The sequence below is a fragment of the Cucumis melo genome, chromosome 5 (assembly GCF_025177605.1).
Source record: "Cucumis melo cultivar AY chromosome 5, USDA_Cmelo_AY_1.0, whole genome shotgun sequence".
Taxonomy (NCBI): Eukaryota; Viridiplantae; Streptophyta; class Magnoliopsida; order Cucurbitales; family Cucurbitaceae; genus Cucumis; species Cucumis melo.
Genome location: NC_066861.1, coordinates 26,674,207 through 26,743,214, shown reverse-complemented (window position 1 = coordinate 26,743,214; position 69,008 = coordinate 26,674,207). Strand labels below are relative to the sequence as shown.

Sequence of the window (69,008 nt, the reverse complement as noted above, 5' to 3'; positions counted from 1 at the left end):
AAATGAAGAAGGGACAACTCTATTTGAAGCATAACTTCAACTCATAAAGTAACAAGGGGAAGATATCAAAAGACTTTAAATTTGGATCCAATATATTTGGTGTCTATTTCTAACTATATGAGTTTTTTAGGCTTTTTGTTACTTTTCTTGGTATGTTACGTTAAGAAAAAAGAAGAAAGAAATTAGAACTGATGCACTCATACAAAGTTTACTTCCTCGTTTTATTTTATTTTACTTTAATTTTCAAGCTAGTAGAGGACAAAAGTGTTTGATGTTTACAAGAGGTCTAGAGAACTCTTGTAAATTATATGAAAAAACATATTGTTTACAAAAAAGACTACCTTTGATAGTCATGACTCATGAGTAAAAGTTATATAGGAAATTTATATATAGTGCAAAAGTAATGTTATTAAAAGTCTACTACAATAATTATAGTAATAAAGATTGACTGATCTTCTTTTTTTCGTTGTATTAAAAATATTGAAAAAAATTATTTTCTTCTTTTTTACGTAGATGGTGTATAAAGATTGTCGTCTTTCTTCTTTTTTTATGCAGATGGTGTATAAAGAATATTGAAAAAAATGGTTTATACCAAATTTTGAAGAAAAAAAATCATTTAGAATCATGTACCCAAATCTAAACGATCCTATACCAAATTTTGAAAAAAAAATTTAGATTTGGAACCTCAAATCTAAACGATCCTGTAGCCAAATCTAAACGATCCTATACCAGTCTAAACGGTCGTATAGCCAAATCTAAACGATATTGTATACCAAATTTTGAAAAGTAACCAATTAATTAAACGATCGTGTACCAAAATCGCGTTACCAAATATGCACATTGTTAAAGGGACATTTTTTGTATTTTATACGGTGAGCCTCTGAGCTTTTTCCATTTTTGGAATTGTTCCATACAATGTAAATACTTTGCCGCTTTTTTATATTTTTGAAAAGACCCCAATATTATATTATAGCATTGAAAAACGTTATTATAAGTTAAAGATAACAAATTATTTTAGCCATATATACATATTATAGCCTTTAAAAAACACTATAAAAAGTTTTTATATAGCAACGTATTACATTCATACACTGTTATAGCATCCACTATAGTTTTGGAAAAATGTTATAAAAAAGTCTAGACTTTAACAACAGACGACGACTTTCAAGGAAATCTATAAAATGTTATATCGTAAATTTATCATATCCATTATTTTCTTCCAAGTTGATGTGAGTTAATTTAAATTAGTTTAAAATTATTATATATATTAACTACAAGTTAAAACTAATTATACAAGTGATTATCACCAAATAAAATAATATATATATTGGGAGAGAGAAAGAGAGTTCTTAGTTAGGAGTTTAGATATTATATATCAAGGTTCTACGATGTAGATTAAAAAAGAATCTTTGAAATGACAAGATATCGTTAAATCACCACTAAATCATCTTACTATAAGTCAATCTTATCAACAAACATAAATAAATGAAAGGAGAATTAATTAAAATGATTAGCCAACTAAGTTATAATTAAATATCCTAAACCAAAACATTTAAAAGGATATACAAACGAGAATAATATTGAATTAAAAGTATGGTTGAATCAAAAAGTTTAATGTGACGTTAATGTTGAAAAAAATATAGTTTATTAGAACCTTAATATCTTGTATTTGCTAATTTTACAGCTTTGATTATCGTATTTTTATTTCACGTGAGAATTATATTTCATTTTCCTTTGGAATAAAAAATGATGTGACGTACGTGAGTGTTAATTATATGCTTAATTCAATATTTATTTATTTGTTTTCTATTGATTATAGTGATTCAAGGGAATAATATTGGAAAATTACTTTAAATAAGGTAAACTTATCGAAAATGTTTATAAAATATAGTAAAAATTCAAAATCTATCCAGGATAGATATTAGTAGATATTCATACAAGTCTGTCAATGTCTATGAGTGATAAATTAACAAATTTTCTATATTTTATAAATATTTTGGTTAATTTCACTATATTTAAAAATTCCTCAATAGTATAAAAGGTTTAAAATATATATAAATGGACTAAGTTGTTTAAAAGTTCATAGTAAAAATATCTACGTCTTTAAGGCCTAAACAAACGAGAATAATAGAATAAGTCTATCAGAGTCTATTGATAATAGAAATTGATAAACAAAATCTATTATTAATAGAGGCTGATCAAAATCTATTAATGTCTATCGGCTGTAGATATTGATAAATGTTTATCATTGATAGAGGCTGATACATATCTAACATCAATAGAAGTTGATAGAAGTGTATCAATGTTTACCTGTGTTTTCCTTCTTTTTTTTTCCTTTTTTTTTTTTTTTTTTTTTTTTTGCTATTTCTATAAGTTTAACATTTTGTCCAATAGTAGCAAAATTGTTAGAAAATATTTACAAAATATGATAAAATTTTAGATTATAGCTAGCAATAATAGTTAGACTTAAAGTTTTGCAATATTCCACTTTTACTATATTTAAAAATAGGAAAACTTACGTAACAAAACCGTAAACTATTTAGGGCCTGTCTAACAAAGCCCAAAAAGTTAGCCATTTTTTAAATATTTCAGATTTGTCCTTCCATCTTTCTTTTCTTCCTCGCGATTCGTTCGTCTTCCCCATGTTCTCCCTTTTAATCTTTCCATCATTTTTCTTCTTTTCCTCTTCGTTTTTTTTTTTTGCTTCAATTTCTTTCCATCGTCTTTCTACTTTTCCTCTTATTTTTTTCGCTGCGATTTCTTTCCATCGTTTTTTTCTTTTATTTCTTTTTACGCGTTTACATTTGAGTAATCAAATCTAAACGACTGTATAAGACTGTGTACAACAAAATAGCAAAATCTAAAAGATCGTGTATAAAAAATCTTTAAAAAAAATCATTTAGATTGGAGTAGCCAAATGTAAACGATCGTTTAAAAAAGTAAACGATCGTGTAAAAAAAAATAAAAGATCGTGTATAAAAAATCTTGAAAAAGAAATCATTTAGATTGAAGTAGCCAAATGTAAACAATCAATAAACGATCGTGTAAATAAATCTAAACGATTGTGCATCAATTTTTTTTTAAAAAAATCAGTTAGATTTGCGTCCCCAAATCTAAACGATCGTGTAACAAAATTAAAGGATGAAATTGAAAAGATAAATTGTAGCCATATTTAAACGATCGCGTATAAATTGTCGTCATATCTAAACGATCGCGTATAAATTGTAACCATATCTAAACGATCGCGTATAAATTATAGTCATATCAAAACGATCGTGTTGTAGTCATATCTAAACGATCGCATATAAATTGTCGTCATATCTAAACGATCGCGTATAAATTGTAACCATATCTAAACGATCGCGTATAAATTATAGTCATATCAAAACGATCGTGTTGTAGTCATATCTAAACGATCGCATATAAATTATAGTCATATCTAAACGATCGCGTTGTAGCCATATTTAAACGATCGCATATATATTGAACCATATCTAAACAATCGCGTATAAATTATAATCATATCTAAATGATCGCGTATCAAACAATAACGAAATCTAAACAATCGTAAATATATTAAGCATGCGTTATTGACGGTGTGGTTCGAATATTTTTTATATTTTACACGGTGGGCCTCTGAACTTTTCCGTTTTTGAAATTGTTTTCTAGAGTGTAAATATTTTACACCCTTAAAAATAATTATTTTCTATTGAAATTTTTTTTCAATAATATTCTTATTAAGTTATTTATAACATCCTAATAATTTTTTTAAAGAAAATTTTTTTTACAAGGTGCATTAATTACTTCTTAAAGGAATTAGGGTAAGGGGAACTTTTCATCGATTTTTTTATTTGTAATGTTTGGACCATTTTACTATAGACAAAATATTTAAAACAAATTATAATCCTACATCTATAATTCAAGAGTGGTTTAAGTTTTAAACTTATCAACCTAATTAATTAATTAAATATTTAAGTTCAATGGTATAATTGACATTTAAGTTCAATGGTATAATTGACATCTAACCTTAGTTAGTTTCTTCTTTTGTTATTATTGATATTTAAGTTCAATGGTATATTTTAAATCGATTATAATGCTTTTCAGTTTTCTTTTGTGTTGGGCATAAGTACTCTAGCCCTCTAGTTGATTTGTATCTTGTTGTTCTTTGTTTCTCATGTATTATCTCTTCCTATATTAATTAAGTGAGGATGATTAGGATGTTGGAAGGGGTGTCCTCTAATGGAGATATCCAGGTATACCTACTGACCTATCGTATCTTTTTCAAGAAAGAAAATATCTAACTCAATTACAAACAACATAAAATCAAGAAATATGAGCTCAAAGCAGTAACCTAGAAATGAAATACATAAGAATGACAAATTCAGTGTAGTTTTCATATTCGTGATTTCAAAATGCAAATTTCAAAAATAAAAATAAAATAAGTTTTAAAAAAACTCTTTTTCTTTCTCTCTCTCTCTTTTTTTTTTTTTCTTTATGTTAAGATTTCAAATTTTGGTTTGGATTTTAACTTTTAAGAACATTCTTTCCTTAGAATTTCTTAAGAGGAGGTGGATCTTCTTTTAAGCTGAAAGTTATAATCTTAACCCAATTTCAAAAATAAAAATAAGTTTTCCAAAACCTATTTACCAAAATCCAAAAATCATATCAAATTGGCTTTATTATTATTATTTATTGAAATTTATTAATGTGATTCACGTTGTTTCAAGTATCTTCAATATTTGTCATAAAAAATTAACCAAAAAAAAAAAAAAAAAAATCTTGAACATCTTATCCATGATTACAGCCTACAAGTAATATTACATATAGACCATACACAATGGACCCGTCCGTACATTATTATAAATTAAATATAATGAATTTAAAACGCATATGATTTCAAAATATTATTAAAATAGTTTCTTACCTTATCCCATTTATTTAATTATTGTCCCCTCAATACAACTATATTATTTAATAAAAATGATCATTGGAACGTTATGAATAAATTAATAACAAAAGTATTGGAGCATATTTGGCCATGTGGTCAACTGCGACACATATATATGTATGGATATGCCATCCCTTTATTTTTGTTTTGTTATTTTCTTTTAATATTTAGTTTAAGTTTAATATTATAATTTGGGGTTACGATAATAGAACCTATATCACTATATTTTTTTAAATTACAAAAGTAGTAAATCTAAAACTGGATAACCATCTGATAGTCCTCCTAGTCGTTTGATAGTCGTCTGATATCATTAATTATTTGTCATATTTACAATATACAAAAAAGAGGTGATATAGACTGTCTTTTTCTAAAGTTTTTTGCCATCTGATACAATTCTGTTTATAATAATTAAGTCTGTACAGTATGCAGTTAATTGCACGATCAAAATGTTCTTTATATATATATATATATATATATATAGAAAAAGATGCACATGGACACGTGTGTCCATGTGTATCCCATATACATATTTTTTAAAAAGTTTTTATTTTAACATCAACTCTCTCATTTTTTATAATTTTACTTTGTTTAATATTTGTATAAAATAATAATTAAAAGAATAGACGAATCTTATACCGGTCAACACGAATTAGACATGTTGTAGGAGATGACAAGTAGGCGACCTAGGAAATGAAACAATAAAATATAAAGTGACGATATAGAGTGGTGATTCAAATCGGTGTAATATCACCTACATATATATGGTAGTCTGCTTGATGGAGAGAAATTTCACTAACAATAATGAGTTACAATAAAAACTACTTAAAGTTTAATGTTCCCTATTTAATTTAATTAGTTATTTCTTTCCAAGTCTTTGTTTGGAATGATCCTTCAAACCAAACTTATTTGGACTCTCCCTAAATATGAGATCCTTTTTATATTTAAACAACTAATTAGGCTCCCTCTAAGTATGAATATCTGCTTTACTACTTTAAAAACAATTAAATTTAACTAGGAGATATTTGGTTGATTAAGCGATGAAATACTCCTTTCAAGTCCAAAACATACGTTATAAACTTTCATTTTATTTCGTGAATCTTTACCTCATATATAAACTTCAGACCAGCAAGACGATGTACATGACTCATATGATCTCTAAAGTACCCATCCCAAACCACCCAACTTGGTGATCAAACTATTAAGAAGTGTCAACTTTTATTTAGTTTCTAGTTACATCATTGGAGTCTTGCCTACTCAGACCGAGAAGTACCTATAAGAAATTCACCTTTTGCCGATGACTAAGAAAAAGAGGGAAAATGTCGAAGGGGAGGGGAGGGAAAATACCGAAGGGGAAGGTGTGGCGGCCGGCATGTGTGGGAGGGAGGAAATGTAAGGAAAAATCGTGTATGAGGGTTCTTCGGCGGTGGCGTATTAGGAGAAAGAAGTAGAATTGGAAAGAAAGAAACCTATTTTTGTTTTAAAAGAATCGCCGACGGTAAATTTAATTCCATCGACGTTGGTCCACCTAAGCCAACGATCATAATAAACCGTCCACATATGCCAACGGTACAAAAATATGTCGTCGGTAAAAACCTATCTACGCCAACGCTATAATTTTTGCATCGGCAATTCCACTTATTGCCAACGATAACACAATTCGTTGGTGTATACCACTTCTATCGATGAAATTATTTAGGAGTGTCGGTATGTTTGTCGTCGACAGAGATAAAATTTCTTGTAGTGAGTAGAGTGAAGATCGTCTCTACCCATTTCTTTTTATGTTGTCCCTCTCGGTACTCAAGTTGAAAGTCAAGGACATTAAGCTTGTTAATTAAGTTTCTATTGAACTCTGCATTTGTCGGTTGCCTAACTAAAGCACCATTTTTTATTTCTTGCCATCCAAATCTATCAAGTAATAATAATCCTTACCATTACCAATCTCCATGTGAGAAACTTGATTGAAAAGTTAGGACTAATGATCTCTATAGTTTCAACATAATAAACCTGCACTCATAAAGAACATTGAATCCTCCAGTAAATTAAATCTTCTTGGTAACCTAACACTTCCACATGAGAGGTGAGGATATTAAACTACTAGTTTCTTAATTAGAGTATATGTTTAACATTAATTATCATCATTACCTAAGTTTCCGTATACCTAAGTTTTCGTATATCGATAAAGATATATTTTAATTATTTTTCTAATTTAGATGTTAATGAAAAACTTTTGACCACAGTTTTCAACAATCACTCCTTTACGCAACGTATACTATTAGCCTCCCATCAAATAGTTATCCTATCAATCTGGTTCTTACATAAGTCAACTCATCTTTTCAAAGTGTGCTCCTACTCAAGACAACTCTTCTTCTTTAGAGGCACGCCATCAAGCCTATAAAGTCCCACCATGGATCTTCATCATAATTACATCAACTACCACGTTCTCAACGTTCACAACTTCTTTATTAAGTACTTGAGGATTCTACTAATACTCTAAATTAGGAAAATGGCTCTGATACCACTTGTAAGAGATAATGACTTTTTCCCATATTCTCCACCTTAGTGTGATATATTTCTTCTGGTTCTTTTGTTTCGATTTCACTTAAAATGTTTCATACCAATTAAAATATATTTTTCTCAATTAATATACAAACAATATTTCCCTTTGTACCCAAACCGTATAAAACTTTGATCGTACCACATCATATAAATTTTTACAACTTATACTTTAGTAAAGGATTGAAGTTTCTACGACTTATACTTTAGTTAAAGATTGAAGTTTCTACAACTTATACTTTAGTTAAAGATTGAAGTTTCTTATAGTTTAATACATATAAGAATTAAAACAAATGGATTTAAGTACGTTTAATAAATCTCTCATCTCTTTTTTTAGTTTATTAATAGTTTACGTCTCGATTTTTGTATTTTAATATTCAAGCCCATTGTTCGAAAGAGATTGTGATAAATTTAGATGTCTTAGATTGTCAAATATTTCTCTAATCTACCAATTTGAATTTTAAACTCTATCGATAATTTTATATTATATATTAGGTAAAGAAACGTTTTTCTTCTATCAAATTTATCTATCCTTTGTCAAAGGTTAAGGAAATCAACATCTAATTCCTCGAATTTAATATCTTCTACTTTAAACCACTAAGTATACGAAGTCCTATTGTCTGATCAAAGAATCAGGAGCTAGGGTGACACTCTCTAAATGTAAGCTAAGTTGTATTTGATCATTATTTGTCATATATTTACATCATTTATGATTTTAACTTAGGGGTTTATGGTAGTGTGCTATATAAACTCTATAACTTTAGAGACACACCTCTAATCTATAATTTGAATTGTTCTTTCTTATAATAAATTGTTTTTGTCTATCCAAATAATACACTTTTAATGACCTATGTAAATCCCTTGTGTTGATAATTATAATTTTTTTATAACACTTATCTTTATTTGTCAATTTCATAATACTAACACAAAAGAAATGTAATGCATCCAGTAAAATCTAAAAACTATATATTTTAGAACATGAAACAATCTTAAGTGAATTTTCATGTAAGAAAATAATCTTTGCAAAAAAAAAAAAAAAAAAGAAAAAAAAAACAACATTTCCTAAAAACATCCCTTCATCAAAAGAACACAAAATTAGACACATCCCATAAAACATATATCAAACTTAAACAAATATTATCAACGCATCATTTCTAACCATATCACTATATTTCTTTTTTTACTATTTTTACATCTTTTAGTAATTGTGTTTACATGCTTATTAGGTCTATCGTAATGAAAGTGATAGCCCTTCAATGATAAAATTGAAAATAAAAATAGTCTACCATGCAAGAAAATGGTGGCCAAACAGCATTAAATTAGTCTATCAATAACAGAAGATGATCTCTAATAATAATGGAAATATATTAAAAGGTCTATATACCAATCAACAAAATGGGTAATTAAGTAATATATTATTGATATCAAATTATTTTATCTCACCAACTTCAATTATCCAATGTTTTAAACTTTGAATTGTTTAATTATATCATTAATATTATAAATTCCGAAGGACATATTTTTTAAAAGAAGAATTAAAGGAGGACACATAAGCATGTATATAATTAATAAGCCATTCAATTATATATTAATGATAACATCACATTCATATATATATATATATATATATATATATATATGATTTCAGATCGAGAATCTTGAATGAATTTTCTTACAGATAACGAAATAAGAAAATAATTAGTTTTATTCAATTTTTTTTAAAAAAATAGTTGAACAGCAGGAGTAATGGATCCAACCCCCAATAATTGGATACATCAATGTTATTGAAATTTATGGTTTATGGTTTTTTCCTAATTACTATTTTTTGTCTTTATTATTTTTCTTTTTAATATTACTTTTTATAGTTTAGAATACATTTTTTAAAAATAAGTTTTTTGAAAAATATGAAAGGAGTTGACAACCAAACAAAATATTTTTTGGAGTTTATTTTAAATAACTTTTTTATCAAATGAGTTTAAATGCGATAAATATTTTTTTCTCAAGTCTATTCAAATAGGTTCTTATATACGAAATCATAGATAATTAGTTTCTTTTTCCGCTTTGGGCGCTATGTCAAAATTGGCAACATTGTTGTTTTAACCGATTAGAGGATCAATTTTCCAAAAAGACGTAAAAATAGGTTAAATTATAGAATGCACATATATACTCTTTTATTTTGTTTCTAAAAATTACCCGTTCAACTTTCAAACTTTTATTATTATTGTAATCAAATTATAAGAAAACAAATTCAAAAACACCCTTACCCTAATACAATATGTAAGAAAACCATTAGTATCTCGTTTCGCAAAAACACTAAAAGTCAAATAATTTTTTAAGAATTTGAACTCGTCAAAGATTTGTTACACATAAAATTAAAAGTTTAAGGGTTATTAGTGTAACGCCCTAGGCCCAATATTCGAAATTCGGATCTCCAACATTTCCGTTTTATTAGAGTAAAAATTACTCCACAAACCAACACGAATCCTTTCAGTATACTTTGTCCTCACTCACATGCATTCTAAGAAAATTTACATAAGGTCACAAAAAACATAATTGTTCCGAGCGAAGTACGCTTAACTTTAGAGTTCATACGATCAGGTCACCTAAAAGAAAGATACACCTCTCATTGGATATAAGTAGTAACATTTAATTTTTTTTAAAGTCATTATTAATGTAACTTTCATGTCCTTAGGATATCTTTTATTCAGATGCGATATCAATTCACTTATGTCTCCCTCGATCTTAAATTAAGAGCATTACAATTAGCCACGTAAATAAAAAGTTGTAGACTTATTAGACATTATTAGAACCAAATAAACATATAACCATCAAAAGGATAAACAAACATTTAAGTTATTAAATAACGTCTACATCGATTGTAGTTCTTCATTTACTTTCGCTATGTACAGATTCAAAGGGAAAGACTACTTTTTTTATATCAAAAAAGGCTTCCATCGTTAATATCCTAAATATAATCCATAATTGTCTGTTCGTAATTTCCAACTCACTTTTATTACAATCAATAATTGCTTGTTTGTAATTTCAAACTCACTTTTATTACAATCAATAATTGTTTGTTTGTAATCTTCATCATTAGCATCTCAATTATTAAACTTGTGGCAGTAATTAGGCAAGATACAAAAACATTCAGAGATTTTCGAGGATACTATTATGGGAAGCATTTTGAAAGTTTTTTATGCCTTCTTGAAACATAGGTTTTATATATTTCTGTATAAAAAAATATTTAACTACAGGTGTTTGATCTCGACTTGTTCAAAATAATTTTAAAAATCCTCTTGCTGATAAATTTTGTGAATTTTTTCTTTGAAAAAAAAACTTCATTAACCATATGTTGTGAGGGAGTCCAAAATATATGAGGGGTCATGTGAAGATCATTATCCAATCTGAAACAAAATATCGAAGATCTCACCCCAAAAAGATGAAAAAGCTCACCATCTTCATAAGATAATGATTACTTCTCACTTTATCGATTAATTTTATGATAAAATTTTATATTTATCTAATACATTTATTTATCATTTTTATTGTACTCTCTAAAAAGATGATCAGAAAGTGCCTGTTATTATTATTATTTTAATAAACACGTTTTCATGAGGTGAGAAAATAATTACATTTTATATTCAAATTTCTTGTTGTCCATTTTTTAATATATTATTATAATAAAAAGTTGCTCTCATTTCTTTATTGACTTAATTCCCAAGGCGATCTTATCAGTCAAATGAAAGAGAGAGAGAGGGCCAAAGTTCTTCAAATTTTGCTATAAATACAAGAGAAAAATTCATTCATCCTCACAACAGCTTCTTGTTAAAGCTATATTAAAACAAAGAGAGAAAAAAAAAAGTGTTCTTAAAAAAAAGAGAAAAATGTTTTCAATTGGGAAGAATATCGTAGAAGGAGCTTTGAATACAACTGGGGATCTTGCAGGTTCTGTTATCAATGCTGGTAGTAACATTGCAGGCCAAATCTCAAATATTGGGGGACAGAAAATCAAAGGGAAAGTGATTCTTATGAGAAGTAATGTTTTGGATTTCACTGAATTCCATTCATCTCTTCTTGATAACTTCACTGAGCTATTGGGTGGTGGTGTTTCTCTTCAACTCATTAGTGCCACTCAAACTTGTAACTTCTCTTTCCCCTAATCTCTATCTTTATTTTAGTGTCCGGTTAAATTATAAGTGTTTAGTATTTTTACTTTTTCTCCATTTACCCTCCAATATAATATTAAACAATATCTAATATGTCCTTGAAGTATTAGTTTTGTGCTAATAGGTCTGTGAACCTCAAAAGTATCACAATAAAAACCTTAAAGATTTTAGTCTAGAAAGTTTTTGTCATATACAACATATTTTAAAATTAATGAATATAATCGATATAAAAATTAAAATTTTATTTTCATGTATTTATTTTATTTTTTCTTGAATAGGATAAAAGACTTCTTTTTACTTTTTACTTTTTTTCTTAAGTTGTAATTGTCGAGATTTTGTGGTGTGCAGTGAGGAGCACACAAGGACTTTGTTAAAATATCGATATAGTTAAGTCCAATATTAATTTAACATTATACTAGAACAAGTGTGTCTGAATTTTACTTAATGGAACCTTCAAAATTTTCAAACGTACAAATCAAGAGACTATCAACATATTAATATAACTAAAATTAATCATCGCAAACTAAAATCTGGGGAACGAACTTATTTAATAAATTAAAATTTAGAGATCTTTACTTGCACAAAACTTAAAAGTTAAAGGATAGATTGAATGTAACTTAAAGATCGAGTTCATTAAATGATGTTTTTGGATGATTAACTAAATTGGTAAAATAATGAATTTTGACAGCTGCACTTGACTCAAGAGGGAAAGTTGGGAAGAAGGCATTTTTGGAGAAATGGCTAACTTCAATTCCACCACTGTTTGCTGGAGAATCAGTGTTTCAAGTGAACTTTACATGGGAAGATGGTTTTGGATTTCCAGGAGCTTTCTTTATTCAAAATGGACATACAAGTGAATTCTTCCTTAAATCTCTCACTCTTGAGGATGTTCCTGGCTATGGCAGAGTCCATTTTGATTGTAATTCATGGGTTTACCCTTCTGGAAGATACAAGAAAGATCGTATGTTCTTTGCTAACAACGTAAGTGTTAAATTTCCCACTAATCCCTCAAACAATCATGCTCCCTTCAAAAACAAGAAAATTGAAATAATTATTTTCCCCTTTCTGTTTTACCTCACTCTCTCTTGCAAGGAATTAATAATAATTTGTTTATTTGTTTCTGTGTATAGACATATCTTCCAAGTGATACACCAAATCCTCTTCGTAAGTATAGAGAGGAGGAATTGTTGACTCTTAGAGGAGATGGCACTGGAGAGCGTAAGGAATGGGATAGAATATACGACTACGATATTTACAACGACCTTTCCGAACCTGGTGATGGGCGTCCCATTCTTGGAGGTAGCCAATTCCCTTACCCTCGTCGTGGAAGAACCGGACGACCACGAGAATGGAAAGGTAATTAAGGTTTATTAATTACGACCCCATTTGATAACCATTTAGTAATTTATGAAATTACTTCGCTCAAATTGAAAGCTTAATTTATGAATTTTTTTGTTGTTAGATTCCAACTATGAAAGTAGATTGCCAGTGATATCAGGATTAAATATTTATGTACCAAGAGATGAAAATTTTGGTCACTTGAAGTTATCAGATTTTCTTGGATTTGCATTGAAATCACTTGTATCAACCGTTCAGCCAGCACTTGTAAACATGGTAGATTTCTCACCAGGAGAGTTTGATAAATTTCAAGATGTTCATAATCTTTACGAAGGAGGACTTCCTGTTCCACTGGATGTCTTTAGAAATCTCACCAAGGATTTCACACCACCAATGTTCCAAGAACTTTTTAGGACCGATAATGACCAACGGTTTCTCAAATTTTCGCCCCCACAAGTTGTTAAAGGTATCCTATATATAATGCTTCGATATTAATTTCGATTTCATTATTTTAATTAGCACATACATTCTTACAGTGTGTTAAATTAGATAGAAAGTTTGGATTCTATTTTATGTTTTCAAATTTATTAAAATAATACTTTTATTTTTTACTCTAATAATTACAAATAGAGGACAAGTTTGCATGGCAAACAGACGAAGAATTTGCAAGAGAAATGCTAGCTGGAGTTAACCCTCTAATCATACGTCGTCTTGAGGTAAAAAGTTACATCTTTTTTATTTTCTCTACTCAGCTTTACATATTAATTTTCTTTTCAAAGAATTATATATTTTCTTTTGTATACATTATGTAGGAGTTTCCTCCCAAAAGCAAACTTAACTCAAATAAGTATGGTGATCAACATAGCAAGATTACTGAAGAAGACATAAAGTTTGGCTTAGAAGGTCTAACAGTTGATGAGGTAAATATTAAAATCACCTAAACTTTTGTGTTTTTTTTCAAATTATATTATATTATTATAATTTAATTTTTTTTCCTATCTATATATGTAGGCATTGAATCAGAAGAGATTATACATATTGGATCACCATGATGCCTTAATGCCATATCTTAGAAAAATAAATTCAACAAAAACAAAAACATATGCTACAAGAACATTGCTATTTTTGAAAGAAGATGGAACTTTGAGGCCATTGGTTATTGAGTTGAGTCTGCCACACCCTCAAGGTGATCAATTTGGTGCAAATAGCAAACAATATTTTCCAGCTGAAGAAGGAGTTCAAAAGTCAATATGGCAATTGGCTAAGGCTTATGTGGTTGTCAATGATGCTGGTTACCATCAACTTATCAGCCATTGGTATGTTCGAAAATAATTAATTACTCATCAAATTAAAATGTTTTATATATATATATATATATATATATATATATATATATATATATATATATATATGGTAGTAATTAATTGAAATATATGATGTAATTAACACTTGGAAATTATTATTGTAGGTTGAATACTCATGCAGTACAAGAGCCATTTGTGATTGCGACACATAGACAATTGAGTGTGCTTCATCCAATTCATAAGTTACTTGTTCCTCATTACAAAGACACTATGTTTATCAATGCATTTGCAAGACAAGTTCTTGTTAATGGCGATGGTCTTCTTGAACGAACTCACTTTCAATCAAAGTATGCCATGGAGTTGTCTTCTTACATATATAAAGAATGGAATTTCAATGAGCAAGCACTCCCTGCTGATCTCATCAAGAGGTATATCACCAATTACACTGTTAATTAAGTCTTTTAATTTCATCAATTAGTCTCTTGAACTATAAAGGTTTGGTACAATTACACACCTGAATTTTTAATTAAATACTTGATGATCAATCACACCTTTGCTAGAGTTTGTTGCTATCAGTCCCCCTAGGCTGATAATTAATCATTTCTAGTCACATAATTCAGTAGTGGTTTGTAAAATTTTCTTATCCTTACATTATTTATGTAGAGGTGTAGCGGTTGAGGATGCAAGTTCACCACATGGACTTAAGTTACTCATAGAGGATTATCCATTTGCTGTTGATGGGCTTGAGATTTGGTCAACAATCAAAACATGGGTTACAAACTATTGTTCTCTATACTACAAAGATGATAGTGCAATTCAAAATGATGTTGAACTTCAATCTTGGTGGAAAGAGGCTAGAGAGAAAGGTCATGCTGATAAGAAAAATGAAACATGGTGGCCAAAGTTGCAAAATTTCAACGAACTGGTTGAAACATGTACTACCATCATATGGATATCTTCAGCTCTTCATGCTGCAGTTAACTTTGGACAATATCCTTATGGAGGCTTTATTCCGAATCGACCAACAATAAGTCGTAGGCATATGCCTGAAGTAGGAAGTGCTGAGTACAAAGAACTTGAATCAAAGCCTGAGAAGGCTTACCTGAACACAATCAATTCGATGTTGCAAACACTTCTTGGAGTTTCACTAATTGAAATATTGTCAAGGCATGCTTCTGATGAAGTTTATCTTGGACAAAGAGCTAGCATTGAATGGACTTCAGACAAAGCTGCACTGGAAGTGTTTGAGAATTTTGGAAAACAAGTGTTTGAAGTTGAAAGTAGAATCATTGAAAGGAACAAAGATGTGAATCTCAAGAATAGAACTGGACCTGTTAATGTTCCATATACTTTGCTTCTTCCATCAAGTACCGAGGGGCTCACAGGCAGAGGAATTCCAAACAGCATCTCTATTTGAAAGGACTCTTTGAGCATATGATTGGGTTATAAATATTTCATTTCCTTGTTCTCTATTATTGTCACTCTTACACGTTTAATGTGAAAAAGTCTACTTGGCCTAGCTATACTCTTGGAATTAAAGCCATAGAGTCTATGCTTAAGGAGCTTATCATGTATTTTATTTATGAATGAATAAAAAGTGATGTTTATATATTTTACCGTTCTTTACCTTTACTTTTACTTTTACTGTACTTAGTCTCGTGCATACAATACTTTGAATACTTTAAAGCCATTACCTATTGACAACATTGTATTTTTGTACTAATTAGATCACATCAAATTACACACTTTTATCATATCTATACAACTAATCGATCATTTCATCTTTCCACGTCAGAGTCTTTAACTTGGTCCTTTAAAACGAATACCCCTTTGGATTCACCACTAAATACTACTTGGACTCTTTTACCGGATAAACATTAGAGTCCATTCCAAAACAAAGAAAGAAATAAAATACTATAAATCCATATGACTTTTTAAATGTTTTGCAAAGTCTCCCCATATTCTCCAACGTGTGGGATCGTCAGCAACTAATAGAAAAGAGAAAAAAAAAAAAATTTGGAGGAAAACAATTCTCTCTGTATTTTTGTGTACTTTATATGAGACAAGAGCAAGAAATCACATATTTATAGAAATCACATAATATATATAACTTTTTCATAGTTTTTAAATCAAGAGTACAAGGGGAATTAATTAAAACCTAAAGCACAATTCTTTTATTCTTTCACAAACACAGCAAAAAGTAAGATAGCACGATAATAGAGTTGGCATACATGCATTTCTTTTATATATATATATAAAAGCTTATACAAGGAGAAACTTTTTATCTCCATTATATCTATTTTCTTAATACATTATGTAGATTACTATTAATTCTCTTTTTAAACTTTGTATTTTGTCTTTACATTAAAATAATAGGCTTTTAATTAATAATGGGTTATTAAATATTAATTTTGGGTTTGCCATTGAATTTTTTTTATGCGGAAAACAATAATGTCTTTTATTTTTTTAAAAATTTTAAATTTGAGAAGTTTATGTTGATAATTATTGAATGAATTAAAACACGACTCTTCCTTTTCCAAGTTAGTTTCAACTTCCTCCCTCCTTCCCTGTATAAAGCAATTATCTCTTTGTACATACAAGAATAGAAGGAAGTAGATAAAATTTAGAGATTAATCCATCAATAATGGCAAAGTTTTTTAGTTTGTATCTTATTTTATCATTTATTTTGATAAATTTTAATAAACAATCTATTATTTGATAAATTTGTTAGGTTTTACTTTCGTACCTCATTGCTTTCTTCATATTGTTATTTTAAAATGTTGAATTTACTCGGTTACAATTTTGCTTTTATTATAATTGTCATTTTCATTTCATTTTATAATATTTATAATTAATTATTGTTTTTAACTGAAGAATTGAATATTAAATATTACCTCCACATTTATTTTCTCAATACCCAACAAATAATTAATAATTAATTGCTTTTATCTTTTTTTAAAAATTTTATTTTAAATAATTAATAGTTAATTGTTTTTTTCATAAACTAAGCACAATTTCTTTTCCATTATTTAAGACTAGTAACTACTAATTATTTACAATTTTTTTACTATTTCTATGAAAATCACAATAAAAATAACCCCAACCTAATGATATTCTAAGTTGTTATTGTTTATTTATCATGAATTTACATAAATGGATTCTTAAAAGTAAAAAAAAAAAAAAAAAAAAAAAGTGCAAATTTATGCCTTAAAATTTTTACTTTAAGAAAATGATAATATTTATTTGTTTAATAAGTAAATTATAAGTAATTAGATTTTTAAATAATATAACATTTCCATGAATGATTAATATCAATAAAAGAGATAGAAAGAAGTAGAAAGGTTAGAAGATGAAATACTATAATTCAAAAAGTTTTGTTGGTTTGAATTTCCAGATATTAATTATATAATTAATTTTTTTACATTTAACTATATTTAATAACTGAATTTTAAGAGTTATGCAATCCCTCCCGCTCCTAGCTATATAAAGAGTTATCCTCTACTATTTTTTTTTTCGAAAATTTTAATTTATTTTTCTTAATTTGTTTGTTGTGTGTTTTTTTCTCAATTCATTCTCTCAATTTTTTCAAGAATGCATCGCAATATTTTTGCATTAATAAGAGATGTATATATGTTTTGACAAATGTTGTCAAACTAAGGTTTCAATCCTTTCGAGTTTCATAGGTAATTTCAAGTTATTTTATATAATGGTTTTACACCAGTAATAAAATGTAATCTTTTAACTCTTTCGCTATAACATTTATCTATACAACTTTTGGCCATAATTATGTAAAGTCAACATTTCTTTTTATTCAAAAACACTCTTTTTTTTTTCTCATAGCTCACTTGGTGGTAATTTTGCATTCAATAATAAATATGTGAAAAGGTTTCTCCCATAATTTTATTTCTAAATAATTAATAAAATAATTTCATGTAGTTTTCTGGATTTTTAAAGTAATTGGAATGACTCTTAAATTTAATTGATAATTAATGTTATAATCATTCATTATTGCATTTAAGTAAAGCAAATTAATGAATAAATTACGTTACTCAAGAATGAAGCTACAAAATCATTTATTCTTATTACAAGTAAAACAATAACCTAACCAAATTTCAACATCGATCAAATCACATCTATAAATAAATCATTGGATTCAATCAAAATCAAATAACATAGAACAACATTGAACAATTAGGTATACACATGTATGGAATTATGGAAGAATTCACTCTAGAGCGTTCTTTTTAAGATTTCTTCTTTTTTATTAGCTTGCCACCTTCAAATTGATAGAAAACTACAAAGAAAAATTAAATACAAGCATGGAAGTGACGAAAAAGGGAAGTTTATCAAGTATACTCTCTTATTTCCCAAATTTTCTCTCTTTTATCACGAGGAGGGTAAACATTAAAATGATATTTTGTTAATTTATGTTTTTCAATTCCAGCTAGAGCAAAGTGGAGAAGGGTTTAAGATCAAGAAATGATCGATTACGACAAATTAAGAACAATTCAATGGTACTAAATTTGAAGAAAGGTGTCTTATGAGGTTGTAAAAGATGGTGAGCCACGAAGAGTTAATAAAAAATGAAAAAGAAAACTCTAATTTTAATTAAGCTTTGAAATGAGCGATTCAAATCAAAATTTCAATTTGGTTGTCACTAAAAGTTTGTTATGATGAAATTATTCATCTTTGAGATGTGAAATATAGTGTATGATTTTAATTTACATATTTCCAAATTTACCACGTTAGATTAGTTTGGTTGTTATATATGTTTTTTTAATTATTAAGCTAAACAATAAAGTCATCTAATAGTTAGAATGTATATGGGAGAAAGTTTGGTGGCTAATATTATCTTGTGTGTGCTTACTTTCATGTTCATAGAAATTATATGTGTTATGATAATATGAGATCACACAATATGAGATTCTACTATGCTTGAATATACAAATTCATATCATACTATTTATACAAATTTTACTATTTTATATACTAAAATAAAATGACAAATTTTTAAAATTTAAAAACCCAACTAACAAATTCAAATCCAAACCGACCTTTAAGCATTTTTTATTTTTTATTTCATATAGCTTAAGAAATAGGATTGGTTTGATCGTCAAACCAAAAAGATAACAACATGCAAGAAAAATCAAAATAACATAACACACACAAACCAAATTGCTTTTTTAATTAGACAGAGATACTATTAGGAATTCCTTTGCCAGTGATTCCTTCAGTGCGAGACGGAAGAAGCAAAGTATAAGAAACGTTAGTTTGGCAGTTCTATTCTTGAATTTGATGTTGCGATTCCTTTCCATAATCTTTTCCTCAACTTCATGACCAAAATCATCAAATGCGTCCAATGCATCTTTATCACATGTCCATTCTTAGCTACCTCTTGTCCCAAGATAAACCTTGATAAATTTTCAATAAATTGACATTCCAAAAAGGCATTGTAGTTGAGAATTTATGGTTCTCAAGAAGGCTTTTTCAGGACAAGATTCAAGTTCTTTATACTCTTTACTACCGACCTCAGGAATAAATCTTCGACTTACCGTTGGAAGATCACGAACAAAGTCTCCGTAAGGATATTGTCCGAAGTTAATAGCGGCATGAGAGCTGAACCAATCCATATATATAATAATGGTGCAAGATTCTATTAGTTCATTTAAACTTTGCATCTTGGGCCACCATGCTTCATGTTTCTTATCACCATGACCTTTCTCTACAACTTCCTTCCACCATGATTGGAGTTCAATGTCATTTTGGATTGCGGTGTCATCTTTGTAGTAGATACCTCGAGAATCATATGCATAATCCTCTATTAATAACTTCAATCCATGTGGAGAACATGGGTCCACCTTGTAAGCTAAGGTAAATTTAGAGAATAGGATTAGCGAAAAAATCATAAATGAAAAAGTAAAAATAAAAAATGTGAGGTTTCGGAAGAAGTAAGACACGACAACAAGTATAGTTCACAGATGTTCGTCAAGTGTCAATATGTTTTTTCCTTAAAATATCAGTTTAGATTTGTGTTCACATAAGAAACTAAAAATTCTATTTCGTCCATGATTATAATCAAAGAGGTAATTTAGATATTTTCTTTTTTCTTCCTTGATTTCTAACAATCATAATAATGAAAGGTGTGTACTGACAACATATCATTGACTTTGATATTTTTGTATAGAGGAGTAGGAAAAATATCATCCTCTTAAATATGGGTGTGGCTATCCTTTGGTCTTGGTGGTTCGAAAGAAACAATAGAATATTCAACAATATTCACAAAAACATATCAGACCTATGGAAAGATGCTTGTAATTTACTAGGCCTTTGGTGCAGTTGTTGCCCTCTTTTCAAAGACTACAGACCTAGCAAAATAGCTCTTAATTTTAATGCTTTGATGGATTAATTTCGGGCTTACCTCCAGCCCTTCTATTTCTATGAAGATATATAATTAATATATATCGATGTTTGTCTGTCCTGGTGACCTGTTCCGCTAGTAGCTTCAAACATCTTGTTTTCTTCTAAAAATACTCTATAAGTTTATATATAGAGGTTTTTTTTTTTTAACGAGAAACTGATCGGCATGCACTGGGAAACCCAACCACTGATCCGAGTTTGTATCTCTTGTATGTTGTCATTGTCAATATCCATATCCCTCCTCCATAGTGATTTGCTTTGATGGAGCTGTATCCGAGTTGAAGTAATGAGTTTTTGTTTTTCGTGAGATAAAGCTTACCTTTTCTTCTATAGCTGACTTTTCTATTTCTTTTGCATTCATCCATGATAGCATGTAATGAATTTTCACTCTTCTCCATGGAGTCATCATTAGCATGCATTAAATTTTTTCCTTTCTCTACCCACTTCTCTCTCTTATTTTTCTTGTTCATGCCATTCTCCACATTTAAGTCCTTGGCTTTTGTGTGATTTTCTTTGGAGGAGATCACAACATTTAATCTTATTTTTTTGAATTCAAATTTCTCCAGTGGTATAGCTAATTTTCGATGAAGCAAAACTATTCACATTTTGAATTAAACTCATCAAACTGTATTGCTGCCTGCCTCTTGAATGAACCGTGGATCTTTACCCCTCTCTCCATTAGCCATTTACCTGATATTGGAGAATAAGTCTGTACTGTGAAGAATTTTCCTTTTTGGTCGTTGATTCTGATGAAAGCTGGAATGAAACCTGAGTAGTTGTAGTGAACTTTGATTTTTGCTTCTAGAAGATCAGTCATTTCAATTGTTTCTTTTGCTGTGAAGCCTCCACAAACATTTCTAATCTTCACAAATGTGTCGTATGTCCATACATGTATAGGAATTCCTCTGAAAGAAAGCCAATCTCCATAGCTGGGAATTAACTTCATTGAGGAATATTTTTCTGAAGACCAAGACTCAAATTTGACATAGAAGGTTCCAACTGTAGTCTATTCTGTGTTGTTGTACAGTAGCTTGACATGTACTGAATCATTAAAGGAGATCAATACATTTTCTAGATGGAAAGGTTTGAAAGTGAAGGAAGCTCCAGTTTGTTTTTTGAGGTTAAACATTATATATCTTTGCCCAATCATCGTGGAACAATCTTCTCTGGTGATAACCACAGTGTTGTTTCAGTTGAAAGGGTTTTTTGAGAAGATGCGCTTTTTACCATCCCTTGATGAACTTGAGTTTGATTCGCTCCTGTTGCTTTTAGATAAGACTTGTGCATATGATCTATAAGATGAGCATGAGGAAGTTGAATCTGAAGATGAATAAGCATTTCCTCTAATTTCTTTGATCTTCAAGTCTATTGGTAGTCTTCCCTTTGGTTCAATTTCCACATTTGGACTGATCATGGAGAGGAAAGACACCCACCCACTTGATTTAGGACCTACAACATTTTCTCCTATGAGTGTCCACCCTGAAAAGTACTTCTACTGTGTTACCATTTCTGTTGGTTGTCTTTCTATGTTGAAAATTAAACATGTTTTAAATAAATAAGTTATATGTGAGTTAATTTATGTAAGTTAGAGAATGATGTGAGTTAAAAATGTTAGAGTTAATTTAGTAAGAGTTTCACCTTAGTTAAATGTAGGATTTAATTTGTTGTATTTAATTGTGATATGAGTTATTCTTATGACAATCCTATAAATAGGATTGAAATGTTGTAATCTAAATCATCCAAGTGTGAGTTGAATACACACAACAAGTCTTTCAAAAAGGTTTTTGTTTTCAATCAAATATTCTATTTGGTGATTATTTATTTGTGGTGTTCATCAAACGCTTCCAACAAAGTGGTATCAGAGCTTGAGTTTGGAGTAAAAAAAAAATTGTTTTTGCAAATGGCAAACAACAATTTAGTTCCCTTCCAAGTACCTCGACTTACGAAAGAAAATTATAGTAGTTGGTGTATTCGAATGAAAGCTCTACTTGGTTCACAAGATGTGTGGGACATTGTTAGTAATGGTTATGAAGAACCAGAAAGTGATGCAACTTTGAATCAAGCTCAACGAGAAGCTTTACAAAATACAAGAAAAAAAGATCAAAAGGCTCTCACCATCATTCATCAAGCCATTGATGATAACAATTTTGAGAAAATTTCTGGAGCAACTACTGCATATCAAGCATGGCAAATTTTGGAGAATACGTATAAAGGAGTCGATCGAGTCAAGAAGGTTCGCCTTCAAAAATTGAGAGGTGATTATGAATCACTACATATGAAGGAGTCTGAATCAGTTTCAGATTATACTTCAAGATTGCTAGCAGTAGTAAATGAAATGAAAAGATTTGGTGAGACAATAAGCGATGAGCAAGTAGTAGAAAAGATACTTCGCTCATTAGATGAAAAATTTAATTTCATCGTTGTAGCTATTGAAGAATCAAAGGATTTGAGTACAATGTCCATTGATCAACTTATGGGTTCTTTACAAGCCCATGAAGAGAAACTTCTTAAGAAGAACAAGTAGATGACTGAGCAACTTTTTCAGTCAAAGTTGAAATTAAAATACAAGGAAGGCAGCCTAGAAAAAGGAAATCGAGGTCGAGGACGTGGTGATTTCAAAGATCGAGGTGAAGGAAGCTACGGTCAAAGAAAATTTGATGAGAGTAATTCAAACTCAAATTCATCGAGAGGTAGAGGAAGACAACATTATTCGAGGTCAACTTGGGAAAGATCAAATAATGACAGGAGATATGACAAAAGATAGGTTGAATGTTATAATTGTCATAAATTCGGTCATTATTCTTGGGAATGCAGAAATAGAGTTGAAGAAAATGCAAATTATGCTGAGAAAGATGAAGAAAGCGGTGATTCCTCATTGTTTCTAGCATGAAAAGGTGCGGAAACATGTGAAAACAGTGCATGGTATCTCGATAGTAGTGCAAGCAATCACATGTGTGGAAGTAAATCAATGTTCATTGAACTTGATGAATCTGTTGGTGGCGATATCGTATTTGGTGATGCCACAAAAATTCCAGTTAAAGGAAAAGGTAAGATTTTGATCAATTTGAAGAATGGGAAGCATGAGTTTATCTCTAATGTTTATTATGTGCCTAATATGAAGAACAACATTTTGAGTTTGGGGTAACTCTTAGAGAAAGGCTATAATATTTTGATGAAGGATTATAGTCTTTTGATAAGAGATAATCATGACAAAATTATTGCTAAAGTGCAAATGACGAAAAATATAATGTTTTTATTAAACATTCAAACTGATGTTGCTCAATGTTTAAAGTCATGTTTGAAAGATCCCAATTGGATTTGGCACTTAAGATTTGGGCATTTGAACTTTGATGGCTTAAGATTATTAGCCAGGAAGAACATGGTGAAAGGGTTGCCATATGTCAAACTTCCAGATCAACTTTGTGAAGGTTGTCTTCATGGCAAACAATCAAGGAAGAGTTTTCCACAAGAATCACCTTGGAGAACAAGGAGACCACTAGAGTTAGTTCACACGGATCTTTGTGGACCGAGCAAACCAAGTTCTTTTGGTAAGAATAATTATTTCTTATTATTTATTGATGATTTCAGTCGGAAAACTTGGGTTTACTTTGTCAAAGAGAAATCAGAAGTATTTGGCATGTTCAAGAGATTTAAAGCTCTTGTTGAAAAAGAAAGTGGTTATTACATTAAAGGTTTGAGATCAGACAGGGGAGGTGAATTCACTTCAAATGAATTCAAAACTTTTTGCGCAGAAAATGGAATCCGTCGCCCTATGACAGTTCCATTTACTCCTCAACAAAATGGTGTTGTTGAAAGGAAGAACCGAACAATACTTAACATGGCTCGAAGCATGTTGAAGTGCAAGAAGATGCCAAAAGAATTTTGGGCACAAGCTGTTGAGTGTACAGTGTACTTGTCAAATCGTTCCCCTACTAGAAGCTTATGGAACAAAACTCCTCAACAAGCATGGACAGGAAGAAAACCATCCATTGGTCATTTGAGAGTATTTGGATGCATGGCTTATGCGCATATACCTGATCAAAAGCGTAGTAAGCTTGATGATAAAAGTGAGAAATATGTGTTTGTTGGCTATGATGCAAGCTCAAAAGGCTACAAGCTTTATAATCCTGTTACAAAGAAGACGATCGTAAGCAGAGATGTTGTGTTTGATGAAGAAGCATCATGGAATTGGAATGACGAACCAGAAGATTACAAATTTTTGTTTTTTCCCGACGAACGTGATGAGCCTAGTGACATTGCTTCTCCACCAACATCGCCAATCACTCCACAACAAAGCACATCTTCATCATCTGCAAGTTCAAGTGAAGGGCCTCGTGGCATGAGAAGCTTACAAGACATATATGATGAAACTGAAGAGTTAAGTCAAAGTTTTAATAACCTTACTCTTTTTTGTTTATTTGCTGACAGTGAACCTTTGAATTTTGAAGAAGCTTCGCAAAATGACAAATGGAAGATTGCTATGGATGAAGAGATAAAAGCCATAAAAAAGAATGATACGTGGGAACTTTCTACTCTTCCAAATGGAAAGAAAGCAGTAGGTGTCAAATGGGTGTTCAAGATAAAAAGAAATGAAAAGGGAGAAGTGGAGAGATACAAAGCAAGATTAGTTGCAAAAGGATATTCTCAAAGAAAAGGCATTGATTATGATGAAGTATTTGCTCCCGTTGCTCGTTTGGAAACCATAAGGTTGTTAATTGCTCTTGCTGCACAAAATAATTGGAAGATCTTTCAAATGGATGTCAAATCGGCATTTTTGAATGGATATCTAGAAGAAGAAGTCTACTTGGAACAACCTCCTGGTTATTCTGTGAAAGGCCAAGAGGATAAAGTTCTAAAATTGAGGAAGGCATTATACGGATTGAAACAAGCACCAAGAATGTGGAATAGCAGAATCAACAAATATTTCCTTGATAATGGGTATTTGAGGTGTCCTTATGAACATTCTCTTTATATTAAGGTTAATGGTCATGGAGATATTTTGGTAGTTTGTTTGTACGTGGATGACTTAATTTTTACAAGAAATTGTGCAAGTATGTTTGAAGATCTCAAGAAGGCGATGACCCAAGAATTTGAAATGACAGATATAGGGCTAATGTCATATTATCTTGGCATTGAAGTGAAGCAGTCAGAGGAAGGAATTTTCATCTCTCAAGAACGATATACTAGAGATATTCTAGAGAAGTTCAATATGATGAATTTTAAGTCTGTCGCAACTCCGATTGAAACTGGGACCAAACTGTCCAAACATGAAGAAGGAGATGATGTTGATCCTTCATATTTCAAAAGTTTGGTTGGAAGTTTGAGATATTTGACTTGCACACGACCAGATATTCTTTTCAGCGTTGGATTGGTGAGTCTATTTATGGAATCTCCTACAACTACTCATTTGAAAGTGGTAAAGAGAATTCTTCGTTACCTCAGAGGTACGCTTGACTATGGGTTGTTTTATTCTTCATCTAAAGAATTCAAGCTTGAAGGCTATTGTGATAGTGACTGGGCTGGAGATACTAATGATCGAAAGAGCACTAGTGGATATGTTTTCTTCATTGGCAATACTGCATTTACATGGAGTTCTAAGAAGCAACCTATTGTGACATTATCCACTTGTGAGGCAGAATACGTTGCTGCAGCTTCATGTGTTTGTCATGCAGTTTGGTTAAGAAATTTGTTAAAAACAGTTGGAATTTTGCAAGAAGATCCAACTGTGATTCGTATAGACAATAAGTCAACAATTGCTTTGGCAAAAAATCCTGTGTTCCATGATCGTAGCAAACACATTGATACAAGATTTCACTTCATCAGAGATTGCATTTCAAGGAAGGAAGTTCAAGTTGAATATGTGAAGACTGAAGATCAAATTGCAGATATTTTTACGAAGCCACTCAAAGTTAATGTGTTTAACAACTTAAGAACTTTGCTTGGAGTTTTTCAAAACAAAAAACATGTTTAAGGGAGGATGTTGAAAATTAAACATGTTTTAAATAAATAAGTTATATGTGAGTTAATTTATGTAAGTTAGAGAAGGATGTGAGTTAAAAATGTTAGAGTTAATTTAGTAAGAGTTTCACCTTAGTTAAATGTAGGATTTAATTTGTTGTATTTATTTGTGATATGAGTTATTCTTATGACAATCCTATAAATAGGATTGAAATGTTGTAATCTAAATCATCCAAGTGTGAGTTGAATACACACAACAAGTCTTTCAAAAAGGTTTTTGTTTTCTATCAAATATTCTATTTGGTGATTATTTATTTGGGGTGTTCATCAAAGGCTTCCAACATTCTGATCCAAAGTACGTAGTCTTCATATCTTTTTTCTAAGAAAAATCTGTTGGTCTTTGGAGTTGCAATGAAGATCTTGAAAGTTTTTATAAGCCAGTTGAGTGAGTCACCGCTTGTCAAGACGAAAAAGGACATGTGGGCTCGCGTCTCAATGATCCAATATCTCAGGGGTGGAATGTTTGTCCAAAGAAAGGACAAAATCTTTTTTTTCGATTTTGCATGAGCATGGAAGATGTTGAAAAAACTCATTTTCTTTGGAAGTACAAACAAACTGAAGTTAAGTGTTAGAAAAAGGTGGAGAGGTACCTTTAAAAAGACCGAGTAAGCTGGATGAATGTTGTTGCATGGGAGGTGGTTGTGGTAGCTAATGTCTGTCACCGCCATTTTTCTCCCAATGAAATATCATCAGGTGAATCCTGTTGTGGAAGGATTAAAGGCGACTCTTCAGCTCTGTCGACATTCTCGAGAGAAGTGAGAGAGAAAAAGCTCCGTTTAATTTGGGGCAATAATATTATATATAGAGGCATTTTTTATGACTTAAAAAAAATATAAATTACGGTCTCTTTAGGAGATCGATCTGCATGTAAGGTTTGTTCAAGGAAATTCTAATCTCGATCTGTATGGGTAAGAAGACAACTCCATGGCAAATTTTGATTGAAAATGAGTTGCTTCAAGAAGTCTATCAGCATTAATGAGGGTTTTCCTTGCAAATGCATTTATGAACCTGGTATCTTTATAATGTGTAACCAATAACTTATGAATAGGATGAACCACACTTAATTGTAGATGTGTCGCAATCACAAAAGGCTTGAGTACTGCATGTGTATTCAACCTACCATTTCAATTGAGCATAATTCAATTATCACAAATCTTAAACATAACTCAATAATCAAAATGAGCACAATTCAATTATCATAAATTATATTCTCTAGACTAAGAAATCGATAAATCAAAATGTCATTATTGCATCATATTTAATTTACTCCATCAATATTAAGAACCAAAAAGATGTGATTTATTTTAACCTGATGGTGGTTACTGTTTGCTTGTTTGGTTGGAGAGAAACAATAGACTCTTCGATAACAAATATTCTACTGTAGCAAACATCTGGAAAAACATTTGCAACCTTACTAGTTAATGGTCATATAATAACAAACTCTTTAAAGACTTTTCTTATTCTAGTATTGCTCTAAATATTAATGTGTTTTGCTGACTTTTTCTTTGGACTTATCTCTAGCTCTTTTTTTTTAATAAACATTATATTCCTTGCGCTTTATTGAATATACATCAAGGATGATGAGGGTGCTATAAGGATGTCCACCTAATGAGGATACTTAGGTACACCTACCGACCCTCTATATCTTTCTAAAAGAAAAAGAAAAATCATTATTGTAGAAGATTATTTAATTTTTAAGAGCATCAGTAAGATATTAGACAAAACAAAATTTTCACACTAGTTCATATGAACCTAGAATATTGAGAATTAAAGTAAAATTTGAAAGTATAGGGACAAAATGTCCTTATTCTTTTTTTACTTAAATAAAAAATTGAGTCTACACAAGTATGTTTTAAAAACTTAGACCCTCTTAAATCATTGTGATCCAAAAACTATTTTAGAAAATAAAGAATTAAGCAGAAAAAAAAAGAAGAAAAATACAAAATTTCTTTTTCGCCAATATTTGAAAACACATTTAGTTTATATATTATTTTAAATTTTAAATTTAAAATTCCAAATATTTGTTGGTCGTGAATTAGAAAAGGAAAGAAAAGCATACATCGATTGTTTACATCCATATCTTTTGTTTGTGAGAATTCAAAAACGAAAATAAATTACAACCCAATAAAAGTATTAGAAAGAAGACACCATATATTTTACTTCTAGAAAACCAATTAAATTGTAAATTTTCTCTGCCTCTCTTTTCAAAAATATAAAAAAATGACAAAATATTTATACTGTGTTGAACAATTTAAAAAGCTCAGAGATCCACAGTGTAAAATACTAAAAATGTCCCGTTAACCACACCGTCAACAACAAACACATAATATATTTCTGATCGTTTTGATTTGGTTATTGTTTGATACGCGATCATTTAGATATGGCTACAATTTATATGTGATCGTTTAGATATGACTACAATTTATACGCGATCATTTAGATATGGCTAAAATTTATACGTGATCGTTTAGATATGACTACAATTTATACGCGATCGTTTAGATATGACTACAATTTATCTTTTCAATTCCATCTTTTAATTTTATTACACGATCATTTATAATTTTGTTACGTTTAAATTTTGTTAAATAATCATTTAGATTTGATCGTTTAGATTTGAGGACCCAAATTTAAATGATTTTTTTTTCAAAATTTGGTACACAATTTTTTTAATTCTTTTCATACACGATGATTTAGATTTTTTTACATGATCATTTAGATTTTTTTACAAGATCGTTACTTTTTTTAGAGGATCGTTTAATTTTTTTTACACAATCGTTTGCATTTGTCTACTCCAATCCAAATGATTTTTTTTCAAAATTCTTTATATATGATCTTTTATTTTTTTTTTACTAGATCATTTACATTTGACTACTCTAATCTAAATGATTTTTTTTTTCAAGATTCTTTATACACAATCTTTTATTTTTTTCACACGATCATTTACATTTGGCTACACCAATCTAAATGATCTTTTTTCAAGATTCTTTATACACGATCTTTTAGATTTTGCTATATTTTGTACACGACGTCAAAAAAAAAAAGATGATGGAAATAAATCGCAGTGAAAAAAAAGAAGAGAAAAAGTAGAAACATAATGAAAAAGTGAAAAAAAAAAAAAAAAAAGAAGGAGGAAAAGAAGAAAAAAGATGGAAAGATAAACAACGTAAATAAATAATTGAAAAATAAGAAAGATGATAGAAAGAAATTGCAGAAATAAAAATAGGAAAGAAGAAAGACGAAATTGTAATAGGAGGACGATAAAAGAAATAGTAGGAAGAAGACGAATCGCAAGGAAAAAAAAAAAGAAGATGGAAGTCCAAACCTGAAATATTTAAAAAAATGACTCACTTTTATGAGCTTTGTTATACGAAACGTAAATAGTTTGATGGTTTGTTACATTTACAAAAGTTTTTCTTTCATATGTATCAAAATCAAAAAATCCTATCAAAGTGGCCCTTTTTTTTATTATTATTATTTATTGAAATTTATTAATGTGATTCACGTTGTTTTAAGTATCATCAATATTTGTCATAATTAAAAAATTAACAAAAAAAATCTTGAACATCTTATCCATGATTACAGCCTACAACTAATATTATATACAGACCATACACAATGGACCCCTCCGTACATTATTATAAATTAAATATAATGAATTTAAAACGCATATGATCTTAAAATGTTATTAAAATTTTTTTTTTTTTTTTGCCTTATCCCATTTATTCATTTAATTATTTTCCTCTTCATAAAACTATATTATTTAATCAAAATGATCATTGGCACGTCATGAATAAATTAATAACAAAAATATTCGAGTATATTTGGCCATGTGGGTCAACAGCCATATATATATGCACATGCCACCTCTTTATTTTTGTTTTGTTTTGTTATTTTCTTTTTAATGTTTAGTTTAAGTTTAATCTAAGTCTCTACAATATATAATTAATTGCACTTGTTAAAAAGATCAAAATGTTCTTTTTTTTCTTTTTATATGTACATTAAAGTAGTTGAAAGTGATCCAATTTTTTTTCAAAATTACAGTGGTAGCTTTATTGCTTTAAATATTAGCACTTTTGTATAACTTTTCATGGGTTTATCCCTATATCCTTTTCTCTTGGCTTCCTATATTGTTTTCTCTTATTATTAATATAGCGAGAATTATATAGGTGCTAAGGGTATACACCTAGTAGAGATGTCTGGGTACACCCATATGATCGATAATATCTACACACACGCACTCATATGATCCATAATATCCACACACCATTTATATTATTTCAAATCGAGAATCATATATATACATATATATATTATTTCAAATTCACACAGACATATATATATATATATATATATATTATTTCAAAAACAATTAATTGTATTCAATTAAAAAAAAGGATCCAACCACCGATTGTTGGATACATAAATGTTATTGAAAATTATGGTTTATGGTTTTTTCCTAATTAATTGTAACATCCCAAGTTGAGGAGGGAGACATGAATGAACTAGTATCATATTTGAGGGAATTCTGAGGACATGAAAGTAATTAATGTTAAGAGAAACTTAAAAAAATTAAAAGTTACTACCTATATCAACAAGGTGCACCTTCCTTTTCGGTGGCTCGATCATCAAAACTCCAAAGTTGAGCGTGCTTACCTTGGAGCAATCTTATGTTGGGTGACCTCCAAGGAATTTTCCTCCGATGCATGTGAGTGAGGACAAAGCATGCTAAAAGAACTAATGTCACTCTAATAAGCCTTTAAGACAAGTAACAGTGATGTTGCCAGTAGGGGTGTTCAAAAAAACCGGTAACCCGACCAACCCGGCTTATGTACACCCCTAGTTGTCAGGTCGTAGGGGATGCAGGGGAATGTCGAGAATTCGAATTCTAAAACCTGGACCTAGGGCATTAAATTATTATTTGTCGGTTTTTATTATTTTTCTTTCGTGTTAATTTTATTTTATTATATTTTTTTAAAGTTTAGAATACATTCTTAAAAAATAAGTGTTTTGGGAAAAAATAAAAATAGTCCACGTCTACTCAAAATAGCTTTTGAAATTTATTTTAAATAATCTTTTATCAAATGAGTTTACAAATAAATTCTTTAAAAATATTGTTTTCTTTAAGTCAATCTAAATAGGTTCTTATATACGAAATTGTAAATAATGAGTTTCTTCATCCACTTTGGGCTATGTTAAAATTGACAATATTTTTGTTTTAACCAATTAGAGAATCAGTTTTCCAAAAAGACCTAAAAATAGGTTAAATTATAGAATGCACATATATACTTTTTATTTTGTTTCTAAAAAATACCCTTTCAACTTTCTAAAGTTTTTATTTTTATTGTAATCAAATTATATGAAAAAATTTTCAAAAACACCCTTGCCATAATACAATATGTATGGAAACCCACTAGTATCTTATTTCGCAAAAAGCTCAAATTTTTAAAAATTTTGAATTTGTCAAGGACTCGTTACACACAAAATTAAAAGTTTAAGGATCATTAGTGTAACGATCCAACCCAAGATTCGGAACTTAGATCTCCAATATTCTCGTCTTATTAGAGTGAAAATTGCCCTACAAACCAATATGGGTCTTCTCAGCATAATTCGTTTTCACTCACATGCATCCTAAGAAAGTTTGTAGAAGGCCACCAAACACAGAATTGTTTCGAGCTAAGTATGCTTAACTCTAAAGTTTCTACGATCAGGTCATCTAAAAGGAAGATAAGGTGTGAATAGTAACTTTTAATTTTTTAAGACTTCTTAATATTACTTTCATGTCTTCATGATCTCTCTCATTCAGGTGTGATTTCAATTCATTCATGTCTCCCTCTTAAATAGAGGGGATTATAATTAATCATATGTAAATAAAAAATTATAGACTTATTAGACATTATTAGAACCAAATAAACATATAATCATCAAAAGGATAAACAAACACGTAAGTTATTAACCTAAAGTTTAAAAAAGAAATAAGAAAAAAATAAGCTGAATATTTAATTGAGATGCTCCCAAACACGTTTCTATTTTTAGTTGAACATATTTTATAAAATAAAATGCCTTCTAGAAAAGTTTTTATTTCTCAATTTCTATTTTGGAAATTAATAACATTTTAAATAAAGTCTACGTCAATTGTAGTTCTTCATTTACTTTCCCTATGTACTGATTCAAAGGGAAAGACTACTTTTTTTATATATATTAAAAAAAAGCTTCCATTGTCTGTTTGTAATTTCAAACTCACTTTTATTACAATCAATAATTATTTGTTTGTAATTTCCAACACACTTTTATTACAATTAATAATTGTTTGTTTGTAATTTTCATCATTAGCATCTCAATTAACAATCTTGTTGCAATAATTAGGCAAGATGCAAAAACATTCGAGGGCGTTCGGAGGATTGAGAGAATTACAGGGATAAGAGTTATGATAATCTTACGATTATGATAAAACTAGTGTTATGATCATATGTGTTTGAGAGAAGATCTATTATTATTGGTACTGTTATAATGGTGTACATGTTTGGGGAAAAGATTATGATAGGTAGTGTTATGATAATATTCGTTTGGGGAAGAATTATGATAATAGTGTTATGAATTTTTTAATGTATATCCAATAAACAAATTTAATATATTAGGAAGTAGGTTTATCCATCCATAGAAAATCATTTTTTTTAAAAAAAAAAAAAATCTTATAAGTCTTTAAGTTATCCTGTGCTTAAAAAATTCAGTCTTCATTCGTTAATTTTTTGTTTTCTGTTTTTTATTAAAATTATTTTTTATAATATTTATTAAATTTAATGCTTATTTCCCTTCCAAACTTTTAACGTTAAATAAAATTGAAATTTCTAGTTAAATTCTAATTCTAAAATTGAAAACAACCCTTTGATTGATTGATTTATTTATTTATTTTTTGTAGTTTCTCAAATTTTGATTCAGTAAAACAATAGTAAAAGGTGAGATCCTTAATCTCACTCATTTGTTGTTTGCGGATGATATCTTACTCTTTGTTGAAGATCATGACAAATCTATTGAGAATCTAAAGTTTGCTTTAAAGCTCTTTGTGCTGGCATCCGGTCTTAACATAAACCTCCAAAAATCTACGATTTCTCCGATTAATGTGGACTCTACAAGAACTTTGGAGGTGGCTGCCAAATGGGGTTTTTCTTCTCAAATCTTGCCGATAAACGACTTGAGTGTTCCTCTTGGCGGTTAAACCTTTGTCAAAGAAATTTTGGGAAGACATTTCTAAAAAATTCAAAAAAAGCTGAGCAACTGGAAATATTCATATCTGTCTAAAGGAGGTAAAATTACATTGATTAATTTCACCCTTGCTAGCCTTCCAACATATCAGCTTTCTAAATTCAAAGCCCTAAATTCAGTTTCCAAAAACATTGAGAAATAATGGAGAAGCTTCCTTTGGAAAAATTCTAGTGATAAGAAAAATACCCACCTTAACAACTGGGTTGTAATCTCTTGTCCTAAAGAAAAGGGTGGGCTGAGTATTAATGGAGTTAAAGACACAAACTTTGCTCTACTCTACAAATGGCTATGGAGATTCACTACAGAAATTGATCCTCTCTAGAAGCGTATTATACAAGCAAAATATGAACAAGTTTTTTTAGGAGATATCCCCTCAAAAGGCAAATACAGCAGCCAAAGATCTCTATGGTTTTCTATCATCAAAGAGGTCGATTAGTTTATGAACCAAATTAAATGGAAGATAAATAATGGTGAAAACCTTTCCTTTTGGCATAGTCACTAGCATAAAAACAATTCTCTAAATCTCTACCAACAAGGCTTTTTGCTTACTTCTGAAAAGGAGAGCTCCGTTAAAAACATGTGGAATGCAGTAGATGCTAATTGAAATTTATTTCCTAGAAGACCTCCCAAAGATTTTGAATTACAACAATGGTATGAATTGATTGTATCTCTCCCTACTCTACTTCAAAATCGCAGGCAAGACATTCCACTTTGGAATTTAAATTTTAATGGAATTTTTTCTGTTGCCTCTATAAAAGCTGCCATTCATGAAAGGAGTTCAAAGAGAAAACATTAATATTGACCCAACTATATACAACAATCTTTGGAAGGCTAATATATCAAAAAAGTGTAAATTCTTCGTCTGGTCTCTTTTTTATGTGTAGCCACCTAATTTTATCCTACATTTTTTTTATTCTTTAAATTATTAATTGTAGCAACGGTTAAGATATTTCATTAATTTATTTTGTTAAAAAAAGAAAAAAGTAAAATCTTTTTGTAATAATATGAAGTCTTATGTTTTTTCTTATCTTTTTATTAAAATGGAAAATAAAGTCATTAATGTTTTTTTTTTTTTGACTTATCACTTTAGGAAAAAGAAAACAAATTAATTTATTTATTACAAAATATACTTTGATTTATCATATTAGGAAAAGCAAGATAATTTATTTTATACAAAAAATTTTAATACAATATTTGACTTATCTTTATCACTTTAGGAAAAAAGCAAAAAATTTATTTTGGACAAAATCTTTCAATATCATATTTTTACTATTTTAGAAAAAAGAAAATTAATAAAATTACATAATATCTAATTTGATTTTATACTTATTAAATTTTCCTAATTTGTGGCACACCCCGGCTCTATAAATAGGATCCTTTGTCATTTGGAAAGAGGGGAGAAGAAATTGTTTTAGAAAAATTCTTGAGGAGAAAAAAAGACTTTAGAGAGAATCTCTACGGAAATGTTTTTAGAGAATCTCTACAAAAAAAGTGTTTAGAGAGAATTTGATTGAAGAAACGTATTCATCTGCAAAAAAGGTGGGTCGTTAGCTTTTTCGCTTTATTGTTTTTATTTTTATCTTCATATTGTCTTTTTTTTTTTTTACCCTAATTCTAATCCCATAAAAACTTAGTTGGAGGTTGCATTAGGTAGGGTTTACTTCCAATGATCCGCACCTCATACAACAAGTAATTTTATTCGGGACGGAATCCTTATTTTTGTTCTTCTCTTTTTAAGCATAGAGAGATAGAAAAAAATATATAAGGAAAACTTCTTTTTTCTTTTTGCTACCTTTTTATCATTATGGTAAAAAAAAGTCTTAACGTTTTTCTTCTCTCTAAAAAATAGAGAAAAAGAAAAAGTTATAAGAAAAGAATCTTATATTATTATTATTATCATCTCCATATTTATTATATATATATTACTTTTTTTTCTCTTTTAGGGTGACCCCTATGTTTTTTTCTCCTTTTATTCTAATTTATTCATTTACCTATTTATCATCATATTTTAATAATAATAATAATTATTATTATTATTATTATCATTATTGTTATTATATATATATATATATATTATTTTCTACCTTTCTGTTTGTTTTTTTTAATCTTAGTTTATTTTATATATAACTTTTCTTTATTTCTTTATTTAGTTTTTTTTTTATATTTATGATTTATTACTTTTTTTATATTTATCATTTTTTTTCCTTTTTTTCTTTATATTTATGATTTTTTTTACTTTTTTTTATTTTTATTATTATATCATTTCATAAATATTTTTACTTTTTAACTTACTATGTCCTCTTTTCTTAACTTATATATTTAATTTCTTTTTTTACGTGTTTATTTGTTTATTATTTTATTAGTTATTTTTCCATTTTTTCTCTTATTTTATTTATCGTTATTATGTATCTTTTCTTTTCTTTTCCTTTTAATTTATTTTTTATTACTATCGTTATATTTATACATTGATATCTTAAATTATTTGCCTAATTTATTGTGTGGTATATTTGTTATTTCTATTTGACTTTCATTAAAAATTTCTTGAAAATTTTAAAATATTTTAAACCATAATTATATTTAATTTTGAAATCTTTTTTTAAATTTTTCTCTTTAAACCATTTAGAATCTTTTTTTTTTCTTTCTTTAAAATTATTTATTTTAAAACTCAAAATTAAATAGATATTTCATAAGGTTTTCCTAAGCAACCTTTTTTATAATAACCCACATCGATTTCACTAAAAAAACATCCTACGATGGAATCTAGAAATTTCAGGGAGTCCGTTATTTCTAGATTCTTGAGGTGAGGGATCAATATCTTTGGGAGTCCGAGATTTGATCCAAAAAAAAAAAAAAAAACAAATTTAATCAATATTTAAAAAAAAAAAAACTTTATTCGAAGACTAGCCTATGATAGAATTTGAGAAATTGTAATAATTTCTCATTCTCTTAAGGTGAGAATTTTTTCCTCAATATAGTCTAACTAATGGGTAAATCCCACTTATTTTATGGGAGATCATTGCTCCAAATATTGGAGTGGTGAGCAATGAAATAAGACATGGTTCTTTAAAAACAAATGAATTTTATTCAAGACATTAAATTTGGCCACCGTTTTCTAAAACGGGTGTTACGGGGTGCTAACACCTTCCCCGTATACAAATGACTCCCGAACTCAACTCTAATTTTTTCGTAGACCAATTTTTATTTTATTTAAAATGATTCACTTTATTTCGGTGTCCAATCACACCGTAAAAAAGATTGATGGCGACTCCTCTTTTTTCGTTTTTAAAATAAAACTCTTTTTAAGGATGTCGGCCGCTCCGCGTCGTCTCGGGTACGTGGCGACATTATGAATGCATCAATACAACTGAGATTCTTAAAAAAAAAACTTCCAAATTGGAATCTAAAACCATCTTGGTGTATTCCTTGCAAGGAAGCTGATGAAGAATATATAAACCATCTGTTTACCTCTTGCTCTTTTAGTCATTACATATGGGGATCTCTTAAATCGACTTTGAATTGGAACATCGATTTACAACGCACGGTTGCTCTTTGTAAATGCATTGGTCTTTCGAACCAAAAATCAAAGGACATTATTCGCTTCAACTTGGTCGTTGTATCTCTTTGGTCTATTTGGAAAGCAGGAAATAGTAGAATCTTCAACAACAAAGAAAAATCACCTACTGCAGTTTAGAAAGATATTCGCGCGCTTACTGGCCTTTGTACACTGCTAGCACCATAGCTCTTCATTTAAATGCTTTCCATTAATATATGTACTTTTGAGTTGTTTGGGCTTATCTCTAGTCCCTTTTGTTTTCTTTCTCTTGGCTTCGTGTATTCCTTCTCTTATCATTAATGAAGTGGGGATGATGATGGTGCTAGGGGATGTTCATGTTTGGATGCACCTACTGACCTAATGTATCTTTTCCAAAAAAAAAAAAATAGTAAATTAAAAGATAAACAAAAAAAATTAGTTGGTTAATAATTTTATTATTTTTGAAATTAAGTCATGTTTCTTAACTACAAGAATGGAATTTGTAACGACCCGACTCTTTATGCTGAATCGAAGTGGTTACTGAATCTAGGATCAGTGTTTAAGTCATAAAATCCGGTGTAAATAAATGCAAAGAAATCTAGCAAATGTATTTATGAAAGATAGTTAAAGTAACATGTAGAAATACGAGTTAAGTTTAAAATCCCTAAGCGGGCCCTATCTACAAAAATAACCAAAGTAAACATGCAGAAAGCCGAAACATGAATTTAACTGTAAAGTAAAACATGTGCGGAAGCAGGAAAACCCCTATGGCTCGCCACGGTCACTTCACGTCGCTCGCCAGCTTGCCCTTGCCCTTGCCTCGTCCTCTACCTGAAAACATAAAACGAAGAGAATGAGTATAAAAATACTCAGTAAGGGACCCACTACTAGTCCCACTAGGTGCCTGTTAACATTCCTATCGAGTCCTGAAACTAGTACCCAATCTCTGGCACGCTCCCGAACACGTGCAACATGCGCCCCGTGGGGACTTAACTCTGGTCTTCGGTGTCCAGGGGACACTTAGGACCGTCGGGATGCGAGGACCCCGTCGAGTCGCTCGAGTCATATCTATAGTCATGCTGGACTGGCGCCCCGTCGAGCCTAACAGTCCTAAATAGGTGGTGATCCCGAAGGACACCCATGCAGGTACGACTCAGATAGGAGAAGTTAACAGATACCCCAATCCCAACATACATATGCATACGTCATCAAATTATCATCAGAAAATAACCACCATCTCATCCCCCACTACAGCTATCATCAAACAGTCACTAATAGTTCTCATTATACAGTCACATACGTCGTAAGTCCATCAGTCTTGTCATACAGTCACATACATCATAAGTCCATCAGTCTTATCATACAGTCACATACATCATAAGTCCATCAGTCTTCCCATACAGTCACATATGGTTCGAGGGTTCTCATTACCATAATATTATGCCAAAGTATGGCCATGTCATTCGTCAGATCATGATAAAATATTATCATACATCGTAAGCCCAACCATCATCGTATGTCACTGAAGGAACATGCAACATCAAATTCTCACATGGGGCTAGTAGTAGAAATCTCTTACCTCGAGATGTTGCTAGATGAGTTCCTACTGAGGAAGTCCTAAGCTGCAGCAGCTATTTGGTCCAATTTGCTTCTTGAGGAAAGTAATTAAATTAATTAAATTTCCAAATTAACTCATTTAATTACTGGGCAGGCTAGGGAATTTGGAAATTACCAAAAATTTAGGTGGAAGGAGCCAAAACAGGCTTGGCGGCTCGGCTGGAAGAAGGCAGGACCGGCTCGGCTTGGTGCAGACGCGGCTCGGCTCGGTATGGGGACTTCGCGTGCGGCTCGGCTTGCTACAGGGAGGGGACGCGGCTCGGCTACGCGGAACACACGGCGCGGCGCGCTTGCACGCGGGAGAGTCAGGCACGTGTGGCACGGGCGCGGGTTCGGTTCCGGGTTCGGGCGCGCGGGCGGTTCCAGGTTCGAGCGCGCGGGCGGTTCCGGGTTCGGGTTCGTTCGTCGGCTGGAGGCGGGCGCGTTCGCGGCTTCGATACGGCTCGGGTGTAGGCGCGTTCGCGGCTCGGATTTGCAGACGCGTTCGCGGCTCGGATGCAGACGACGATGGCTGGCGACGCGGCTTCGACGTGGAGATGGATCTCGGCTTCGCGACGCGTTCGGCGCAGAGGTGGATTCGGCTTCGGGACGCGACGGGTTTCGGCTGACCTGCCTCAGATCGAAGCGGCGCGGCTCCTTCGGCTGGCGGACGCGGTACGACGCGGCTTCTACGATGGCTGGCTTGCGGCGGCGTGCGACGGCGGCGGCGGCGGTGGAGATTGGCGGCGGCGGCTAGGGTTTCCCCTTCTCTCCCTCTTCTCTTTTCTTTTCCTTTTCTTTTCCTTTTCTTTTTCCTTTTCTTTTCCTTTTATAAAATAATTTCCCTTCTTTTCTCTTCTTTGTTAAATTCCAAATTTCACCCTTCTCTCTCAAATTTCTCCAATATCTTCACCAAATTCCTCCTTTCCCTCAACTTCCAAATACCAATTAAATCTTTAATTACCAAGTATAATTAAAGTTGAAATTTGCTTAATATTTTAAAAGGGGAAAATTCACATCTTGATGACATAAGTTTCATTATTTAATTATAAACAAATAAATGAATAAAATAAAAATAAATAATCGAATTTAAAAAAAAAAAAAAAATGAACAACATGAGATCATTGGGGTGTTACAAACTTCCCCCCTTAGAAAGCTTTCGTCCTCGAAAGCTCTAATCCTCGAACATTTCTGGGTACTGGGCCTTTATGTCCTCTTCTCTCTCCCACGTGGCCTCTTCAACTCCATGGTTCTGCCAGAGGACTTTGACTAGTGGAATATCTCGACTACGAAGCTTCTTGACCTCTCTTGCCAAGATCTCGACAGGCTGCTCCTCGTAGCTCAAGTTCTCACTGACCTGTAGGGGCTCGAAGTCCACGATGTGCGTCGGGTCTGCGACATACCTCCTCAACATGGAGACATGGAATACGTCATGCACTGCTGAGAGGGATGGGGGCAAGGCCAAACGATAAGCCACAGGGCCAATCCGTTCCAGTATCTCAAATGGCCCCACGAAACGTGGACTCAACTTCCCCTTCTTCTCGAACCTCAGAACGCCCTTCATCGGTGCTACCTTCAAAAAGACCATATCTCCCACTTCAAACTCGAGGTCCTTACGTCGTACATCAGCGTAACTCTTCTGTCTGCTCTGTGCGGTCAGCATACGAGCTCGGATCTTCTGTATGGCTGCATTGGTAGTCTGCACTAACTCGGGGCCTAGCATCCTCTGCTCTCCAACCTCGCCCCAGCAGACAGGGGATCTACAGCACTTGCCATACAGAGCCTCAAACGGAGCCATACCAATGGTAGCCTGGTAACTGTTATTATAGGCGAACTCCATTAGATGCAGGTGGGAGTCCCAACTTCCTGAAAACTCTAGCACACAGGCCCGCAGCATATCCTCCAAAATCTGGTTCAGTCTCTCTGTCTGACCATCAGTCTGAGGGTGGAATGCCGTGCTGAAGTCCAGCCTCGTACCTAATGCAAGTTGGAGCCCTTGCCAAAATTTCGAAGTGAAACGGGCATCCCTGTCTGAAACGATGGATACTGGTACTCCGTGCAGTCTTACTATTTCCGTCATGTATAACTGCCCCCACTTGCTGGCAGTGTACGTGGATTTCCCTGGCACGAAGTGGGCTGTCTTCGTGAGTCTGTCGACCACAACCCAGATCACCGTGTAGCCCTTCAAGGTCTTGGGCAGTCCCGTGATAAAGTCCATCGACACACTCTCCCACTTCCACCCTGGCACACTCAAGGGTTGCAACAACCCTGCTGGATGCTGCCTAGGTGCCTTCACCTGCTGGCACACCAAGCACCTACTGACGAACTCTGCTACATCCCTCTTCATGCCCCTCCACCAATAGACACTCCTTAAGTCCTGGTACATCTTCGTACTCCCAGGGTGCATGGTAAACGGGGAACTGTGAGCCTCAGTCAAAAGCTCTGTCTTAACTGCGCTGTCTTCCGGCACACACAGGCGTCCCTCAAACATAAGGCCATCATCAGAGGATATAGAGAACTCTTCACCTTGCTCCGTCTCTACCATACGACGTTTCTCTGCCAAGTAAGGATCACTCAGCTGAGCAGCAATGATCTTTTGCCTCAAGGTTGGCTGAACTGTCAACTGAGCCAACTGTGCGGCAACCTCACCTACTGAGACTGCAATCTCGGCTCTCTCCAAATCCCTGAGTAAGGGGGTCTGCTTCGTGACTAGCGCTGCCGAATGTGCAACCTTCCTACTCAGCGCGTCAGCCACTACATTTGCTTTACCTGGATGGTACAGGATCTCGCAGTCGTAGTCTTTCACCAACTCGAGCCACCTCCTCTGCCTCATGTTCAACTCCTTCTGAGTGAAGAAATACTTCAGGCTCTTGTGGTCGGTGTAAATCTGAATCTTCTCACCGTACAGATAGTGCCTCCATATCTTCAGTGCAAAGACTACAGCTGCCAACTCCAAGTCGTGGGTAGGGTAGTTCTGCTCATGATTCTTCAACTGGCGTGAGGCATACGCAACTACCTTACCTTGCTGCATCAGGACACATCCCAGTCCTTTCTTAGAGGCATCACTATAGATCACAAAACTTCCCGACCCATCAGGCACTGTCAGGACTGGTGCCGTCACTAGCTTCTGCTTAAGCTCTTGGAAACTACTCTCACATGCTGGGCTCCAGACAAAAGGGGTTCCCTTCCTGGTCAACTGGGTCAATGGGCTGGCTATGCGTGAGAAGTCTTCTACAAACCTCCTGTAGTATCCTGCCAGACCCAGAAAACTGCGAATCTCACTGACTGTAGACGGTCGAGGCCAGTTGGTCACCGCTTCGACCTTAGCTGGGTCCACCGAGACTCCCTTACTGGAAACCACGTGCCCTAAAAATGTCACCTTCTTTAACCAGAACTCACACTTGGAGAACTTGGCGTATAGCTTATGAGCTCGAAGGGTCTCCAAGACTTGGTGCAAGTGCTCTTCGTGTTCGGCCTCAGTCTTGGAATAGATCAAGATATCGTCAATGAAGACTATGACGAATTGGTCTAGAAAGTCCTTAAACACCCTGTTCATCAAATCCATGAACACTGCAGGGGCATTAGTTAAACCAAAGGACATCACTATGAATTCGTAGTGTCCGTACCTCGAACGAAAGGCCGTCTTGGGAATATCACCGTCCCTAATCCTCAACTGGTGATAGCCTGATCGCAGGTCGATCTTGGAAAAGACGGTGGCCCCCTGTAACTGGTCGAACAGGTCCTCGATTCTGGGTAAGGGGTAGCGGTTCTTAACTGTCACCTTGTTCAATTCTCGGTAGTCAATGCAAAGGCGCATCGACCCATCCTTCTTCTTCACGAACAACACTGGGGCTCCCCAAGGTGATACACTGGGCCGGATGAAGCCTTTGTCCAGCAACTCCTGTAACTGGACCTTCAACTCCTTTAGCTCAGCTGGAGCCATTCTGTAAGGAGCTCTAGAGATAGGGGCGGTGCCGGGCTCTAACTCAATGGCGAAGTCTACCTCCCTGGGAGGCGGAAGTCCTGGGAGTTCGTCGGGGAAAACGTCAGGGTACTCCCTTACTACTGGTTCGGAAGATAGGGAAACTTCTGGTTCTGTCATATCTACTACGTTCGCCAAGATACCCCAAGTACCCTGGCTAAGTAGCTTACTCGCCTTCATTGCTGAGATGACCTTGGGTATACCTACCATGCCTGCTCCTCTAAACTTAAACTTATCCCCGGAAGGAGGGTTAAAGACTACTTCCTTATTAAAACAGTCTATGGTTGCATGGTTAGTTGACAACCAATCCATGCCTAAAATTACATCGAAATCTTGCATATCTAGCACCAGTAAAGTTACGTTCAAGGTATGGTTTGCTATTTCTACCCAACATGCCCTTATTTTTTCCTTAGACAAAAGGACCTCTCCAGAAGGAGTAGAGACAGACAAGGCACTACCCAACGGTTCTACTTCTAAACCCGCATGCTTGACAAAAATAGAGGATATAAATGAATGCGATGACCCCGAGTCAAATAGTACCAAAGCATAATGCCCCAAGATTGGGAGCGTACCTGTCACCACCGTACTAGCTCGCTCGGCCTCCTGCCGGTTCGTGGCAAAGACTCTCCCCTGCTGGGGAGCAGAAGGCTGACGTGGCGTCGTCTCTAAGGGTTTCCGAGGACACGCATCAGCAGTGTGCCCCGGCTGCCTGCACCTGAAGCAGACTCCACTCCCAGCTAAACATTGTCCTCCATGGACCTTCCCACAGGTAGTACAAGTGGGTAGCTCTCTCAAAGTTCTCCCAGCTGCTGCCAGCTCCCGACGGTGTCTCTGGAAGACACCTCCTGACCTCGGAGTCTGCTGTGGTACTACGTCGGGCTGCGCCTCCGCCTTCCTCTTCTGTCCCGAGGCTGACCCTGTGCCGACAACCTTAGATTGACCAGCTCTCTCATGCAGGCTCAGATCCAGTGCTATGCGTAGAGCATCCGCATGAGTGGTTGGTCGAAGAGCTCGTACAAAACCCTGGAGGTCTAACCTGAGGCCATTAACAAATCTCTCAGTCCTGGCGGCCTCATCCCTTACCACATCAGGGGCAAAACGGGACAACAGGTCGAACTCGGCATCATACTGTTCCACGCTCAGTTTGCCTTGCTCCAAGTTTAGGAATTCTTGGAGCTTGGCGTGCTTCACGTTGGCAGAGAAGAACTTAGCATAAAAGCTCTCCCTGAATTGCTCCCATGTGATCTTGCTGGCATCTCCTCCCAGCGCCCTCTCAGCAGTCTCCCACCAGGCAGTCCCCCTATCCTCCAAACAGAAAGCTGCACACTGCACCTTCTGGTCTTCTGGGCACTTCATGTACCTGAAGATCGTCTCTATGGATGTCAACCACAGCTGGGCTCTAAAGGGGTTGTCCAAGGATCCGTCGAAAGTCTTCGGGTTGTACTTCCTAAAATCCCTCAAGTGCTTGGCCTCAGCTGACAGTTGTACTGGCACCGGCTGGGCTTCCACCGGGGCTGGAGGGATGACGGGCTGGTCCTGAACAGGGGCTGGAGGGACTACAGGCTGGTCCTGAACAGGGGCGGCCTGGTTCTGCTGAGCAGCGAGGAACGGCGCTAGAGCAGCTTGCAGCATGGCCTGGTAACGCTGCTCCATTGCGGCGAGATCCGCCTGAGTGACCGGTGCATTAGGGTTGACTGGTACGTCGGGGTTGACTGGCGGCGCGGCAGGTTGCTCCGCCGGTTGGCCACGACCGGCTCCTCTGCCTCCCCTGCCACCTCCTCGGCGTGCACCTCTACGTGGCGGCATTCTTCCTAAAATTCACCAACAAATTTTTCACCACTAGAACTCAATATTCTCACTCTAAGTCTAATCTAATCGGGCAACATTATAATCTTAATATTTGTAAAGCTTTAGGCATACCTGGCGAGTGACGAAGGACCGTATAGCCATAGGGTGAGGTAAAAATCAAAACAAAATGACTTACATCATAAGTCAGTCTACAGGACCTAAAACACTGCGCTCTGATACCAACTGTAACGACCCGACTCTTTATGCTGAATCGAAGTGGTTACTGAATCTAGGATCAGTGTTTAAGTCATAAAATCCGGTGTAAATAAATGCAAAGAAATCTAGCAAATGTATTTATGAAAGATAGTTAAAGTAACATGTAGAAATACGAGTTAAGTTTAAAATCCCTAAGCGGGCCCTATCTACAAAAATAACCAAAGTAAACATGCAGAAAGCCGAAACATGAATTTAACTGTAAAGTAAAACATGTGCGGAAGCAGGAAAACCCCTATGGCTCGCCACGGTCACTTCACGTCGCTCGCCAGCTTGCCCTTGCCCTTGCCTCGTCCTCTACCTGAAAACATAAAACGAAGAGAATGAGTATAAAAATACTCAGTAAGGGACCCACTACTAGTCCCACTAGGTGCCTGTTAACATTCCTATCGAGTCCTGAAACTAGTACCCAATCTCTGGCACGCTCCCGAACACGTGCAACATGCGCCCCGTGGGGACTTAACTCTGGTCTTCGGTGTCCAGGGGACACTTAGGACCGTCGGGATGCGAGGACCCCGTCGAGTCGCTCGAGTCATATCTATAGTCATGCTGGACTGGCGCCCCGTCGAGCCTAACAGTCCTAAATAGGTGGTGATCCCGAAGGACACCCATGCAGGTACGACTCAGATAGGAGAAGTTAACAGATACCCCAATCCCAACATACATATGCATACGTCATCAAATTATCATCAGAAAATAACCACCATCTCATCCCCCACTACAGCTATCATCAAACAGTCACTAATAGTTCTCATTATACAGTCACATACGTCGTAAGTCCATCAGTCTTGTCATACAGTCACATACATCATAAGTCCATCAGTCTTATCATACAGTCACATACATCATAAGTCCATCAGTCTTCCCATACAGTCACATATGGTTCGAGGGTTCTCATTACCATAATATTATGCCAAAGTATGGCCATGTCATTCGTCAGATCATGATAAAATATTATCATACATCGTAAGCCCAACCATCATCGTATGTCACTGAAGGAACATGCAACATCAAATTCTCACATGGGGCTAGTAGTAGAAATCTCTTACCTCGAGATGTTGCTAGATGAGTTCCTACTGAGGAAGTCCTAAGCTGCAGCAGCTATTTGGTCCAATTTGCTTCTTGAGGAAAGTAATTAAATTAATTAAATTTCCAAATTAACTCATTTAATTACTGGGCAGGCTAGGGAATTTGGAAATTACCAAAAATTTAGGTGGAAGGAGCCAAAACAGGCTTGGCGGCTCGGCTGGAAGAAGGCAGGACCGGCTCGGCTTGGTGCAGACGCGGCTCGGCTCGGTATGGGGACTTCGCGTGCGGCTCGGCTTGCTACAGGGAGGGGACGCGGCTCGGCTACGCGGAACACACGGCGCGGCGCGCTTGCACGCGGGAGAGTCAGGCACGTGTGGCACGGGCGCGGGTTCGGTTCCGGGTTCGGGCGCGCGGGCGGTTCCAGGTTCGAGCGCGCGGGCGGTTCCGGGTTCGGGTTCGTTCGTCGGCTGGAGGCGGGCGCGTTCGCGGCTTCGATACGGCTCGGGTGTAGGCGCGTTCGCGGCTCGGATTTGCAGACGCGTTCGCGGCTCGGATGCAGACGACGATGGCTGGCGACGCGGCTTCGACGTGGAGATGGATCTCGGCTTCGCGACGCGTTCGGCGCAGAGGTGGATTCGGCTTCGGGACGCGACGGGTTTCGGCTGACCTGCCTCAGATCGAAGCGGCGCGGCTCCTTCGGCTGGCGGACGCGGTACGACGCGGCTTCTACGATGGCTGGCTTGCGGCGGCGTGCGACGGCGGCGGCGGCGGTGGAGATTGGCGGCGGCGGCTAGGGTTTCCCCTTCTCTCCCTCTTCTCTTTTCTTTTCCTTTTCTTTTCCTTTTCTTTTTCCTTTTCTTTTCCTTTTATAAAATAATTTCCCTTCTTTTCTCTTCTTTGTTAAATTCCAAATTTCACCCTTCTCTCTCAAATTTCTCCAATATCTTCACCAAATTCCTCCTTTCCCTCAACTTCCAAATACCAATTAAATCTTTAATTACCAAGTATAATTAAAGTTGAAATTTGCTTAATATTTTAAAAGGGGAAAATTCACATCTTGATGACATAAGTTTCATTATTTAATTATAAACAAATAAATGAATAAAATAAAAATAAATAATCGAATTTAAAAAAAAAAAAAAAATGAACAACATGAGATCATTGGGGTGTTACAGAATTAATAATCAAAATTTAAAAATAATAATGATAACAAGTTTTTAAAATATTTGTAAAATATTTGTAAAGTAGGTAACTAGTTAATAAAAATGTTCATAAGCTAAATTTATATAAAAGAAACAAATGATTATTTGTATGAAGGGTCTAAATCTTTTGCTTTCTATTTTTTAAAAAGTAATCTTATAAAATAAATTTTCATAAGTTTTTTTTTTTTTTAGTTTTACTATCCCCATCTTCTAATATTTTAAAATATAATACTGAGTTAAAAAAACTAAAACTAAAACTAAAATTTTTATAGTTTTTTGAGAAGGAAAAATAAAATTATATATCTTTTTTAATCTTTACAAAATCTCACTAATACAAAAATAATAGAGTTGCAAAAATTTTAAAATAAAGACAAAGGGGTGAATGGGATAAGGAGATTAGGATTTAATCCTAATCCCCTCTTATGCTAACCCTCCCTCAAACGAAGAGTGGGGGATTATGGTAACTCTAATCCCCTAAACTCTTCTCCAAACACGCCATTAGAGATTTTCGAGGATGGTATTATGGAAAGCATTTTGAAAGTTTTTTTATGCCTTCTTGAAACATAGGTTTTATAAATATTATTGTATAGGAAAATATTTAACTAGAGGTCGATCTTGACTAGACTTAACATGTTCAACCCTTTTTTTTTTTTTTTTTTTTTTGTTGAAGATCACCATACTAAAAAAGAATTCTAAAAGTCCTCCTGCTAATAAATTTTGTGAATTTTTTTCTTTGAAAAAAAAAACTTCACTAACCATGTTGTGAGGGTATGGGAGTTCAAAATATGAGAGGTCGTATGAAAATTATCCAATATAAAGCAATAGCTAATATATCACAGAATGTGGAAGATCTCACCTCAAAAACATGAAAAACTCACCATCTTTCTAAGATAATGAATTACATCTCACTTTGTCAATTAATTTTATGATAAAACTTAATGTTTATCTAATACATTTATTTATCATTTTTATGCTATTCTCAAGAAAGATGATCAGAAAGTGCCTGTTATTATTATTATTTTAATAAACACGTTTTCATGAGGTGAGAAAATAATTACATTTTATATTCAAATTTCTTGTTGTCCATTTTTTAATATATTATTATAATAAAAAGTTGCTCCCATTTCTTTATTGACTTAATTCCCAAGGCGATCTTATCAGTCAAATGAAAGAGAGAGAGAGGGCCAAAGTTCTTCAAATTTTGCTATAAATACAAGAGAAAAATTCATTCATCCTCACAACAGCTTCTTGTTAAAGCTATATTAAAACAAAGAGAGAAAAAAAAAAGTGTTCTTAAAAAAAAGAGAAAAATGTTTTCAATTGGGAAGAATATCGTAGAAGGAGCTTTGAATACAACTGGGGATCTTGCAGGTTCTGTTATCAATGCTGGTAGTAACATTGCAGGCCAAATCTCCAATATTGGGGGACAGAAAATCAAAGGGAAAGTGATTCTTATGAGAAGTAATGTTTTGGATTTCACTGAATTCCATTCATCTCTTCTTGATAACTTCACTGAGCTATTGGGTGGTGGTGTTTCTCTTCAACTCATTAGTGCCACTCAAACTTGTAACTTCTCTTTCCCCTAATCTCTATCTTTATTTTAGTGTCCGGTTAAATTATAAGTGTTTAGTATTTTTACTTTTTCTCCATTTACCCTCCAATATAATATTAAACAATATCTAATATGTCCTTGAAGTATTAATTAATATTATGTTTTCTCTGAATTTTACTTAATGGAACCTTCAAAATTTTCAAACGTACAAATCAAGAGACTATCAACATATTAATATAACTAAAATTAATCATCGCAAACTAAAATCTGGGGAAAAAACTTATTTCATAAATTAAAATTTAGAGATCTTTACTTGCACAAAACTTAAAAGTTAAAGAATAGATTGAAGGTAACTTAAAGATCGAGTTCATTAAATGATGTTTTTGGATGATTAACTAAATTGGTAAAATAATGAATTTTTGACAGCTGCACTTGACTCAAGAGGGAAAGTTGGGAAGAAGGCATTTTTGGAGAAATGGCTAACTTCAATTCCACCATTGTTTGCTGGAGAATCAGTGTTTCAAGTGAACTTTACATGGGAAGATGGTTTTGGATTTCCAGGAGCTTTCTTTATTCAAAATGGACATACAAGTGAATTCTTCCTTAAATCTCTCACTCTTGAGGATGTTCCTGGCTATGGCAGAGTCCATTTTGATTGTAATTCATGGGTTTACCCTTCTGGAAGATACAAGAAAGATCGTATTTTCTTTGCTAACAACGTAAGTGTTAAATTTCCCACTAATCCCTCAAACAATCATGCTCCCTTCAAAAACAAGAAAATTGAAATAATTATTTTCCCCTTTCTGTTTTACCTCACTCTCTCTTGCAAGGAATTAATAATAATTTGTTTATTTGTTTCTGTGTATAGACATATCTTCCAAGTGATACACCAAATCCTCTTCGTAAGTATAGAGAGGAGGAATTGTTGACTCTTAGAGGAGATGGCACTGGAGAGCGTAAGGAATGGGATAGAATATACGACTACGATATTTACAACGACCTTTCCGAACCTGGTGATGGGCGTCCCATTCTTGGAGGTAGCCAATTCCCTTACCCTCGTCGTGGAAGAACCGGACGACAACGAGAATGGAAAGGTAATTAAGGTTTATTAATTACGGTCCCATTTGACAACCATTTAGTAATTTAAGAAATTACTTCGCTCAAATTGAAAGCTTAATTTATGAATTTTTTTGTTGCCAGATTCCAACTATGAAAGTAGATTGCCAGTGATATCAGGATTAAATATTTATGTACCAAGAGATGAAAATTTTGGTCACTTGAAGTTATCAGATTTTCTTGCATTTGCATTGAAATCACTTGTATCAACCGTTCAGCCAGCACTTGTAAACATAGTAGATTTCTCACCAGGAGAGTTTGATAAATTTCAAGATGTTCATAATCTTTACGAAGGAGGACTTCCTGTTCCACTGGATGTCTTTAGAAATCTTACCAAGGATTTCACACCTCCAATGTTCCAAGAACTTCTTAGGACTGATAATGACCAACGGTTTCTCAAATTTTCGCCCCCACAAGTTGTTAAAGGTATCCTATATATAATGCTTCGATATTAATTTCGATTTCATTATTTTAATTAGCACATACATTCTTATAGTGTGTTAAATTAGATAGAAAGTTTGGATTCTATTTTATGTTTTCAAATTTATTGAAATAATACTTTTATTTTTTACTCTAATAATTACAAACAGAGGACAAGTTTGCATGGCAAACAGACGAAGAATTTGCAAGAGAAATGCTAGCTGGAGTTAACCCTCTAATCATACGTCGTCTTGAGGTAAAAAGTTACATCTTTTTTATTTTCTCTACTCAGCTTTACATATTAATTTTCTTTTCAGAGAATTATATATTTTCTTTTGTATACATTATGTAGGAGTTTCCTCCCAAAAGCAAACTTGACTCAAATAAGTATGGTGATCAACATAGCAAGATTACTGAAGAAGACATAAAATTTGGCTTAGAAGGTCTCACAATTGATGAGGTAAATATTAAAATCTCCTAAACTTTTGTGTTTTTTTTCAAATTATATTATATTATTGTAATTTAATTTTTTTTCCTATCTATATATGTAGGCATTGAATCAGAAGAGATTATACATATTGGATCACCATGATGCCTTAATGCCATATCTTAGAAAAATAAATTCAACAAAAACAAAAACATATGCTACAAGAACATTGCTATTTTTGAAAGAAGATGGAACTTTGAAGCCATTGGTTATTGAGTTGAGTCTGCCACACCCTCAAGGTGATCAATTTGGTGCAAATAGCAAACAATATTTTCCAGCTGAAGAAGGAGTTCAAAAGTCAATATGGCAATTGGCTAAGGCTTATGTGGTTGTCAATGATGCTGGTTACCATCAACTTATCAGCCATTGGTATGTTCGGAAATAATTAATTACTCATCAAATTAAAATGTTTTATAATATATATATATATATGGTAGTAATTAATTGAAATATATGATGTAATTAACACTTGGAAATTATTATTGTAGGTTGAATACTCATGCAGTACAAGAGCCATTTGTGATTGCGACACATAGACAATTGAGTGTACTTCATCCAATTCATAAGTTACTTGTTCCTCATTACAAAGACACTATGTTTATCAATGCATTTGCAAGACAAGTTCTTGTTAATGGCGATGGTCTTCTTGAACGAACCCACTTTCAATCAAAGTATGCCATGGAGTTGTCTTCTTACATATATAAAGAATGGAATTTCAATGAGCAAGCACTCCCTGTTGATCTCATCAAGAGGTATATCACCAATTACACTGTTAATTAAGTCTTTTAATTTCATCAATTAGTCTCTTGAACTATAAAGATTTGGTACAATTACACACCTGAATTTTTAATTAAATACTTGATGATCAATCACACCTTTGCTAGAGTTTGTTGCTATCAGTCCCCCTAGGCTGATAATTAATCATTTCTAGTCACATAATTCAGTAGTGGTTTGTAAAATTTTCTTATCCTTACATTATTTATGTAGAGGTGTAGCGGTTGAGGATGCAAGTTCACCACATGGACTTAAGTTACTCATAGAGGATTATCCATTTGCTATTGATGGGCTTGAGATTTGGTCAACAATCAAAACATGGGTTACAAACTATTGTTCTCTATACTACAAAGATGATAGTGCAATTCAAAATGATGTTGAACTTCAATCTTGGTGGAAAGAGGCTAGAGAGAAAGGTCATGCTGATAAGAAAAATGAAACATGGTGGCCAAAGTTGCAAAATTTCAACGAACTGGTTGAAACATGTACTACCATCATATGGATATCTTCAGCTCTTCATGCTGCAGTTAACTTTGGACAATATCCTTATGGAGGCTTTATTCCGAATCGACCAACAATAAGTCGTAGGCATATGCCTGAAGTAGGAAGTGCTGAGTACAAAGAACTTGAATCAAAGCCTGAGAAGGCTTACTTGAACACAATCAATTCGATGTTGCAAACACTTCTTGGAGTTTCACTAATTGAAATATTGTCAAGGCATGCTTCTGATGAAGTTTATCTTGGACAAAGAGCTAGTATTGAATGGACTTCCGACAAAGCTGCACTGGAAGTGTTTGAGAATTTTGGAAAACAAGTGTTTGAAGTTGAAAGTAGAATCATTGAAAGGAATAAAGATGTGAATCTCAAAAATAGAACTGGACCCGTTAATGTTCCATATACTTTGCTTCTTCCATCAAGTACTGAAGGGCTCACAGGCAGAGGAATTCCAAACAGCATTTCTATTTGAAAGGAAACTCTGAGCATGGGTTATAAATATTTCATTTCCTTGTTCTGTATTATTGTCACTCTCTCTTATGTTTAATGAGAAAAAGCTACTTGGCTTAGCTTAGCTACTCTTGGAATTAAAGCCATAGAGTATATGCTTAAGTAGCTTATTTGTATTTTATTTATGAAGGAATAAAAAGTGATGTCGTATATTTTACCCTTCTTTCCTTTTAACTTTTACTGTAATTAGTCTCATGGATACAATACTTTGAATATTTTAAAGCCCTTACTTATTGACTGTGTATGCTTGTACTAAGATCACATCAAATTTCAAATTTTTATCGAATCCATACAACTAGTCGATCATTTCATCTTTCTATATCAGAATAATCTTTTAACTTGCTCCTTTAAAATGATGCATTTTTTACTTTACTATTAAATATTATTCGAACTCTTTTACTAAACCAACATGTGTCTTTTCAAAGTTCTTCTCTATTTTTGTGTACTTTACAAGAGACAAAAACAAGAAATCCCATATTTATAGATTATTTTGTGGTCATTTAAAGAACAATAATAATTTATTCATAGTTTCTAAATCGAGACTACAAAGGGAATTAATTAAAACATAAAGCACAATTCTTTTATTCCTTTCACAAACACACCAAAAAGTAAGACAGCACAATAACAGAGTTGAATACATGCATAAAATTTAAAAACCCAACTAACACTTTCAAATCCAAACCTACCCTTGAGCATTTTTAATTTTTTATTTCATATAGCTTAAGAAATAGGTCAAACCAAAAAGATAAAAACAACATGCAAGAAAAATAAAACTTACATAATCAGAACACACACAAACCAAATAGCTATTTTAGATAGAGATACTATTAGGAATTCCTTTGCCAGTGATTCCTTCGGTGCTAGAAGGAAGAAGCATAGTATAAGGAACATTAGCTTGGCCAGTTCTATTCTTGAATTTGATGTTGCGATTCCTTTCCATAATCCTTTCTTCAACTTCATTCACTTCTTGACCAAAATCATCAAATGCCTCTAATGCATCTTTATCACATGTCCATTCTAAGCTACCTCTTTTCCCAAGATAAACTTCATCAGAAGCATGTCTTGATAAAATTTCAATAAGTGACATTCCAAGAAGGCATTGTAGTTGAGAATTTATGGTTCTCAAGAAGGCTTTTTCAGGGCAAGATTCAAGTTCTTTATACTCTTTACTACCGACTTCAGGCATAAATCTTCGACTTACCGTTGGACGATTAGGAACAAAGCCTCCGTAAGGATATTGTCCGAAATTAACAGCGGCATGCAGAGCTGAACCAATCCATATAATAATGGTGCAAGATTCTATTAGTTCATTTAAACTTTGCATCTTTGGCCACCATGCTTCATGTTTCTTGTCAGCATGACCTTTCTCTACAACTTCTTTCCACCAAGATTGGAGTTCAATGTCATTTTGGACTGCAGTGTCATCTTTGTAGTAGATACTGCAATAATCTGTCACCCAATTTTTGATAGTTGACCAAATTTCAAGTCCATCAACAGCATATGGATAATCCTCTATCAATAACTTGAGTCCATGTGGAGAACTTGGGTCCTTAATTGCTACTCCTCTATACAAAAATATCAAAATGATCAATGGCATTTTATCAGTATATACCATTTATATATTATTATAATTGTTATAAATCAAGGAAGAAAAAAGAAAATATATAAATTAACTCTTTGACTACTATAATCACGGACGAAATAGAATTTTTAGTTTCTTATCTGAACTCATATTTTCGGAAAAAAACATATTGACACTTGACGAACCCTATTCTCTAAATTTACCTTAGCTTCCCAGGTGTGTTTAGATTTGTTCACTTTAGTCATCACATATAAGCTTGCACACATTTTTTTCATCCTAACTTTAAAGGATTGTCTTGAAAGAAAAAAAAACCTTCAAACATCATGGTTCAAATAATTTTCAAAGTTTGAAGAGTATAATTGAAATTAACTCCATAAGTTTATATATAGAGGCATTTTTTTATGATTTAAAAAAAATATAGATTACCTCTTTAGGAGATCTGCGGGTAAGGCTTGTTCAAGGAAATTCCATTCTCTGTATATGTAAGAAGACAACTCCATGGCAAATTTTGATTGAAAATGAGTTGCTTCAAGAAGTCCATCAGCATTAATGAGGGTTTGCCTTGCAAATGCATTTATGAACATGGTATCTTTATAATGTGGAGCCAATAACTTATGAATTGGATGAAGCGCACTTAATTGCCGATGTGTTGCAATCACAAAAGGCTCAAGTACCGCATGTGTATTCAACCTACAGTTTCGATAGGCAGAAGATAAACAAATCTTACACATAACTCAATAATCAAGATGCGCATAGCTCAATTGTCATAAATCAAAATGTTAAACTCAGAAAACAGAAATAGATAGATCAAAATGTCATTATTGTAGAAGATTTTTATGAGAAATTATACCAATGGGAAATAAGTTGATGGTATCCAGCATCATTAACAGCCACATAAGCCTTGGCTAGTTGCCAAATTGAGCCTTCAACATTACTTTTTTCCACTGGAAAGTATAGTTTGCTAATGGCACCAAGTTGTTCTCCTTGAGGATGTGGCAAGCTCAACTCAATAGCCAAAGGCTTTAAAGTCCCATCATCTTTCAGAAAGAGTAGTGTTCTTGTGGCATAAGTCTTTGTCGATGTTGAGTTTATCTTTCTAAGATATGGCATCAATGCATCGTGATGATCCAATATGTATAACTTGTTCTCCTTCATTGCCTATTTCATCAATCAAATCCACCATATCCTAATTATCAATTTCCATTGAAAAATAGAAGGAGAAAACTAAAAATCATTTAATTTAACTATGTTTTTCTCGGAAAAATATCGATTAATAGCCCTAACTATTATGGGCTATATCAATTTAAACCTTCCACTATATTTTTTTTTTTAACAATTCACCAAGGGGAGAAGGAGGGGTTGGTGTAGATGCACCCACACACACACACACATATATATCAGCTTGGCTAGCTCAACTTTATCATTCTCATCACATCTCTCAAACCCAAATGAAGGAGATTTATTGCCAAAAAAAATTATATTAATAATTATAAAAGAGTTTTTTTTAAATAATTATAAAAGAGTTGGTGAAGAGGAAAACAAAAGAGATATGCTTAAGGACAAAAGTAAACTAATGATCGTTTCAATTTATAAAACCCTGCACTTTTGTTATTGTATCAAGTTATTGCACCTTCCATTACATTCTTTTTAGAAAAATCTCAGTGAAACTTATAAGATGAAACAACTTGGACAAAATTTCTTTTGAAAAAATCAATGCAATTACTATGTAATTGTCCATTTTGTAAATCAGCATTTGAAGAAGTCTACCCATTTTGATAATTGATGCATGGATATTATTTTCATAGATTATGAATACTAGTCTAAAGTGATTGGCTAATGAAAAATTAGAAGTTCAATGGACCAAAGTTTAATACAATATTGGTCAAACAAAATCCATAGGACTTTGTATATCATCAACACATTTTTTCTTCGACAAAAAGTTCATATTTTAAAATAATAAAATTTATAGTTTATAGTTTTAATTTATACAGCTCTCAAAGTTTAGGTATAAATGGTTTTTCTTTTTTCTTTTTTCCTTCTTAACCATATTTAGTAGAAAATATTCCAACATTTTTTTTTCTTTGCTTAATACATACTTAGCTTATAACCTATGATTTTTCTTAATTTTTTTAAGAGAAAATCTCTTTTAGGAAAACTTTTCAACAAATGCATCATCAAGGCCATGTTAATTAGTTAATTTGAATAATTCACCTCATGAACACTGAGCCCTTCCAAGCCATCCTTTATTTGTTCTTCGGTAATTGTGCTATTTTGATTTCCATAACGTTTAGGATCAAGTTTACTCAATGGTGGAAAATGCTGTCAGTAAAAAAAAAAAAAGTCAAAATAAACACTTATAATAATGAAAAATATTTCAAATGACAAAATTTATAAAAATAATTGTAAATATAACAAAGTTTTCAAATGTATCAATAACAGATGTTGATAGACGTTGGAAGACTATCACTAATAGACACTAATCAAAGTCTATTAGTGTCGTCAATGAGTGTATATCATCGAGGGATTTTGAGGTTTTGTTATATTATTTTGTAAAAATTTTCTTTCATTTTGCTATATTTGGAAATGAGACGAAGAAGAAGCTAAAGCAAAATTTAATGATCAAACGAAGAAATTAAATAGAAAAAAATATACTTCAAGACGACAAATGAGAATAGGGTTAACTCCGGCTATCATTTCTCTTGCAAATTCTGCATCAGTCCTCCATGCACTTTTGTCATCTGGCCAAATCAAAGGATCACCAAATTAATTTATAATATCTTTTTCTATTTTGGATAACATATTATTTAATTATTTAGTTGGTTTGATAATCATTTGGCTCGACGAGACTTCACTTTTTTTATACTGAAACACTTAAATTATTAATAAGAAAACTTCTAAAAAATGTCAAATTTTGAAAGCTAAAAAAATATAATTTTTAATTTTGATCCTTCCAACCTGCAATTATTTTAAAAAAATTACAATTTATTGGTTATAATAGTCTATGTTTGAGGTGGTTATTATTTTTTTATACCCCATTAGCATTCTCATCATATCCCAAGTTCGACAAAAACTATGTTCGTGTGTTAGAAAATAGTAAACACTGTGACAAAGAGAAAAATAGAGGATGGAATAAGAATAGTAAAAATAATAAATTTTTGTAGCAAAGAGGGATTTGAAATAATAGTAATATTGTACACTAAAAATCGTATCTCTTTTTGAAAATAATAATAATAATAATACTGTAGTAAATTGTAGGCTATAGTTAGATCGACCTTGGAAACACCCAACTATTATAATTTGAGTCACAAACATGAATTGAGTAATAATAATCCACCTTACATCAGCTTCTAGCCTAGATCTTTTTGTTTTTAGTTTTTGAAAATTATAATGATAAAATCAATTTTTACCAATAAATTCCTTTGTATTTTTGCTATTTACTTTCCAAAAACAATCCATTTTCAAAAACTTTGTTTTCTTTGTTTTTAAAATTCATCTAAGAATTCAAGTATATATAAGAAAGAAAACATAAATATCGAAAAAGAAAATCGTTATGAATCGAATTATCCGCACCTTTGATGACATCAGGAACTGCAAATCTGAGGAATCTGTCACCATCAATTCTTAAAACCTCTTTTAACAATGGTGCTGTGAGGGAATCAGAAAGGAGTGTAAAGAGATTTTGTGGAATAGGAAATCCTCCTTCATAAAGATTATACAATTCTTTGTAATTGTCAAATTCTCCTGGAGTTGTATCAAATACAGTTTGAAGCCCAGGTTTGATGCTTGCAGAAAGTGCTTTCAATGCATACCCAAGAAAATCTCCCATCTTCAAATGTCCAAAATTTTCATCTCTTGGTACATAAATGTTTAGCCCTATCACTGATTGTAATCTCCTCTCTGAATTTGGATCTGCAAAATTCACCCAAAAAATAAGTATTATAACATTGTAGAACGAGAGTGCTATCGATCGGTATGTGTAAACTCTAGTTGAAATGTCTCAATCCACCTGCCAATTCTTTTTTTTTTTTTGTACACTGAGAAAATAACATTTTTTATCCCAGAGGTTTGATTTTGTTAGCATATTTTGGTTCGTAAATTTTCAACTTGACAGTTAAACCCGTGAGGTTTCAGTTCAATAGCATTTTTGGCCTTGTTGCCAGTTCTTAATACTGTAGCTGACAGAAGTTAATGTGACACCCTTTCAATTCAAATAATATACAGAAGTTTTCGAAACAAATAAAAATAAACTTAGTAGTAGATAGTGGATAACAAAAATCAATGAAGTACATATGGTTTTCAAGCTTAATTTTGAAAATTCAAAAACCAGAATCCAAAGGTGGTACCAATTTCATTTTTTTATTTATGAATTATGATTTTTACCTTCGTTAAGAAAACACTTGGACTCTACGTCATATTCTTAAAGTAAAGTAGTTTTTAAAACTTAATTTACTTTTTCCATTGTTTTATTTTTATTTTTTTTTTAATATCTATACTTTGCCGGCATGTTAACACAAGGCACCTCAATTAACCTCACATATTAAATCTTAGGTAGATGGTCACTATGATCTATACTCATAACTTCTTAATGCTTTATCAACGTACGTCAACCCCCTGTTATTCATTAGGTCAAGCTCATGATGGTTGAGTATGCATGGGAGTCATTATAAGTCTAATTTTCAAAATCCAAATGCAACTAAGATGCTAGGAATAATTTGTCAAGATCTAGTTTTGATAGTCTGGTGCACCTACTAATCGACCCTCATTTTCTTTAGTATCTTTATTTAAAAAATATTTTTAAAACCATTTTTGTAAACTATTTAAAAAAAATATTAAGTTCAGGGGGTCGATTTTAGGTGCATTCGGATCTCTCAACTAGCTAGATTTACACATTCCTTAGTGTGTACTCATCATGATCTGATCCAAATTAATAAATACTTTTATATAGTTAGATGTGAATATTATTATTACTATTAGTTTCAACCTCTTCTAGTTCTCGGTCTTCCGGTTCTTCCTCTACGAGGATAAGGATATTCAGGTCCTCCAAGAATAGGACGAACAAGTTTATCACCGGCATCAGGATCGGCAATGTCATTGTAAACATCATAGTCATAAATTCTATCCCATTCTTTACGCTCTCCTCTTCCATCTCCTCTTAGATTCAATAGCTCTTCTTCTCTATACTTTCGAAGTGGTTCAGGTGTCTCACTTGGAAGCCATGACTGCAAAAGCAAACAAGAATATGACATTTTTAAATATTTCTATGTTCTAGTGTTAAGTTATACAAAATACTCCTAAACTTAGTTTGTGTCAAAGAAGCATACCGTTAAACTATTAGTAACAATTCAAAAATACCTGTGTGGTTAGTGTTTTGTTTAAAAAATATACGTATTATTTAATAGTATGAGATTCTATCTCAAAACCAATACGAGATTCTTAACACCTTGTACTTTAAAAAGTTAGGAAAGTACTCTTGAAGAACCTAAAAATAACTTTATTATTGGCCTAGCTGTTTTCAAATATAATAAAATGAATTAGAATATTTACAAAATATAGTAAAATATCAAGGTCTATGCACAATAGATCGTAATAGACTATTATCTGTGTCTATATGTATCATGATAGACATAGACAGTAGGCTAGCTATCTTTGATTTATCGTGGTCTATCATAAATAAATTATGATATTTTGTTATATTTGTTAAAAATTTTAGAACTTTTTATTAAAATAATTTCCATTTATTATTTGTACTTTCAAATTATATTTATTTTTGTGGAAAATAACAATCTTATCCTCTCATTTTTTTTTAACAGGAATAATTGCAGGAATGTAGAATAGACTCTTCAATCCTCAAGGAGAAAATGACCATATCATTTTTATCTTATTTTATGGAAACAAAATAATTTTTTAAAAAAAAAATCAATAACCAAAATGAAAAAATATATATATAATATGCTTACAAAAATCAAAACAAGTATTTTGAAAGTATAAAGAGACCGAAATGAACAAAAACGAGAAACCTAAGTAATACTTCAACCTAAAAAGAGAAAGAACCAGCAATCAACGTACTAATTACCTGGTTGACAAAGAAAATTCGATCTTTTCTGTATCTTCTTTTTGGGTAAACCCATGAGTTGCAATCGAAATGAACTCTTCCGTAGCCAGGAACATCTTCAAGAGTGAGAGACTTGAGAAAAAATTCACTTGTATGTCCATTTCTTATATAGAAAGCTCCTGGATATCCAAAATCATCTTCCCATTCAAAGTTCACTTGAAATACTGACTCTCCAGCGAACACAGGTGGTGCTGAAGTCAACCACCTCTCCACAACAGCTTTCGTTCCAATTTTACCTCGCGGGTCATTCGCTATATACAAACAATGACGTTAATTCATCGATAACTCCAAAAACTTATACCGTTAGGATTTAGTGGCTTTCAAAGATATATATATATATAGTACATCAAAACCAGCCCCAATATTCAAGATTATTATTGCGATTTATCCATCTTTTGTTGCACTGTTAGAGACTAAAATTGAAATTCGTCGCTCTCAACATGCGATGATATTAAAATAGTCGCTAAAAATTGATCGTTAAAACTCGAGATTGCTTTTTGTGATAGTTTATTTAAGCAAAATTCACTTGTCTTATTATATGCGTGTTGATTTTTTTTTTTTTTTTAATTTAAGCAACATATAAGCAGGCACAATTTCATCTCTGTGGATCCAGTGACCAAAGTAAATTATTAAAAAGAAACTTACAATGGCGATCGACCTCAGTTGCACTCACGAGGTTCATTTCAATTCCACTGCCCAACAACTCAGCGACGTTATCAAGAATAGTAGAATGAAATTCCGTGAAGTCTAGCACATTGCTTCTCATTAGAATCACCTTCCCTTTAATCTTCTTCTTCCCGCGCCGACGGAAATCTCTTGCACGGTCGAGAAAGTTCCCTCCAGCATTTAGGACGGAGTCGGCAATGTCCCCGGTCGTTCTAAGGGTGTCGCCGGTGGTTTTAAGAGCATCTCCTAGAATCTTACCAATCATATTTTCTTCTCTCTCTTTTCCTTCTCTTACTTAAGTACTGAAGAATGGGATGGTTTGGAGATGTGAATTTCCTCAAGTATTTATAGCAAAAAATATGCAACAAAAAAACAAATGTTATTGTGTGTGAAAATTTGAAAAGATATTACTGTGTGAAGAGAAACGACAAGAACTATAATTCTTGTGGGCTCTCTTTTTGTAGTTGGCAACCACCTTTGCACGATTCACTCTCGTTAATAATATATACACAAGTTATTGCTACAGGGAACTTTCTTTATTAGCACTTTTTTCTTTTTTTAACAAGATAGGGTGAGTGGAATTAGTTGGTATACTGGAACATCTCAATTAGGTTGCCGTCTCCCTAACACATTCGTCATATACCACATAAAGATGCATTTCATTGTTTGTTCCTTTTAGAATTGTTTCATTTGCAAAATAATCCTTTCTTCATCTTTCCTTTTTCTCAGTCGAGCTTTGTTGATAACAAGAAAGTCCAAGCTAGAGAAAGTCTTCCAATCCTTTTATGTCAAACTATTTTCTTGTTCATTTTCTTCAATGAGGGGATATTGAAAATGATTTAGTTCTGTCCATTTGAACACCATTTAGTTTGTTGTGTTTTGTGTTTGAAATTTAATCTTAAAAATGCTACTTTACACGTTTGGCTTCTTTTCCACTCTCTCTGTGATGTTATTCCAGAAAGCCAGTGAGAGTGGTTTTCATCTTAGAGGCATGCCAAGGTAGGATATAGGCATAAATTGAGTACTGAAACCGGCCCGACAATTGGGAACCACATCAGCTCTTTCTTTATTGATATTAATCGGGGAGATGGTAGATTTAGCCCTGTTTTAGGTTTAAACCAGTAGCACATTCAAAGAGATGCATAGCAATATGCATATTCCTGATAAATTCATCATTGTTCTCAACGAACAGCAAAATATCAGCTGCAAAGAAAAGGTGAGTCAGATTGAGGTCATTTATAACAACTCCTTTGATCTTGTGTCTTTCCTCATGGTGTTGGAGAATTCTGCTCAGATAATCCATGGCAATGACAAACATAAAGGTAGATATTGGGTCTCCTTGTCTAATTCTTCTAGAGGGTTTGATTCTACCTTTGGCTTTACCATTGATGAGGATAGAATATTGCATAGAAGAGATACCAGATTGTATCCATTAGTACCAAACTTAGAAAAGGAAAAATAAAGACCAAAAATAGATAAAGAATTGTTATAATCAAATGATAGCAATAATTTGATTTTATTTGCAGCATCTCTTTGATAGAGATGGATCCATTTGAATTTTTTTCAGTCACGATATTTCTACTAAAGTTCTTATAATCAAAATATTACTATTCAATAATTTGATATCTTTTTTAAATTAATTACATAACGGAATGAGTGAGTTTATCGGATAACCACATTCGTTGTAACTCTTTATATAGTAAAATTTCTTTCTAGCTCACACATAACCCTCCAAATGTAAGTCATATTGCATCAAACTACCTTAACAAATCTTTGTGTCTCTATTTTTAATATGCTGTTATTATTTAGAGGGCTGAATTGAGTTATAAAGTTTAAAGTTCACATGTATTTGGAGTTTATACATATATATATATATATATATAGTTACGATTTGTCACTTTTGTTCATTTATTTTCTTTATTTTTTGGTTTTCTTAAATTATTACTATTTTATCAGTACATTTGCCTGACTTAGATTTTGAGAACATGTGATCTATAAAGAATAGACAGTAGGAACTTTAGATAAAAGTAATCTCTTCAAATTTGAAAATCAAAAACCAAAAAACAAAACTCTTTCATTCATTTCGTAACCATTTTTGCTTTTGATTTTTGAAAATTGAGTCTATATACACTACTTTCACCGCTAATTTTTTTCTTTTTTATCCACATTCTATCAATAGTTTAAAAAATGAAACCAAAATTTGAAAACTAAAAGAAAAAGTAACTTTCAAAAACTTGTTTTTGTTTTTGAAGTTTGGCTAAGAATTCAACCATTATTGTATTTAAGAAAGATGCAAATCATTGTAAGACATTAAAAGAAAATAAACTTAATCTTCAAAAACAACAAAAGAAAAACAAAATGGATAACAAATGGGAGTTCACATAATTTTCTCAAGTATAATGGAAATGAGAAAATTTTAGCTATATACCTCTAAAATACTATAACATATGTTATACGTTAATTGAACTATACTCGACGTTTTGATGTAAAGAACTCAGATAGTTATCAAACGAGAAATTAACAATTTTCTTATTAAACTTCTTTTGCCACGTATTTATAATTCTTCTCTTCTATAGTACTGAATCAGAATGCTTAATTGAGTGGACCCATACCATGTGACATTATTAATGCCATTTACTATTCTTTAATCGGTTGAAATAAAACTCTGCCACATACTTATGCCACTTTGCATTTTTACCACCTTATCTTTATTTTCATTTTTTAGTTTTATAATTGATTCAAGTATATCGTGCTCTTTCTTTTTAAGTTCGATTTTACATTGCATTCAAAAAGTTATATATATTTACGATTTCATTTAGTTACTTTGAGTACAATAAATATGAAAACGAAAATTGGCCTAAAAAGAAAAGCAGTTGGTTTTAAGTTGTTCATAAGAGATGGAAAAATGTTTAAAGTAGATTTTAAAGTGATTTTGGGTTTAGTTGGGAAGAGAGAGCATTTAATTGTTAATTATTAAAAATTTAAATATTTATTCATATTCTTAAAAGTTTTTCCACACTTGTATTATTCTTAGAGCTTGAAAATTAGCACAAGGTCCACTTAATAATAATTGTCAATATAATGATACTACATTAAATTACGATACAACTCAAAAATTATTGCTCCACTGCTTACAATAAATTTAATCTTATATCAGTATTTTTAAAAATATGAAAAAATATATATATATATATACTTGGTCAATTTGAACCTTAAACTAGCTTGAGTTCAAATATCCACATTAAACTATATTATTTGGAAGTATTGTACAATTGGTAATATGTTGGCTGAATTTTAGTGGCAGTGATTAGGTGCACCATGCACCTATCTCATATATGTTCATATCTCTCAATCATTCAAAATTGATTTTTTTTTAAAAAAAAGAAATTGATAACTTTATTTTTGTTTGGTAAGAGATGAGAGCATCAGAATGCACCCAATTTTTTCCAAATTTTATTTAGAAAAATAGTATTACAACATGTCGTTTCTATTATCAGGAACGTTTAGGGTAGTATTACAACGGTAGTAATTCTATTTTCCCTTTTGTTTTTCTAATATAATTGTGATATTATTGATTTGAATATCTTTTAGGGTTAGTTCTTTTATTTTTAACAAATGAAGAACGATAACTGCAATTGATAAAGACACGAAGATCATGTGTGAACCTCCCTTTGTGGTTGTTGTCTTTTTTGTTATGTGTGAACGGTAGTTGAAGTGCTACATTTAGGCTTATTGTAATGATTCATACTTAGAGCTTATTGAAAAAAAACTATAAATTAAAATAGTACAAGTAAAAATAAATAAAAGCCTTTTCACACCTTTGGGAAGACATTATCTATCTGGTGGCTTTATGAAGCACTAAATCTATTCTTTTTTGCATATATAATGTTTCTACCATACCCTCAATGTATATTTATCTTTTTGGTATTTGGGTTGGATTAGAAACGTAAGATGTATCTACTTAATTGAATTATATCGTTACTCAATATGTTTTGCTAAAATTATCTAAATCAAAATAAGCATTATTTAAGTTACCAAGGACTAAGTGTTAGTTAGCCTTTGAAATAGATTTTGAGCATTTTCAAAAAACTTTAATAAAAATGGATTGTAATTAATAAATCCGTTTAAAATCAATTTTTAAAAACGTGCTCATTCAAAAAAAAAACAATTATTCAAAATTTAATAGTAGGGCCATTTAAAGTCAAATTACAAAATAAAAAGCATACAACATTTTAAAATTATTATTTAAAGTTTAAACTAACCAAAAAAAAACTTTTGCAAGTTTTTCGATACAGAATTATAGGAAAGGATAAAACTGACTTAAAATATTTATAAATATATATATATATATAGGAAAGTTTCAATATCTATCATTTGGTAGTGAGTGGGGTTCCATCTTAAAATTAATTGACAATGAGAAGAACATTTTATCTATCTTATAAGAATTGTAAGTGTAATGATCCAACTCTTTATAGTTAATTGAGATCATTACTAAAAAGAAACAATGATAAGAGACACTTTTTCGAAAAGAGGAACAATAAATTTTTATTAAAAACAGAATATTGAAACACTGATACATAGACGCAGAAACAAAATTGAGTCCTCATATGATATGTTACGGATCCTTCTATGTGGTTCGCCAACTTTTCGTAAAAATTTCATATACTGTCTTTTTTAAAAAAAAAAGAAACACATTGTTGTACTAACAACTATTTTAAAGTTCCAACAAATTCAAATTAACCCATAGAAATAGAAAAATCTACAAACATTTTTTGGGTTTAATATACTTTAACTTACCCATTTTAAAGACAATGCCACAGTATTATTGTGTGAAGGCATAAAATTTTCATACTCAAATTTTGCATTCAATTTTGTCATGATACTATTCAATTTATTTATTTCTATTTTTTTTATTTAATCATAGTTTCACACCTAATGGAGTTAGAAATTCAAATATCTCAAATTTCTAGGTATTTATTACTATAGCGTGGTTGATTAATTTTTTTACACGACTGATTGGCTTATTTTATTACAAGCAAAACTTGAGCAGTATGTTTTGTAGCATGTCAAAGACATAGTCAAGATCACTATGTCATTTTTTAAAGAACAATGTTAATTGACGACCGCGTGCAGATTCTGCATAGTATCTTTTTCATATATATCAATGTGATTTGTAGATTTTTTTCGTATATGCCTTCTTATTTTCTTGTAGAGAATGACTCTCCTAAAAGATATTCTCACCATTAATCATATTTATATGATGATCTTTTTCATTTTTAGGGTTGTTGCCACATTAGATAAGTTTTGTACATTATTAAATGTTTTGAGCTTAAGAATTGTCTAAGCTTCAACCTTCATGTGTATTAGTATTGAGTATCTTTGTGTTTCTATAGCTATTATAGATCTCCAGAAAGATTGTTTATTTAATATTGTATTTAGGGGAAGCCTAAATATGGCAAAGATGAGTAGATCTCACTTTTAGAGGGAGCACCTAAGCATTTTGTATTAAGAGGATCTTATACAAAACTTGAAGGCGAAGTATATTATTGTGAAAGTGAGGAATTCTTCAACTTAGGGGAGCCTATGTTGAAACTATACATGAGTCACTGAACACAGAGTGTACAATTAAGTACTTTCGTTGTAATTCCTAAACTCTTTATATAGTGAAGTTTCGTTTCACCGAGCACACTACCTCCAAATATAAATGATTTTGCACCGAACTAGCTCATCAATCTCCGTGTCTCTATATATATATATATATACCTTTTAAGCAATAAGAGCGGTGGAATTTTACCCTCTAATAATTTTAAGATCTACCTTCACCATGTCTATATTAAATAAATTTCCCTCTCATTCCCTCTCTCTTCATTATGGATGATTATCTAACTCTAAAACTTTATGGTTTTGGGAAGGAAAGAGAGAACATTTCTAGAAGTATAAGTGTACTGCTCTCGTCATCATCGATGATGTGTCTAACTCTAACTTTATGGTTTTTGTAAGGAAAGTTTCCTTACAAACGTCTGCATTTTTTTTTCTTATTTTCACACTCAAATTGGGCAATGTGAACAAAATAAATAAAAATGGCCAACTTAGATTCAACTTTTTCTATGCACGTGAGTTTTAAGACATTATACATCTAATTTAAATTTCTTATGTTTTAATGTTTACTTCAAATTATTATTCATCTAAAAAAGAAAGGAAATAAATATTCTCTTTCCATGTACGATAATTTTTTGGTGAAAGGAAATTAAAAAAAGATAACCTTTTTCTTGTTTTTCAAAAAAATTATTTTAAATATAAAAACGGCTAAAAATATTTATAAATATAGTATAATTTCACAATCATAAACCACGATAGACTACTGTTTATATCTATAGATAGACACGTCTATTGTAGACCGAAATTTTACTATATTTATAATAATTTTGGTTCATTTTGTTAGAAAACAATCCTAGTTTTTTTTTTCTTTTTTTATTCTTAAAAGTACATTTTAATTAGTTTTATACATTATTTATCTAAAAAAAAGAGAAAAAAAATAGCAAGTGTCTCATTTTAGTTCATTCACTTCTAATAGTCCTTGTTAGTGTGTATTAGTGTTAGGCTATATTTTTTTGGTCCTACATGATGTTTGTGAGCATATTCTATATCTTGTTCTCTATGATATTTCCCGAAATTTCCTCAGCCCTATGCTATTTTTATTTGCATTATGTAGTTCTAACTGTGCAGCCTCTTATTTTTCTAGATATTCTTTCACTCCCCATGTGTTGGTTGAACTTTGGTTCATATATTTCCTACCTTCCTAAAATTGTGAATATATAGTGAAATTTTTTCATTGCTGTAGGGTTGTGGCTTTTTTCTCGCAAAAAAAAAATTTCTAATGTCATATGTGTAAGTCTTCAACCTAGTTTGAGATATCTGAGTGTGTTTATTGATCCTACATACCTCTCGTACTTATTTTCCAAAGAAGAAAAAAGTGACGGTTTCTCGATCAATATTGTGTGTTGGTGAAGTTGCATTTGTTCATTGATGTTTAAGTGTTTTGAAAGACCTTATGTATTAATAGTCAAGAGGTATGCCCTCCAGACTATCTCGCACTAAATCATTTGTGAGAGAGATTATAATCATACCTAAGGGAGTGCAAGTTTCTCAACGAAGAAGAGTATATGTTTTTGTTACAGACAATAATAGATTAAGATTACAGTTTTAAAAAAATCTCAAAGTTAGGACAGCACCAAGTTATTTTTTTGCTAAAGTCAAGTTTTCATTGTCTCTACAATGTTTTCATTTAACAGACAAGTACGACATTATCATAATTGCTTAACTTTATTCAGAATTTTTTGTTTTAACAGAGTCCTTTAAACGTAGGTGATATTAATTGTACGATATTGTGTTTATCAAACTTTGTCTCCCTTTCTATTATCTTTAGTGTCTGCTTCATTCTTTGTCATTCTTTTATCTTGTAAAATTATGTGTGTCCTTGTAATAATTAGTGACAGACGATCCTTCTTTTTTAGTTAATTTTTACCAAAATTAATTAAATAACAAAAAAAAAAGACAATAATCATGCAAAAAAAACTTCACCATATATATATATATATATGCATTTTCTTAAAAAAAAAATTAAGCCAATAGAAAAGTTAAAATAAACCAGTAAATTAATAATAAATACTGAACCTAAAATTATAGATTTGAAAGTAGAAAAACTAAAATTAAAAAATCCAAAAAGTGCAAGAATCAAAATTGTTTTTCATAGCTCACGCAAATAATTAATATAATTGACTACATCCTAGAGATGTAAGGTTTGATTTCTTATTCTCTTTTTATCTTGATAGATATTGTCCTGCAAAATGATTAAAGACAAAAGTATTTCAATGAAATTTATCCG

General features: G+C 32.3%; 4 protein-coding genes across 5 annotated transcripts; 2 read left to right on the top strand and 2 right to left on the bottom strand.

Annotated features, from left to right (window-relative positions):
• The first annotated feature begins 11,313 nt into the window (after positions 1-11,313).
• LOC127149413 (linoleate 9S-lipoxygenase 6-like) lies at positions 11,314-15,920 on the top strand. Its single transcript, XM_051084702.1, has 9 exons — positions 11,314-11,641; positions 12,356-12,648; positions 12,798-13,023; positions 13,130-13,471; positions 13,636-13,721; positions 13,818-13,925; positions 14,017-14,321; positions 14,474-14,737; positions 14,973-15,920. The coding sequence occupies exons 1-9, from the start codon at positions 11,386-11,388 to the stop codon at positions 15,724-15,726; spliced, it is 2,634 nt and encodes an 877-aa protein (XP_050940659.1). The 5' UTR covers positions 11,314-11,385; the 3' UTR covers positions 15,727-15,920.
• A 22,177-nt stretch (positions 15,921-38,097) lies between these two features.
• On the bottom strand, positions 38,098-46,638 carry LOC127149414 (uncharacterized). Of its 2 annotated transcripts, XM_051084705.1 has the most exons (4): positions 46,381-46,638; positions 46,228-46,296; positions 43,690-44,928; positions 38,098-38,370 (listed from the first exon to the last, which is right to left on the bottom strand). In XM_051084705.1, the coding sequence occupies exons 3-4, from the start codon at positions 44,921-44,923 to the stop codon at positions 38,321-38,323; spliced, it is 1,284 nt and encodes a 427-aa protein (XP_050940662.1). In that variant the 5' UTR covers positions 44,924-44,928; positions 46,228-46,296; positions 46,381-46,638; the 3' UTR covers positions 38,098-38,320. The 2 variants fall into 2 exon arrangements, 1 of the variants encoding a protein (XP_050940662.1); XR_007820976.1 differs by lacking the exons at positions 43,690-44,928; positions 46,228-46,296; positions 46,381-46,638 and adding exons at positions 39,119-39,187; positions 39,272-39,421.
• Positions 46,639-48,640: 2,002 nt separating this feature from the next.
• LOC103504417 (linoleate 9S-lipoxygenase 6-like) lies at positions 48,641-52,909 on the top strand. The gene is made up of 9 exons (XM_051084704.1): positions 48,641-48,975; positions 49,388-49,680; positions 49,830-50,055; positions 50,162-50,503; positions 50,668-50,753; positions 50,850-50,957; positions 51,049-51,353; positions 51,473-51,736; positions 51,972-52,909. The coding sequence occupies exons 1-9, from the start codon at positions 48,720-48,722 to the stop codon at positions 52,723-52,725; spliced, it is 2,634 nt and encodes an 877-aa protein (XP_050940661.1). The 5' UTR covers positions 48,641-48,719; the 3' UTR covers positions 52,726-52,909.
• A 408-nt stretch (positions 52,910-53,317) lies between these two features.
• LOC103494836 (linoleate 9S-lipoxygenase 6-like) lies at positions 53,318-61,449 on the bottom strand. Its single transcript, XM_008456208.3, has 9 exons — positions 61,103-61,449; positions 60,419-60,708; positions 59,327-59,564; positions 57,916-58,254; positions 56,998-57,083; positions 56,557-56,664; positions 55,196-55,503; positions 54,772-55,035; positions 53,318-54,328 (listed from the first exon to the last, which is right to left on the bottom strand). The coding sequence occupies exons 1-9, from the start codon at positions 61,386-61,388 to the stop codon at positions 53,575-53,577; spliced, it is 2,673 nt and encodes an 890-aa protein (XP_008454430.2). The 5' UTR covers positions 61,389-61,449; the 3' UTR covers positions 53,318-53,574.
• Positions 61,450-69,008: the final 7,559 nt, after the last annotated feature.

What these genes read in the sequence shown, in the direction of transcription:
- LOC103504417 (XM_051084704.1), top strand. Translation starts at nt 48,720, where the DNA reads ATGTTTTCAATTGGGAAGAATATCGTAGAAGGAGCTTTGAATACAACT. An exon ending in GCCCCCACAAGTTGTTAAAG is followed by an intron (nt 50,504 to 50,667) that starts GTATCCTATATA and finishes AATTACAAACAG; the next exon opens with AGGACAAGTTTGCATGGCAA. An exon ending in CCTGTTGATCTCATCAAGAG is followed by an intron (nt 51,737 to 51,971) that starts GTATATCACCAA and finishes TTATTTATGTAG; the next exon opens with AGGTGTAGCGGTTGAGGATG.
- LOC103494836 (XM_008456208.3), bottom strand. Translation starts at nt 61,388, where the DNA reads ATGATTGGTAAGATTCTAGGAGATGCTCTTAAAACCACCGGCGACACC. An exon ending in TTCTCATTTGTCGTCTTGAA is followed by an intron (nt 56,665 to 56,997) that starts GTATATTTTTTT and finishes TTTTACTGACAG; the next exon opens with CATTTTCCACCATTGAGTAA. An exon ending in CCCGCAGATCTCCTAAAGAG is followed by an intron (nt 54,329 to 54,771) that starts GTAATCTATATT and finishes ATTTTTGTATAG; the next exon opens with AGGAGTAGCAATTAAGGACC.
- LOC127149414 (XM_051084705.1), bottom strand. Translation starts at nt 44,923, where the DNA reads ATGCCGCCACGTAGAGGTGCACGCCGAGGAGGTGGCAGGGGAGGCAGA. An exon ending in AGCTAGTACGGTGGTGACAG is followed by an intron (nt 38,371 to 43,689) that starts GTACGCTCCCAA and finishes TTATGTTTTCAG; the next exon opens with GTAGAGGACGAGGCAAGGGC.
- LOC127149413 (XM_051084702.1), top strand. Translation starts at nt 11,386, where the DNA reads ATGTTTTCAATTGGGAAGAATATCGTAGAAGGAGCTTTGAATACAACT. An exon ending in CATTAGTGCCACTCAAACTT is followed by an intron (nt 11,642 to 12,355) that starts GTAACTTCTCTT and finishes GAATTTTGACAG; the next exon opens with CTGCACTTGACTCAAGAGGG. An exon ending in AAGGTCTAACAGTTGATGAG is followed by an intron (nt 13,926 to 14,016) that starts GTAAATATTAAA and finishes CTATATATGTAG; the next exon opens with GCATTGAATCAGAAGAGATT.